The sequence below is a fragment of the Nelumbo nucifera genome, chromosome 6 (genome assembly GCF_055504915.1).
Source record: "Nelumbo nucifera cultivar China Antique chromosome 6, China Antique-T2T, whole genome shotgun sequence".
Taxonomy (NCBI): Eukaryota; Viridiplantae; Streptophyta; class Magnoliopsida; order Proteales; family Nelumbonaceae; genus Nelumbo; species Nelumbo nucifera.
Window position 1 is genome coordinate 50,846,768 of NC_142654.1, and position 69,308 is coordinate 50,916,075.

Here is a 69,308-nt window from a genome sequence, read left to right on the forward strand (position 1 = left end):
GGCTGTTTTTAGTTTGATAGAAAATATGGGGGTGTTCTCTATTGTCAATTGTTTTTTTTTTTTTGGTTGCCGGTTCCAAAAGCAAAACAAAACCAACTGGTTTGAAAACAAATTCTTTCTCAAAACAAAATACGTGAAACATGTTCTTGGTTATATGTATTTTTCATTTCCAAAACTGAAACCCAATACAGTGTTCTTGAATTTCTGGTTATTTAATATCATAATCATATCATATGATTTCTACAGTACAATTTTTTTAGAAATCATTATTTTTGTTTTTTTGAAACAAAACTTGTATTTTTCTTTCAAAACAAAACCAGAGTTTAAGAATGGGTTTTTGTTTTTTGCTGATATGGTGATTTCAAAAACAACTAACAAAAAAATTCATGTTGTAGAACACCCCCTATGAGAAAAAATAGAAATTCGACATGTTTCTCTCTTATTATCTGGTATATTTTTGTTGAACTATGTTTCTTCGTCGCTCTCTAATATTTTTCCTTGCGACCTCAGGGCTTCCACATGGTTCCGAGTTTCGATATGGCTGATTGCTGGCGTGCTCATTTACATATTTTATGGACGGACTCATAGTTCGCTTCAGAATGCAATATACGTTCCCACAACTCATGCGAATGAGATCTACCGTAGCTCGTCTGAGTATGTGGCATAGAAGAAAGCAGACTCGCCATCATCGTGGCTCTCTTTTATCCCTTTCTTTTTCCATATAAAACAAATATTTGGGCCATCATTCCATCCGCAGGGATTATTTATTTAAACCACCTGATCTCAAGGTGCATCGTTCTTTCTCCCATTAATACTTTGTTGTCATATTGTTTAGGACTGATGAACGGAAATCAGTTTCTCGTCTGTACAGTATCTTTCTGGCTGTTGTTGGACACTTGTTCGATTATTGTATGAAAAAATATGTATAGAGTTTATTGTATTTCTTGTGATTGAATTGTGGAGACTCTTAGTTTTTTTCAATGGAACTAGCGGGGACCTCGGACCGTGCGATGCACAGGGTTTGTTAAGCCAAAACTAAACAATAAAAACATACAAGAATATATAATTGTCTGTATAATATTTGAGTTGTTTAGTTTTTCGGTCGGTTTTGGTTCAATAATTTTCCAATTCGATCAGGTTGGATCAAATTCATTTTTGCTATTTGTAAATCGATCAAAATTGAATGATCCGATTATAGATATACATTAATATTTTATATTTTAAATATAATTTTTAATACGAGAAAGAGAAAATTTCTATATTTTTTAATTTAAAATATTTTATATAATAAATTTATTTTTTAATAATGCCATTGTAATTTTTTAAATTTAAACCTAATTTTTAAATTTAATTTTTTTAAGTTTAAAATCTTTTGAGCCGACCAACTAAACCAAAAGTTGATCCAAATCGATGCAACCTGAGTTAGGGGTGCAACTTAGGTCAGCCTAACTTGACCCCGAATTGACTTGGCTTGAAATTTTACACGGGTTGGGTTTGGATTTTTAGTCCTCAAGCTGGGCTCCATCCCAAAAAGTTGCACTTTTTTATTTTTTTTGGGCCGGGCCTGACCCAGTTCTTAGGTAGCCCGGGCCTAGTCTGAGCCCAACCCAACTATACACATTTATACATACATACATATATATATATATATATATATATATATATATATATATATATACATGTAAATTTTGCATACATATTTATACATATTTGCATAAATATACATATATATGTAAAATTTTAGAGTGGGTTCATTGACCAACCCGAGCCTGGTCTAGGCCCGAACTCAACCCGAGTGCATCAAATTACAATGTATGCTAGGCTCGGGTTGGGAAAATTGGGCTTGACCTCAGGCTGGGTCTAGGCTCGGGCCTTAAGCCCAAATTTTAGGGTCAAGCTCGGGTTGACCATAAACCTAGCCCAACCTGTCCAACTTGCACCCTAACTTGAGTTGGCCGGTTTTCACTAATGGTTAATCGACAATCTACAACCAAACCGAACCAACCCATGAACATTCCTAATTTCAAATAAATTAATAGTCTAATCTCCAATAAATACAATAGTTTAATCTCTAATAATTATTGAAAATTTATAGCGAAAATACACAATTATTGAAAATATATTGATAATGAAAATACAATAAAAATTGATAAAAATACAATAAATACAAAAATTAAAAGAATACAATAAATAATAAAAATATATTAAATTAGTCAATAAACAATGTAATCTCAAATAAAAGTTTAATCTCTAACAAATATTAATTAATAAATTATAACGAAAATACAATATGTATAATAACTTAAATTTAAAAAGTTAAATAATAATAGTTTAATCTCCAATAATTATTGAAATTTTTTTGTTAAATAACAAAACAAAAATAGATTTATACATAATTATTAGAAGTTTATTTTCTAGAATAGATATATATTAAGATTTTAAAATTACTATTAATAAATATCAATGAATTGATAAAAGTGAAATTAGCTATTTACAATATTATTTAATGATTTAAACAATATCATTATTTAAAATTTATAATATTAATTATTTATTGAATTTAATAATCCATAAAATTATTATAATTTACACTATTATTACATAATTTCGTTTTTAATTTTGTAAAATATTAAATTATTCTTATTTTGAATATTATGTTATAATTGTTTTTCTACTTTTAAGAAAAGTTTTTAAATTTATTATGTGATTTCGTTATTTTAACTATTCGAAATCTAGTTATGTTAAATTTTTTGTTATTTTAAATACTTAGTTACTTAAGATTTAAATAATATTTAAAGTATTGAAAATATTTAATATCTTGTTATTTAAGATATTTAGTTATTGAAATATTTAAACAATATTTCTCTTTTATGTTAATTTTTTGTTATTTGAATAACATTTAAATTGAATGATCCAGAAAATCATAATTTATATTGTCAGTACAAAATTTCGTGCGTGATGAATCTTGTAAAAATTAAACTTATTAATAATATGAATATTATTAAATTTATTATATTTTTTTGTGTTTTTAATAAATATTTTAAAGTTATTATATAATTCCATTAGAATATCTAAATAATAGTATGGAAGAGGATAAATAGGAATTTGAGATAATTTAGGAGAAAGTAGGGGAGGTAGTTTAGGAGAAATTTTAGGAGGGGAGATTATTTAGGTTATTAGGAACATGTGGGAGAGAGAGAGAGAGAGAGAGAGAGAGAGAGAGAGAGAGAGAGAGAGAGAGAGAGAGACTTTAGGTAATTTTATGGGAAAGGAGAGCATCTTATTGGTTATTTCAAAAATGGCATGGGATAAAAAAATAAAATTTCAAAAAAGGAGAAAATTCCTAGACTTCCTTCCTTGGGCCCTAAGCATTTTGCCCTGACTCCATCTACCATTCTCTAGTATAACACTCCACTCACCAGTTGGAACCTTAGTAAGACTTTTCCATCCTACATCGCCTCTGTTGGGTTACTCAGCTTTTGTATTATGCTGTGTCTCCAATCATCCTCTTTTACGTCATCTTTTGTTTCAACCTAATGCCCTAATCTTTCTGTTGACGGTTCACAGTGCATCTAGATTGTTGTGTTGATCGGGTTTTCACTTGGTTGTATTTTGGATCCCAGTGTGGCTAATGCATCGACTTGTCTATTTTTAGCTCTATTCTGGTGCTTGTAGGTTACTTCCAAGTCCCTGATTAACATTTGGATCAGTGCCCTATATGGCATGATCGCTAACTCCTTCACTGTTCTATTGCCATTCATCTGCCTAATTACTAGTTTAGAGTCCCCTATTACTTTTACTTTCTTTGCTTCGGAGTCCCTAGCTACTGTTAGGCCTAATACAAGTGTCTCGTACTCTGCTATGTTGTGTGAACAAGGAAATTGTAATTTGAAGGAATAGGCTGAAGTATCTCCGGTAGGTGAAGTCAATGTGACTCCGGCTCCTATGGAGGTGTTTGTGCTGCTCCCATCGGAGGTTAGGGTCCATTTGTACTCTGCAAATTTCTTAGTCAACTTTAGCAGGGGCATTGCTACATGTTCTAAGCCAGGGATGAACCTTCTGAGGTAGGAGACTTTCCCTAGGAAGATTTTTGTCTGTGACTAGGTCTTTGGGAAAGGTAGGTCCAAGATTGCTTTCACTTTTATTTCATTTGGGTGTATGCCGGTCTGATCAACTTTATACCCCAAAAACTTCCCTAACTATACTCCGAACGCACACTTCAGTGGATTGGGCCTTAGGTTAGAGGCCCTACATTTGGTCAACACTTTTCTAAGGACGTTGGAGTGGTCTTCTTTTTTCTTCACCTTCACCACTATGTCATCTATATAGCACTCAATTTCCTTATGCATCATGTCATGGAATACATTTGTCATCACTCTTTGTTATGTGGCTCCAGCATTCTTCAGGCCAAAGAGCATCATCTTGTTATGTAGCTCCATATATCTGATTATATCCACTATAGTTCCCTAGGAAGGAGAACAACTGGTTGTTGTCCATTGAGTCAATGAGGATATCCATATTTGGCAACGGGAACTTGTCTTTGGGGTAGGCCCTATTCAGGTCCCTGAAGTTGACACAACACCTAGGGTAGGGGTGGGAAAAGTCAGTATACTAATTTCGTTCTGATGACTGTAAACTAAAGCTCAGTTTGCACTCTATGTGTTTGTATTTGTACTCCTTCCAAACTGAGCCTAATGCACTAGGACCTGGGTACAAACCTTAATTGTCCATTCTTCTTTTTGATTGGGACCACATTGTCTAACCACTGTGGGTGAGCGATGGGCTTGATGAAGCCTATTTTCAAAAGTCGTTCGATCCCCACTTTGATTTTTAGTGCTATTTTTGGCTTGAAGATCTTCTGTGGCTGTTTCATAGGTTGGAACCTAGGATCGATGCATAGTGAGTGCTTAACTAGTGCCAAGTCCAATCCAAGCATCTGGTTGTATGACCAAGTAAAAACGTCTTGGAATTCTATCGATATGAGAGAAAACACAGTTCTGTCATGTTTAACATGTGCTCTAATTTTGCGATTGGGAAAAGAAAAGTTTTTGTACCTTTCAAAAGATCTAGCAGCCTCTATTTTTCCTTAGGTTCTAACTTGGCCAAAATATACAATGGCCTTTTCTTTACTCCTTCTGCAGCCATATTGACCTCTTCTAGTGGTTCTTCCACAACGCCATTGGAATCTTGCATGTGCTTAGGGGGCGTGTGGGTTTCATTGTAGTACTCTACTGTTTCCTTGTTGTGCCCCTATTACTTAAGTGATTTTTAGTATTTCCTTTTGTTGCTAATTGTATGTATAAATGTATTGTGTTTTACCTTTGATTTTGATGGGCTTTTCTTTGTTTGTTCACAATCCATTTGCGATGAGATTATCGCGATGTCCTCTTGTGAAGATGGTATGGTAAAATAATTCTGATTGAGGCAAAATTCAGAATGCATGCATATATTTCTTTATTTGTGGAGACATATGATTTACACCGATATATAATAAATAACAATAATAAAGTCATACCTTGAAGATGGCCTTCTTGGTGGTTGGTGTGTCGGCATCCTCATACTCTTCCACAATTGTGTAATAAGTTTCCCCGCTCTTACTAGTGATCCACACATACTTGGATCACTCCTCTGTCTTGGGTGCTGAAGGAGGCTCACTTCCTGGGCTTGGCAGTTGTACACCTTCTACTTTGCCCACTCTGGTCTCACCTTCTTCGGCCAGCTTTGTGTAGTCGATCGCATCTTGGAGGTGGGTCTCAGTTTTATTGAATAGGACGCGGGTTGTTGTGATCCCCACTACACAGCCTCTGTATTTGGCCTTGAAGCATTGATGATATGTGGATGGAACCAGGGCCAAACCATGTATCAATGGGTGCCCCAATAGAGCATGATATGTTGTTCACCCTGAGATCGCCTAGAACTCCTGGTTGGTGGTGAATGGCTTGATGGCGACCGATAGCTCGATGGACCCCTTTATGATAGATGCATTGCCATTGGAGCCTGTAACCTCCATGGGCAATCCCTTGATTGTCTCTTTTGTATGTTCATCAATTTCAAAGTGTGGACATAGATCAAGTTCACGGAACTTCCTTGATCAATCATGGATCACTGCATCTCGTAACCCCCTATCTTGGTTGTGATGTATAGGGGCCGGTTGTGGTGGGGGTCAATGGTCAACATGTCATCTGGGGTGAATTCTACATGATACTTGTCCAGTCGATGGGCTTCTAGTGGTCTTCTAAATGCTTTTACCTTGATGGCAAGCCACCTTGTTGAAGCACCTTCTTCCTGCTTACTGAAGAACTACTGCAACTTTGTACTTTGCTCGAATCACTGGATCAACGTATCAGGGTGGTCCTGACCTAGTGCTCCTACCACATTGATGCTTCCTTTCTGGGTGTGTGCGGGGAGGGGCTGTTAGACAGTGTATGCCCTTAGCTCCAATCAAATTGATGCATAAATCCATTTATTATAAATGAATAGAAGTACATAATTGTTTCATGTTATCATTGGTGTGTTTCTATGTAATTACCCCTTAAACTGGACACTTATGAGACTCATGTTAGTATAGAATGTTATCAGTCATTAGATAGACTTGGGGAGTTTATCTTGTTAAGGCTGACACTAATGTGCTACCAAAGAAGTTGGGGCAGCTTGTCTCAGTATTTAGCAATGAATTCGGCTAAGCCTTTTCATAGAGGCTGGGCCGAACCCATATGGGCTTATGTAGGGTCATTGTTGGGGTCCCACGCCATACAAATTGAACATAAATGGGCTAGAAACTATCTTGGGATGTGAGCCACTTGCTTAATGGGCCTAAAGCCCATGATTAATAAGATTAATCAAGATGTCACATGATTGCTTAAGAGGATAAGACTTATGTGTTGATAGAGTCCAGATCCAAATAAAGATTTGGATTACAAACCTCCTAATTCAATTAGGAGTGGTGCTTTTTTAAGGCTTATAAAAGGGAGGGGCAAACTGCTCCAAATAATAACTTCTACTTTCAATTCTCTCTCTGCTCTTGCCGCCTAGAAACCCTAGTTCAATCTTCAGTTTCTTGGACTGATCTTGATCAGTTCCACCTTTGATTTTTTTAAGAAAAATCAGAGAAATTTTGTGTTCACCTCCCTTGTTCGATCCATCCAATTAGATTGCAGTTTTGCTGAAAGTTACACCTTCTGCATGAACAATTGTTGGAGTGTGAAGCAGTCCATTAGACCATGGTTCGGCGACTGGTGGAAGTTACACCACCTCCCCTCATGTCTCTCCTTCTTTGGGTAAACTCTTGGTGGCAGCGGTGATAGGTTGATCACATGGTCCTCTACCAGCTTGTTCATTACCATTATCACCTCATCCTTGGTGTAGTCGAAAGGATGAGGGGGTGGGGGTAGCGTGTTGCTTCTCTAGTTGTGGTTGCCGCCACGGTAGTAGGGCCCTTGACTAGGCCCTTTGATCAATGGCATATGCTTCATTCTTTCCATAATGTGATGCTGCCAAGGTAGACTGGGGTGTGGTACTATTGACAGTTGATAACTCTATATTTTGGTGCCTTAAGGGCATCATTTCAGGGGTACTTTAGGCCTTAGTATAGTTAAAATGTCCCCTTTCCCTAATTAAATTCAATATTGTGACATCTGAGGGTCCCCATGCAAATCCTAGGGAAACTTGGGGAAGTTTCAGGGCTGAAATGCAGTTTTTGGGAAGCTGGTTTGAGTTCTAGCTGAGAGAGGGGTGTTTCTGTGAAAAACTGAACACAAGAGGGCACCTTCTATCTGCCAAACCCAAATAGGTGCCCCTCCTACTGTATTAGCATACTCCCCTCTCCTTAGCAAACCCTAGGGCACCTCCCCACTCATTCTTTTCACCTCTAACAAACCCTAGCGGCCCTAGGCTATCAAATCTCCACCCTCCACTCTCTCCTAACCTCTAATCTCAACCATCCAAGCCCTAACAACCCCTTATACCCTTAGATCTCTTCCTAAACAGCATCTTAGCCTTACACCTCACTCCTTAAACCTCAACTAACCACCTTAGGGTGCCACATCACACCAACCATTCATATTTCTCCAGCACTAAGCGCCCAAATCTGCTCCCTCCATTCTGGGCGCCCAAATCTCAACCCTACATAATATTGGGCGCCCTCTCTTTCTCTTCTCAGCCTTAGGATCATCTTAGAACAATCCTAACCCTCCATTCTGAACCCTAGGGCGCCCATATTTATGTAAAAACCTAGTTGTCGCCCCTCTCTTTCTCTCTAATCCCAGTTTTGTCCACCATTCTCTATAAAAGAACCCTAGGGACCCTGGAGAAGGGGTTGGTCAATTCACCCAGTTCACAAGGCTAAGGTTTTTTGAGGAGTTCAAGGGTAGTAGAAAGGAAGGACACACAGATCTTGTCAGGAGGGGTTCCTGCAAGTAGTCCAGCCAATCTGCAACTACCGCCACTGGATTTGATCAGCCATTCCTTTTGTTTTCTTTATTTTCTTTTAAGTTGGATTCTGCCCCCAAGTAAGACGGAAGGTTGTTCTTGAGAAGTTCAAGGGTAGAGGAAGAAGAGAACGCCTAGGCAAGAGGAGGGGTTCCTACTTGCAGTTCGCCTAGCCACTACTGCCACCTCTGAATCCGGATCCCAACCAGTTTCCCATAGTTTTAGATTTACTTTTTATGTGTTTTTTTATTTTCCGTTCTTTAATTTCTAGTTTTTATTTTATTTTTGAAATTTATTTTTATCAAATTTAATTTTTGTCTTCCTTTCTACAGATCTGAAATTCGGCCAGGTAAGATGGAAGGCCCAGCTCGAGGAGTTTTAGGGTCAAAGGATAGATCCGGATACTGCTACCTCTGACCGGGTTGCAAATTTTTTATTTAGCTATTTTATTTCTGTTATTTATTTATTTTTCTGCAATTTTTACTTTCAGCATTGTTATAATTTTATTTTGATGGATTCCAGTTTATTTAATTAAATTTTGTGTTTCTACAATCTCAAATCTTATTATTTTGTCTGGATTGAAGTACGTAACAAATTTTCCCTCACTTCCCTGTGGATACGACCCCTTTCTCACCACTAACTACGTTTTGTAGTTATTTTGAGAATCAAAAAATTTATAAATATTGAAACTAGTGTTCTGAAGTGGTTAACGACATACTTCCGGACACACCAACAGTACGCACAGTTCTCTCTGTACACTTCCACAACTGGTTGAAGGTTATAATCTCAATGTTCTAAATGCCTATCCTATAGGCTGGTTGCATACCTTGCATGCACTGTTCAACAAAACAATTAAGTGGCGTGCTCGTCAAAAATAGAGTGTGTTAATTTCTGGAACCTCATAACATAAGCCAAGAGGTCCTCGCAAGCCACCAAGTCTGATGTGAAACAAGGAGTTTCTCTTATTGATTAAACTCTCATAAAATCTGATAATTTATGTTGTATAGGTTACGTTGAATTAGAAGTTGAATGATTTTTTTTTAATGTTTCTCTCGATTACTGATTTAGTATATTTTTTGTTCCATGAGTGTTTCTTGATGGGGCATTTTCTCAAATAAATGTTTTCTAAAAAAATGACACTTTAAATGTTTCTTCATTTGACTGTTTGGTTAGGCGTGACTGTAAGAGTGTTTAATTGAGGAAAAATAAGAGCGCATGAGCATAATTTTGAGTAAAGCCCTATAAATTGATTCAAGCATTTTCTCTTTGGTTCTGCATGACGGAATAACGAAAGGTGGGGTACCGGAGCATTGTGGGACTGTGGGACGGAAGAGAAGAGAAGAGAAATTGGATTGCGTTTCAGGTGTAGTCGTTTCATTTTATTTTTAATTTTCTTATTTTTATTTTCAAACTCTTTTTTTTTGATAGAATAGTTATTTTTTAATTTTTAATCAATTTTTTTTCTAGATCCGATTTATTTTTTTAGTATTATTTTGCATCCATTTTGTTTTTAGATCTATTCTTCTTTCTTTATTTTAATTTCTTGTTTGATTTTTTTTGCTTTATTAGGTTTATTAGGTTTGTGCTTTTCTTTTATTTCAGATTAAAAAAACAGAAAAAAAAACAAAAAAAATCATTTTTTATTTTATTTTATTTCTTGGAGCATAATTTTCCTTTGTTTATTTCATTTTATTTTATTTTCGGTTTAAATTTTAGATTGATTTTTTTTTCTTTTATTTCAGATAAAAAAATCAATAAAAAAAGAAATAAAAAAATTCGTTTATTTTATTTTATTTATTTTCTACTGCGTACTTTTCTTTCCTTAATTTTATTTTCGTATTAATTTTAGATTTGTGTTTTTCTTTTATTAAAAAAACGAAAAAAATATATGTGGACTCGGGTTTCACTCTATATATAAGAGCCTTTAACTTAACCCTTTAAAAAAAAAAAAGAAAAAATTTGCATTTGATAACAGAACCAAATAAACTTTGGGTCAAGATATGGACTGTGAAGTATCTCAAGGGTCATAACCTATATCCATATTGGATTAAGAAACAAACTTCCTTCTTCGGGAAGTCTGTAGCACCTCCTCTTCAACAGTTGCACAAAGAACCCCTGATTACCATTGGTTCATTTGGATCAAAACAAGGCAATTCGTACACCACAATAACTAGCCCTGTGCCTAGACACCTCCTCTATTGTCGTATTAAGGACCTAATGAACTCCCAACACCAATGGGACGCTCGAATCCTGCAGTGTTTATTCCCTTCCCCAATCGCTAAGGTGGTGTTTGGAACTATAGGCATTTTTTAATAAACGCTGTTATATAGGCATCATGTTGATCCATACACATAAAGACTTGCAAAAGAAGACCTTGATTTATATAAATACTTATCGTTGGGGGAAGATTCATTTTAACCATTTTCCCAATGGTTAGGTGTTTATTCACTGTTATGATGATGTGGTGCTTAATGGTGCCTAGTTGTCAATAAAAGATTTCATTATTACTTTTCTCAGTTTTATAAACTGATGTAGTCGCTTTTGGCAGGCCACTGGCATGTTGACACGTGGCCGAGGGTAAAGCCAATCAGCGCGTCCGCGGGGAAGGTCGGCGCCTAGCGCGGGACCAATGGCGAGATCATGCACGGCGAGCTCAAATGACCACCTTGTCAAGGTCGGATCACATCCTGACCATATGTATGCATCTGCCTACAGGCGACCTCAAGTATAAATAGGGCACTACCCCTTTACGTAAGGGATCCCCTCTCTGGCCCTGGTCTCTCATTTTTCTCCAAAGCTCTCTAACTCTTTGGCGACCTCGTCCGAACTCCTCGGACCTCATCCGCCCTCTTTGCTACGCCCTCACTAACTTGACCGTTGGAGTCTCCGCCTCGGGTTATCACCCAGGGCCTCTAATGTTCCCTTCCTCGTAGGTACTCGCCCTTGGCCAACCTCAGCCGACCTTTGGCAGACTTCGCCAGCCTTCGGCCACTACGCACCTTGGGCTCCCCTAGCCCTCGGCCTTAGCAGCCCTCAGATCCTTCATCGGCTAGCTAGCCCGGCCAAGAAGCGAAGCAAATTTACTGTGTTGTCCTTGGCCAATCTAAGAACCAACAATTGGCGCTGTCTGTGGGAACGACTGTTAAGACTTCCCCCCAATCTATAACTCAGCTTCCAACGAAATGGCTAGAAACAAGAAAACTACCCAAAACTTGATCACTAGGGATGAACTCCAAGCAGTCCTTGAGTGGCTTGATCACCTCACAGAGAGACTGGATGAGGTGAGGCAACCAGAAGGAGGCCGCCCCACTAGAAACCTAGGGCATCGCTGCAAACGCCCTTTGCAAGCTCAACTGGCTAAGCGTCCTGTCGAAGCCCCCCAAGCTGACCTCTCAGCGTCCAGAAGAAGCGACCAAAGAGCGAGTATGAATCAGTATGATCTTGCAACCAACACTGAAGCCAAGGACACCAGTGCCGATAAGAAGTGACACCTTCACCTTGCACCTCGAACCTTCGTGACTACCTCGACAACCGACAGGCCAAAAGGAACCGAGACGCAGCTAGCTCATCCCATTGCCGAGGACACCGGGGCAAGGCTGAGGTACCCATTGGCAAGAAGATCGCCGACCTGCAAGCGCAGCTCGGAGCGATGAAAGAAGAAATTCAACAAGTAAAGGAGAGCCGAAGTGACGCCTCGGCAAGTCAACACCCCTCCACCAGGATGGACGCCTTCACCGCTACCATCACCTCGGAACCTCTCCCGCATAATTTCAAAGCTCCCATACTAGAGACTTATGATAGTAGCTCAGACCCAGACGAACACCTGGAAAGCTTTCGGGCACTCATGCTTCTGTATGGGTATTCTGACGCATTGATGTGCCGAGCTTTCCAGCAACCTTCAAGGGGGAAGCTCAACGTTGGTTTTCCAGGCTCCTGCCTTGCTTTATTAGCTCCTGAGACCAGTTCGGCAACCTCTTCCTCGCTCACTTCATCAACAGCCGATAATGCCAGAAGAGCGTCATCTCGCTCATGGGCATCCAACAGTGACACGGCGAGAGCCTGCAGTCCTACATTGACAGCTTCAAGAAAGAAGAACTTGAGGTTCGTGACCTCGACCCCATTGTCTCCATGCACGTAGTGATCCAAGGTCTCCTCCCCAGGTTGGCCCTCAAGTGCTCTGTCACTAAGACACCACCTAGAACCAAGGTAGAATTTTTAAAGAAGGCACAAAAGTACATCACCGCCGAGGAAGCCTCGGCCAGTGAACCCTGAGGTGGAGAGGCCAACCTCTACCAAGGCGACCACCGACATGAAGACAGCTACAGCGACAACAAGAAGCTGCCGACCTCATCCTACGACCAGTGCACGCCACTCAACTCCACCTGAGCACACATCCTCATGCAAGTAAGAGGGGAGGAGTACCTGAAGTGGCATGGGAATAGAAAGAAGAACCCCAAGAGGGGTGACCCAACAAAATACTGCACGTTTCACCATGGCGCTAGCCACGACATCGAGGACTGTTACGACCTCCAGGATGAGATCGAGTCCCTCATCCGCCGCGGATACTTGAAGCAGTACGTTGACACCAACCTCATTACCTCGCCCCAATAGTCATCATCAACATCTCAGCCTCGGTTGTACTCGCAGGTTGAACTATATAGCCATAAGAGCCCAACATTAGTTGACCATGTAAAAAACTTTTTTGTAATAAAGCAAGTTTTTCTCACCTCGCCCTCAATCTCTTAGCATATACGTTATCGTCTCGATCGAGCGACCTTCCACATCATACAACCTTCACCAAGGTTACACGCTCGAACTAGACCTCGGTCCAAGGCAAAGGACCCTTTGAAGTCATACGCCTAGTTTCCATGTTCCCTACCTCAGCTGATTGACTGGCCGCAACACACAACCTTCACCAAGTTTACACGCCCGGACTGGACGTCAACCCAAGGCATACGACCCGCTGGAGGTCACACGCCTACTCGCCCCTTGTAACAGGGGGCCTATTGGACCTCGTCTGCAGTTGATGGGGTGGCCCTTGATTTTAGCCTCAGACTCGGAGAGACCCTCCAAGCGAGCAAGTTCTCATCGGGCTTGAGAATTGGCATCGGCCCTCCGCTTGGCACAATTTATGGCAGAACAGACATGCTGAAGGGAACAACTGCACCTTGTTGAGACCAGGGTGGTCCACGGTGCCGGCCAGGCTCCACGCAACCTTGATTGTGTAGGGTTTACGCGCCCTATCCCCCATGGGAAGGACAGCGAGGAGAGCGATGGAGTGCGCCTCCTTTTCCTTCTCGCTAAGGAAGAGGGCCTCGTATTCTCGGCGGCAAAGCTCTATCTCGACCTTACTCACCTGGGTGCATGAGCAGATGGGTTAATGAGCGATGGAATTTTTTCAACTTGCAACCTCTCGGAAGGGGGCACCGACCCCTACAAAGAAGAAATGCAACCACAAAAAAGCACAAGATACGCAAAAATTACATTCCATGCCAGGCAACTCAGAACGGGCCTCAAACCTCAGTGACCTCTTTGGCAACTTGGCTCACTGACTACCATCAAAGTTCACCTTGCTCCGTCACCTCGGACGCCGTCCCCACCATCGCCGACGAATGCCCTCCTTTCTAGTGACCTTGCCCCTCAGATCGAGGCACCATCACATCAGACACCGGCCACAGATCACCTCGGGTGACAACCCCACCTCTCGACAGGCGCGCACTCCTCAACTCAAGGCAGTATCACCCCAGACGCTTGTAACTTTATGTCTATTGCCCTCCTTGCACAAAAGCACCAAGCCGACAACATGACAAGCAACCTGCACTAGCCGAGGAGCCCTCTTGACATGTCTGTTGGACGGGCCCTTGCCAAAAGCCTACTTAAGCAGCAAGTCCCTGGCGTTCAGCAACATCCTTACGAAATCACAAGCTAACCAATGCTTACCAATGGGAAAGTGAGCCAATGTGTCAGGCCGACGACAGGAATCCTCTTATCTAGGCAAGCGAAGCCGAGACCAGCCTGTGTCAAAGCTTCTTCCACCATGTAAGGCTCAGCATGGCTCCCCACCCAATTAACCTGAATGACCAGCCCTCTGCACTAGATACAAGGGAACATCCCCGGTGTCTCGCGTACAACCGCGACCTGGTGCCCACCTCGGGCATGGTTCAGACCTTCAATACCGAGACCTGCCACGTGTGCGGACAACACCCAGCATCGGGATTCATTTGGTGTGCGGCCACGACACACCCATTCGTCATGTACACCTCACACGGTGACGACCGGCCAGAAGCCGATGCCTGGCCCACACACACTCATCAGTTTATCTGAAGCACGTGACTAGGCGGCACACACACCTCGTATCCGTAGACAACATGGTACTGAGCTCTCTAGAGCCAAGGCTAGTGCCTTCGTGCTCTTTGGCCCTCCACAACCTCCTCAAGGTGTGAAATCAACAGAGTAGCTAGTGGAAGCCCCTCGAAGACAAGGACAACATCTGCATGCTCATGGGTCGGACTACCACTGACAAGGCCTCAACTGTAGCCAATGTCTCCATGCTCCCGGGCCGGGCTACCCTCAGTAGCTACGAAGTTGGCACCAGCACCCCCATGCTCGAAGACTCTCCATCCTGGCTACAGCCGAGGTCCTCGCCGTACAAGGCCACTTAGTGCCTCCCAACAAGAATGACACTCTCTTCAGCCGAAGCCAAGGTCCTCAGCTAAGACCTCCACCACAACCTCGAGAGTGGGGGGAAATGATGTAAGTGCTTTTGGCAGGCCACTGGCATGTCGACACGTGGCTGAGGGCAGAGCCAATCAGTGTGTCCGCAGGGTGGAGGTCAATGCCCAATGCGGGACCAATAGTGCGACCATGCGCGATGAGCTGGGATGACCACCCTGATTGCATCCTGACCGTTCGTAGGCATTCGCCTACAGACGACCTCAAGTATAAATAGGGCACTACCCCTTCTAGGTAGGGATCCCCTCTCTGGCCCTGGGCTCTCATTTTTCTCCAAAGTTCTCTAGCTCTCTAGCTCTCTGGCAACCTCGTCCGACCTCGGCAGCTCTCTCTACCCACCTCTCGACGGGCGCGCACTCCTCAGCTCGAGGCAATATCACCCCAGACGCTTGTAACTTTATGTCTATTGCCCTCCTTGCACAAAAGCACCAAGCCGACAACATGACAAGCAACCTGCACTAGCCGAGGAGCCCTCTTGACCTGCCCGCTGGACGGGCACTCGCCAAAAGCCTACTTAAGCAGCAAGTCCCTGGCGTTCAGCAACATCCTTATACAAGTACAAGCTAACCAATGCTTACCAATGGGAAAGTGAGCCAACGTGTCAAGCCGACGACAGGAATCCTCTTATCTAGGCAAGAAAGCCGAGGTCAGCCTGTGTCAAAGCTTCTTCCACCATGTAAGGCTCAGCATGGCTCCCCGCCCAATTAACCTGAATGACCAGCCCTCTGCACTAAATACAAGGGAACATCCCCATTGTCTTGCGTACAACCGTGACCCGGTGCCCACCTTGGGCATGGTCCAGACCTTCAATGCCGAGACCTGCCACGCGCACGGACAACACCCGACGTCGAGATTCATTTGGTGTGCGGCCACGTCACACCCATTCATCATGTACACCTCACACGGTGACGACCGGCCAGAAGCCGATGCCTGGCCCATGCACAAACTCATCAGCTTATCTGAAGCACGCGACTAGGGGGCACACGCACCTCGTATCCGTAGACAACATGGTACTGAGCTCTCTGGAGCCAAGGCTGCCTTCGTGCTCTTTGGCCCTCCACAACCACCTCAAGGTGTGGAATCAACACAGTAGCTAGTGGAAGCCCCTCGAAGGCAAGGACAACGTCTACATGCTCATGGGTCAGACTACCACCGACAAGGCCTCAGCCGTAGCCGACGTCTCCATGCTCTCGAGCCGGGCTACCCTCGGTAGCTACAAAGTTGGCACCAGCACCTCCACGCCCGAAGACTGCTCTCTCCATCCTGGCTACAGCCGAGGTCCTCGCCGTACAAGGCCACTTAGTGCCTCCCAACAAGAATGACACTCTCTTCAGCCGAAGCCAAGGTCCTCAGCTAAGACCTCCACCACGGCCTCGAGAGTGGGGGGAAAATGATATAAGTGCTTTTGGCAGGCCACTGGCATGTCGACACGTGGCCAAGGGCGGAGCCAATCAGTGTGTCTGCGGGGTGGAGGTCAACGCCCAATGCGGGACCAATAGCGCGACCATGCGCGATGAGCTGGGATGACCACCCTAATTGCGTCCTGACCGTTCGTAGGTGTCTGCCTACAAGTGACCTCAAGTATAAATAGGGCACTACCCCTTCCAGGTAAGGGATCCCCTCTCTGTCCCTAGGCTCTCATTTTTCTTCAAAGCTCTCTAGCTCTCTAGCTCTCTGGCGACCTCGTCTAAGCTCCTCGGATCTTGTCCGCCCTCCTTGCTACGCCTCAATAACTTGATCGTCGGAATCCCTGCCTTGGGTTATCACCCGGGGCCTCTGACGTTCCCTTCCTCGCAAGTACTTGCCCTCGGCCGACCTCAGCTGACCTTTGGTAGACTTCGCCAGCCTTCAGCCACTACGCACCTCGAACTCCCCTAGCCCTCGGCCTCAACAACCCTTGAATCCTTTATCCGCTAGCCAATCCATTCAGAAAACGAAACAAATTTACTATGTTGTCCTTGACCAATCCAAAAATCAACACAACAAATTAAATACAAAGATTTAGTGAATAATGAGATAGAAGAGGGAAATTTTCCACAAAGAGGGCTTATGGAACTGTCACTGAGCTGCCTCCATCTACTATATAAGGTCCCCACCATGAAGACAGCTTTGAACCTATGTTGGAATTTTGAAGATTCCCCCACAATTTAAAATATTTCTGTGGCGTACAATGCAAGAGGGTATCTTCCTGTAAAAACAACTTTATCTTTTCTTCAAAACTCTGAGGATGTAGTTTGTGTTTTATGTAATCATGCGCAAGAAACCATCACCCACTTAATTTGTGAATGCCCTTTCACCAAGGTTGTCTAGTTTGGTGCCCCATGGGCACTACATATTACAAACTGGCAAGGTACGTAGGCAGACTCAATTGCGAATATGACAAATAAACCTCATTCCAGACAGTATGACTAGAATGCAAATTCTGGGATGGATGGCAAATTGTTTTATATTATATATGGGCTGTACGAATAGATTACATTTTCAAAGCACAACAGCCGGACATTTTTAAAATTTTACAGAAATGCAATAAGATGTGGAACAATACTAATCATATCATGTTCTGGTCCAGTTTCCGGGTCAAACAGTCGGACCATTCAATCCGTTGATGGGTCAATTATTCAACCGTCCGAATCAGCGATTTATTGATCAAATCAATGGTTTTTGGTCAAGAAAACAGTTTTAGGTTGAAACAGAATCGGTCAGATGACCGATTTCTGATTTTCTGGTCCGACCGTCCGGTCTCGTCCAGTTTTGAAAACATTACTCCCATCCCATGAATATCAGCTAATGCCATCCGTCACCTACTTCTGTGATGGGGGAGTCATCATCTCCAAGAGATGGGATCTTATGCAATAATCTGTTTTACTAACAACCTGGAATTTTTGGGTTTGACAGGAGGTTGTTTTGCATCTAATGGTCTTACGGAGAAAGCGGGACTTATGGCCATATACAGTGCTCTGGTAAAAGCTAATAATCAGAATGGATGAACCAATTTGTGTATATTCTCTGACTCTCAGCTGGTTCTTCGAACTCTACAAACTCAGAACTTCTCTCTGCCTTCGCAATGTCTACATCTCTACCAGAGGACTGAGTTAATGTTGAATGTGAACCAGACAACCACATTTTGTTATGTAAATAGAAATTAAATATCAATAGACAAGCACACTATAGCTAAGTATGTAAAAACCAATGAGGCTATAGACATATGGAATAGTACACAATGCCCCCCTTGATTAGCTGCTGTAGGGGTGTCAATTGGACTGGATTTGGTCCAATGTGAATCCATTATAAATAGATCAGGTCCATTCCAATCCAATGAATGTTTTGGATCAATTTGGACCGGTCCAATTCAATGTTTGGGCCATTCAATCTATTCAAATTCATTTTGATTTAGATTGATTTCAACCCAAATCCAATCTAATAAATATCTTGTATCAATGGACCAGACATTGGCTTAATCCAACCCAATCCAATATAAATTTGTTAGGGACGGACCAGGTCCAACCCAACCTAATAAATATTTTGTACCAGATTGATCAATCCAATATGTCTTGTTGGTCTGTCCAATCTGTCCAAATTAATTTTAAACTGGAAGGGGTCCAATCCAAAACCAGTCCATTAACGCCCTTAACCTCCTGTATCCAATTTATTATTAATTATCTGTGGTATAATATAATCTTTTTACCTAACCAAAACAAAATTAAATATCTTTAACAGCATGTATATGGGAGAAAGAGATATATAGAGAGGGGAAGACCTTGATTAATATACAATGAACATTAAGTACAAAATCATCAAAATTAAGTTTATATTACAGAGAGAGAAAACCCTATGACATTATTGCACTATGACTACCACCTTGCTTTCTGATGCACATATTGAAAATTCTAACTCCTTCCAGGTGTTTTGGGATCGTGGTGGTTGTTTGCTCCTGTTCCTGGGTAGTCGTTGCTTTCAATGTCCATCCTTCCCTCTATGATTCCTTCTCCCCCCACTAACAGTTTTCTGTGGTATCTTTGCTTAATTAGAACCTGCACATCAATTTAAGAAGGCTCTCTAAATATGCAGAAAAAATAAAAAATAAAAATAAAAAACCCAGATAAAAAGATTTCATTCACTATGTGGGTCGCACATGTAAATGATTCATGTATAAAGACAAAGTCTTTATTTTGTCTTTACAGTATCTATAAATGAAATCCATCCCATCAATTAGAAAGATGGTAGAATCCAAATCACCGACCTTCACCGGCCATCAGATTTTTTAGTATTTCTTTTCTTGTTTGTTTGCTTTGATACGCCAACCCAAGATAATTACCACTGGCTGCTAGTATGGAGACAAGGGAGATACTAGTTATCCGGATTTTGACACATATTAATTGCATATTTCTCAAATTATGATGCTTTCAGATAACAGTGATGAAATGCTCTACTAAGCTGTATGTGTCACAGTTAAGAACCTTTGGACCCACCATCGGATGTCAAACACAGAAATTGGAGTTTTCTTCACCATGTTCAACTTTGTTTTATAACATGGTGAAGAACATGAAGAACATATCTTTGGGACCCTTTGGTGGTGGTCTTGATCTTTTTCAACTTTAAAAACAATACCAGATAAGGATACAAATCAACACTATGAAGCATCAATCGATGATAATCTTATCTACATAGAGAGAGAGAGAACCTGCTTCACTAACTCTTGGGCTGTAGAGTCTTCCTTAACTGGCTTCGCTGAGGCTATAAATCGGAGAGGACTCAATAGATCAGTACATAAAGGAAGAAAGAATACCCATTTATACAGGAATAAGTAAAGCAGAAAGAAACCCAATATGTATTAATGAAATCACAAAAACCAGAAAAAATTCCAGTTGATTACTAAAAAGATCCTAAGAACTTACCAAGCAGAGGAACTTCATTCAAGGACAGAACGTAAGAGAAGCCAAGAAACAGTATCAGCAACCGAAGTAAAGTCTTTTGTTCCATGAGAGCAGATAGGTATGAGATTCAATGAGGGAGTAGATAGTTTGGTTGGAAACTTGGAAAGCTTGATTCATTCACCAAAGTGTTTTGGTGGTGGTAGTGGGGTATTTATAGCGTAAAATGAATGACTAACCATGTAACTTTAAAATAACTGAATGTTTCAGCAAGTCAACTTACATTTATTTTTTTTGTGGAGTGAATACCCACTTGCCGAACTTTTCATTTCATTATTTATTTATTTTGGTTTTCACCTTATCTGTGGGTTACCAGACAGACACAGTATCATGGAATCAGTGACACCTACATCATGTGAACTAATGCATAGGATGAGCATATATTGATTAAACAAAGGAGTATTTTGCAGCCAAACTGCCAAACAGAAAAAGAAAAAAATGCATATCCCCCCAGTGCCCTTCATAACAGTTTATTTTGGTGAACTTAGAACCAAAGTTTAGTAAAAATAATATTACAGTTTTTTAATGATTTTAATTGAATGACATAAATTCCATCCCGTTTTATTTTTTCATTATATTTTAATTATTGCTTTTCAAAATTGGAATGGTTTTGTATGAAAGATTTTCAACTGGAGTACTGAGCTGGTCTATCCAGACAATCCGCAACCATGGCACTCTGTATCTGCTACCCACTGAACGCTACTTGTATTGGGAACATCTCCCGTGGTAGAGATGTGGAAAGAACTTATGGGTAGCAGATTCGAGCCCCAACATGGGGGTTGTGGGTTTGGTAGATTTTCTGTTAAAGTTAATGACGTAGGATCGAATTTTGAAGTTCCACAAGTAAATAGGCAAAGTCATGAAGTTTCAAAATTTCATCTAAAGAATCTCTTAACCTTCTATTCGCTTTTCCGTAAGTTATTTATCTGGGTAAGTTTTTTTGGGAAAATATTTACCCAGATAAATGCATTTATCTATGTTCTTTTATTTTATGTAAATAAGGCAATGACCATTTTAGTTATAAAAATTCATTATTACAAGGGATATTTTTGTCACATTCAAGTGTTGACAACTTTCCCTCTAGGTGAGAAAGTTATTTATCCACATAATAGAAGGGTATCTAGGAAAGTCCCCACATAAATCTGAAAAAAGAATATCAAATTCTTAATCAATTGGAATCAAAATTCCATTGATTAGGGTTGTTCACAAATAAATCCAAACTGACCAACCCGGACTGACCCAACCCGAGTTGGCCAGTTTTTCTTCACTACCGGTCGGTTTCACACCGAAACCGAACCGAACCAAACTGAGTTATGTGAAAAAATATATATTCTGAAAAAATATCTGTTAAATATAGATATTTTAATTTTAAATAATAAATATATATCTGAAAAAATATATATTCTGAAATATATCAAATATATATTTCCAAAATATATATTTCCAGAAATTAGAAAATATATATTTCGATATATTTGTATATATGTTTTGGTTTTAAATATATATTTCCAGAAAATATATTCTAAAATATTATATATAATATTAGCTCTTTGACTTCAAGTGCATTGTGCAAGCTTAGAGTTGGTTGAAACCCAAACCGACCCAAACCAACTCAAACCAACCATGTCAGTCTTACTTAATAGAGGGTCGGTTTCGGTTTCTTCTATAGGTAATTCGACCAGGTCGAATCGGTTGAAAAAACACTACTAAACCGACCCAACCCGACCCGTGAACAGCCCTACCATTAATCAACTTTCCCCCCTCTCAAAATCCAAAAAAAAAAACGCCCCCTATTAAAAGGTTGAGTTATTGGTTAATTAATTGGCCAGATATATTGGCTTTCTTCTTAGGATATTATCAGATTCAAAAACAAGGATCAAACGGTCGTCTAGAATCCATTTTTATTATTATTACTATTATTACAGCTTAATTTGTACATCCCTATGGCTTTCTGATCTTTACACAATGAAGGAATGTATTTGGTTGTACATGATTTGACATATGACCAATGAAGTGGAAGCACAAAATGGCCCCCTCTAAGTCTAATATGCTTTTCCATATCCATCTTTCTTGCTATCTAAGTTTCGGAACACTTAAAAATAAGTGCTTATTGGAATAAATACTTCATTTGAACTAAACAACACCAATAAACACTTATTTGCATTAGAAAAATAAGCTTATTTATCCTAAGAATTTAAGTATTTAATATTGGCAACGTAAACCTCTGTAACTTGTCATCAAGATACCACCATTATTTTTCATTAGTAGGCTATGAGGTGCCCTCTTAACTGCCACACATATAAGTTACAAATGTATTCAATATTAAATTTTTGGGTGGAAGTGAAGTAGCTAGCTATATATCAAGGTATCTCGATTATAAGTATATGAAGGAACACTGCTTAATAGTTAATTCTGGCTAATTAGAGCCATGAAAGCTGGTGATTCTGACAATCCAGTGTAGCATTGGTCCTTGCAGGATTCAGGTTTTTGGGTTTCAATATATACCCCACATTTCTAATTAGTTCTTACCTCCTCTCTTTTTTATCACAAGTTACTCAGCTTCACCATCAAGAACTTTATGGGTTTGTCCTGGCATGTAGCAGCCTGCAATAGTAAAGGAATGCTGCTGGGCGAGAGTATGGTAATTCAATATTATAAGTTAATGTTCTGTAATGAAGTACAAATTAAATATAAGGAAGAGGATTGCTAGATCTGTAAGCGACAACAAATTCCCTGTTTGTTGCAGCATCGCACACAGGTTGCACACTTGCACAGCAACCAAAACAACCTCCTCTCCCTGCAGCTGCATGTTCCACCAAAAAACCCAACAAGGATATTTTGTTCGTGAATGTCAGGTTTAGACACGCAAGATATTGATTGGGCTGCACATGTCAACCTGAATTTTTTGTACTACCACACAGTATATATGTTTGCTATTTGGAGTGATGCTCCGATTGAAGTGGTATCATCAGAAAAAAGTTGTGAGCCCACGTTCTCATCAGTTATTGGCTACAAATATTTCATTAAGAAAGCTAACATGAATGAAACAAGTTTCTTTAACAATTAATACAATTTCAGGTGACCACTGAGTAATGAAACTCAGCCAGCTGACTTCTTACCCTGGATCATCACTCTATATCTTGAGTGAGACGTTTTGAGGAAAAGGTAGGATAAGGAAAGAAAAAGTAGGAAAATTATACAAAAGTTTGTAAAGGTTTTCCAACCTTTCTCTACTTTTCTTTTTTTTTTTAACCAAATACAGCCTAAAGTTGACATTTTTTTCCATTGGAATACGAGGATCTCTTATATTTTATTTTATTTTTTTTAATTTGATTTGAAAAAATCGGTTTAAGATTTATCTATCTTTTAAACTGGATTAAACTCCGAAACACCTTTTATAAGAGTATATCAAAAAATCCTTGATACGTATCAAAATTTCAAACCTTAGGCTTGGCTTGGAAGGAATACAAATGCAAGTATATAGAATACAAAATCTTGTATTTTATATGTATTTACACCGTATATATTTGTATTTGTACTCCTTCCCAACTAAACCTTAGTTGATAAGAAGTCGTGAAAGTTAACACCAACCTATCTTACAAACAAAGCAGCTTAACAGAGGCTGTTGCATATGATGAATGCAGTGCCAAGTAAATAATAAGATTAATATATAATTCGTAGTGCTTAAAATTATGCGACTCCCTGGTAAGCTTAGAAAATGTTAGTCGTGGACAGGACAAAGTGGGCTTGTCATCTCTTTAGGTATTATCATTGTTTTCTCTTTATTCTTTATTGTACGACTTTTCTTCAATCAATACAATACCCAGTGGCAACCATGCAGTTTCCACCATGAAGCAAAGAATGTCTATGTTATCTAACTATCTTATTCGAAGAATATTTTTAGAGTTTTATTAGATTCTCTTTCTTTGCAAATGAAAATTAAAAAAATAGCATGCGCTACGTAGCCTGTGTACTGCCATACCTAAACAGCAGGGAAATGAAGTAGTTTATTCTGTTAATATTTACCATCATATATAATTTCTGATACAAAATATTAATATGATCTTATCTTTTGTTCAAAAAACTAATGATAGGACATTGTTTTAAGGCTCGGTTTGGAAGGAGCACAAATATAAATATGTACAGTATAAAATAATACAAAACATAAGGTTTTGCTATCTATATATGTGTATTTGTACTCTTTCCAAATGGAGCCTAAAAATCAGATCGGAAATGGAATCATTTTAATCATGTTTTCTGGATTAAATGGTTTGACCATCCGGTTCAAAATTTAATCAAACAGTTTTGGAGTCTAAAGCCCAATATGGAACCATAACCATAACCAGTTCAATTTTCGAAACCATGCGATAAGAGTATGGTTTTAAAAAACGATCCGAAAATAGAACCGTTCTGGCCACCGGTTTATGGGTCAATGGTTTAACCATCTAATTCAAATGAATAGTCTATTCTAACAACAAAAATTAAAAAAATAATTAAAAGTAGAAAAACGGCCAAAGCCGTTGAACAGGTTAACGGATCGCTGATTTGACCATTAGAATTAATGAATCATTATCCGATTCAACGATTTTTAACCAGATACCGATTTAACCGATTGCTTAAATAGTTCTTGGACCGAATGGTCCAATCATCTAAATCAATAGCGGTTCGAAAACCATGAATAAGAGCATTTTTGAGAAAGTTATTAGAAAGGGTGCTTCCATGTTGAAAATGATTTTCCATTAATTGTTGGAAATATAAGATGCATGGTATTTGAATGTGTTACAAGTAGGCCTTGCAAAAGATAGTGGAAAGAAAATTTGAAGAAAGGAGATCAGAAGAATAATTGAAAAATTGTATTCTCAGACAGTGTTTTAACCCGTGTACTTCACCTGTCCGGCTGGACCAGCGTGTGCATCGGGAACATCTCCTTACAGACGAGCCACATGCACATATAGAGACTCAAGACTGCATCAGTAACATCTTCCGTATTTGTTGGGAGACGAGTTGGGATGTGCTGTGGCAGTGGACATCCGGGGGCGTTCTATATGGCCGATGTGAATTCCGTAATTGGATGTAACTTTTATCATGTGTAGGAAATCCAAGGCAGATGTATATTATTATTATTATTATTATTATTATTATTATTATTATTAGAGTGACTTTCCATTATTATTAACATTAGAATTTTTATCCTAATGTTCATTTGAATAAATTTAATCAAAATAATATAAATAAATATAATTTTTATCTCTAATAAGACATGAGCAATCATTTTATTCTTCATATTTGGTCAATTTTGTTCTATACAAAAAGTAGTAGGGGTATTTTTAGAATGAACAATCATAGACTTAATGGTAAAACAAATACTTCTTAATGAAAGATCAATCAAATAAATAGGTTAGAACTATAAAGAGTGTTTTAGTAAACGAAAACTTTAAAGAAGGCTTAAGTAAATACATGAAATTATAATGGGTATTCTAATAAATGACCCTTATTATTATTATTATACCCAGGGAAAAACAGTTCAACCTACTAATCAGGTATGATGTCAGACCAAAATATGCAACATGGTTTATAAAAGGAGTTAGATTCAGCAATTTGCCGGCTGGTAGTTGATGATGCACAATCCGGCCGATCTTAGCTGTCAACGATCTTGCCTCTGAACTGAGTGGCAGGGACCTGAAACGGAAGGAGAAGAGAAGCTCCGGGGAGAACCCGGCGTAAGGGCTCCGAAGCTCAAGTTAGAGTCTTTCAAAGGCAAGATAGACCAGATAGCGCAAAAGTTAGCATACCTCGTCCCTGGGGGTAGGAGCCTTTTATAACCACCTCGCGCACTCACTTCCAGGCTTCCGTCAGATCGGGTATGATTACTTCTGAACCCCTGCCAGTTCGGATGTCATTTCCTCTGGCCGGACAGAACCGCCACTGCTCCTTTTGTCGGAGCCGTCTCCGCGGCTAGTGACGACGGTTGCAGGTGGCGGTAGCAGTAAGCCGTTTGAAGTGCGGCTGTCAGGCGTCAGATCCCAAATCAGTCAGGTGCGTCGCCCTTGGATACGAACGTCCTTGGTGTCGGGTACGTTTGGTCAGCCTGGTGTTTCGGAAGCGAAGTGTTGGAGTGGCGAGCGAGGTGTCTTGAGTTCGGTTTGGAGTGTCCCGAGCTGCCATGGGCCAGCTCGGGTCAGCTTTGTGAGGCTTGGGGCCCAGTATAGTTCGTGCTCCTTGCAGGGAGCTCGGGTTCTCAGTAGGGAGCTCGCTCTTAATAGGGAGCTCGGACTCCCAGTAGGGAGCTTGCTCTTAATAGGGAGCTCGGGCTCAGTAGTGAGCTTGGACTTGCTTCCGATGTTCGCTTCGGGCGCTCTACTGTCCCGAGTTGCTTGCCTTTGCCACGTGTCGGGCGATTGCGAGGTCGGGCCAAATTTCCCTTCATCAGTAGTCTTTGGGACCAATGAGATCTATGAAAACCAAGAAAGTATAGATCTAGTAATGGAATTTGCTTTTTATATGACATTTTTGTACGTATAAATAAAATAGGGAGAGATGATTGGACTAATTAAGGCCCTGTTTAATTAGGCTAGGACTGGTTTTGAAAGTTATATAAAGCTGAAGAAACATCTTTCATGGTTTGGTAATTGTTCTTTGGAGTTCAAATCAGCACCCCACAAGACTGCCCCCACATCTCTGCCGTGTATTGGGAATATCTCCTGATGATAATACCAGAAATGATGATATCATCATTAGGAGATATGTATTTAGCTTTTATACCATTTTATGGAAATTAAAGCTCAAAGAAGCCAAAAATTCAAGCTCTAATTAATTAATTAATTAATTAAAGCTTAATATTTCGTTGTAAGTCTCAATTTAATAATCAATGTTTTAAAAATACTCAAAAGTGAAACCACTTTTTTCTATTGAATAGCGGATCCACAATTTAACTTTCTAGGTCAAACAGGTCAATCCATAATTTAACGAATTAGATAATAAAAATATAAAAATAAATAAATATGCAAAAATATAAAATAATCATAGAAATTTTGATAAAATTGGACATATTTGTAATATTGTATATCAATTCAATACAAAGAAGTATGATAAATGAGAATTATTGTTATTACTGTTGAAAATGATTAAAAATTTTAAAAAATAAGGAGATATAATGTCTACCTAGTGACCCACTACATCTATCTATCTATCTATATTATATATAAAAGTATGAATGCAATGTGAAACTTTTTGGACTAAAATTATTCCCTATTTCTTTGTTTCAGAAATGGTATAAAAGCCATTTTGTTATATCTTTAATGCCAACTTTAATGCTACTAGAATGCTTATAATTGTGCATTTAGTTCATCTCTAATGGTAAGGGTTAAAAATGTAACTTTAATTATTACTTCCGTCATCATTTAATCCCCTCTCATTAAGTCTTATACTTAAATTACTCTCATTTCTCTTATTAAATAGAATTTTGTCAAAATTTTTAACAATATAAACCCATATATTTTAAAACTGACTCAAAAACAAAACCATTTTTAATCCAAGTGGTGGCTAAACAATTCAATCATCCATATCAAATTGATCAACCCATGAAATCATAATTAGGTAATAAAATTTTTAAAATATAAATAAATATAGAAACTTACAAAAATGTAAAAAAAAAGACATACTTATGATATTTTTATTAATCAAATAAAAAAATGTGTAATAAACAAGAATTATTTTTATTGGTAACGAAAATGAAATATATAATTTAGAACTGACAAAAAATAAAATTATTTTACTGTTTAACAAAGATCAATAGTTCAAATTTTGGGTCAAACACGTTAATCTTTAATGTCATAAATAAATAATAAAAGCTAATAAAATATAAAAATACAAAAATTGAAAAAGAATACATGAATTTTACAAAAAAAAAAAAAACATTCAAGCACATGTATAATATCATATATCTATCATATTAACCAAAAAGTAAGTATGACATATTAGAATTATTTTTACACACAAAAATACAAAAAAGTTATAGAAAAAATTGAACACATTTAAAATTCTATATTTACACTACTATTAAAAATATGAATAAGATTGTGAAACTTTCTTTTGACTAAAATACTTATTTTTGAATTTAGTCCCAATTTAACTGTGTAGTTTAAATTGTAAGTTGAATTACTACTTTTCACCCCATTCAAATCCCTCTATTCAAATCTTACATTTCTTTGATAAATGAACAAAGAAATACACCAAAAAGATTAAATATTATAAAAAAAAAAGAATCTAGCCAAGCAAGTGGGCCTATCAATAATACTTGAAACTTCACAACTTGATCCGATTACCACATATTTGGATGAGGTGTTTATGTAATCATATTTGGATCAACAATCTGATTAATAATTAAAAAACAAACAAATAAAAATATATAAAATTTATAGAAAAATTGGATACATTATTACTATTATTATCATCATCTATAATTACCACATGCAAAGCACATGCACACTTACTAGTTTTAAAAATCATTTATTGTAGTTTTAATGCCAACTTTAATGGCTTCTATAATGACCATATTTGTGTATTGTTTAAAATGTAACTTTAATTATTACCTTCCACCTCATTTAATTCCCTCTCATTAAGTCTTATACTTAAGGTATTAAATCTCATTTTCTCTTATTAATTCTTATATTTTTAAGTTGTTTTTCACTAACTAGATTTATGTCAATATTTTTAACAATATAAAATCATTTTTTTTTAAATTGAGTCAAAAACAAAACCATTCTTTATCCAAGTGGTGGCTAAGCAATTCAACCATCCAAATCAAATTGATCAATCTATGAAGTCATAGTTAGGTAATAAATTTTTAAGATATAAATAAATATAGAAATTTACAAAAAGTGTAAAAAAAATTTGACACATGTATGATATTTTTATTAATCAAATTAGAAAAATAAGTTTAATAAACAAGAATAATTTTTATTCATGATGAAAATGAAATACGTAATTTACAATTGAAAAAAATGAAATATAAAAATTAATAATAAAAAGTTCAACTTTTGGGTCAAATTTATTAACCTTCAATGTCATAAATAAATAATAAAAATGCATATTTTTTTTTAAAAATCATTTAGGCACATGTATAATATCATGTATTTATCATGTTAAACAAAAAACAAGTGTGACATATTAGAATTATTTTTATACACAAAAATACAAATAAAAAACTATAGAAAAAATTGAACACAACTATAGTTCTATATTTACACTACTATTAAAAATATGAATAAAATTGTCCAAATTTCTTTTGACTAAAATCAAGGTTTTAAAAATCGATGTAAAAACGGAACAAGTTTGGGTTCTGATTTCTGGGTCAGGGGTCCAACCATTTAGTTTGAGTGGGTCAAATCAATAAGATGTAAAATATAATGTAACTTTTATTTTGACCATGAGATTAGGATTAGGTTAAATTCCATCGTATATATATATATATAGAGGGGAGTGTAAGACTATGAAAAGGAGGCAACTGGTTAAAGCTGAGAAGTTAAAAAAAAAAAAAAAGAAAAGAAGAAGAAGAAGAAGGAAACATCATTGGAGGTGGTTGTCACCATGTTCACTGATCATTGTTGCATAACTGCTTTGCTTTGAGAAGAAGAAGAAGTCGTCGGCGACTATCTCCATGTTCATCATCACTACTACTACAACATTATATTCCCTCTTCTTACATCTCTCTCATTTCTCTAAATCTCTCTAAAATTTTGCTTCATCAGTGATTTGGTGTATCTTAAATTTTAATATAAGATCCGTGTTTATTTCTCATCTCTTGCATTGTTTTTTTGATTTCTACATTGGAATTGCATTTTTTTTTTTTTTTGCTTTTACAACTTAAAAAGAATCATAGAAATGAGAAAACTCAAAATCAAAATAGAAAAACTAAAAACCCTAACTAATTTTGGTCATTAGGAATAATTAAACAAGATTATGAGATTTGAAAGTTTGTTTTCAATTATTTTATTTTCTAAGTTTTATTTTAAAAAATAAAAAAGTGGAATTAGTTTGAAAGCGACACAAGAACCATTAATTGGGTTGAACATTTTAACATTTAAATAGTTCGAGTTAACAGTTCTCTAACCATTTCAACAACTTTTTGTAAAATAGCAGTTCAAGGCCAAAACGGAATTAGTGACTTAATCGATTCTCGGGCCAAAATGGTTCAACCATTTCGTCTAGTCTGGTTTTTAATGAAATGACTAAAATACTCATTTTGGAATTTAGTCTCCATTTAATTGTAAGGTTTAAATTATAACTTGAACTACTACTTTTTGCCTCATTCCCTCCATTTAAATCTTGCACTTATTTTTTGATAAATGAACAAAAGAAAAAAAAAGATAAAACACTACAAAAGAAGAGTTTTGCGAAGCAGGTAGGCATGCCAATGATACTTGAAACTTCACAATTCGATCTGATTATTACATATTCGGATAAGGTGTTTATGTAATCAGATTTGAGTTTTGCAATATGCATCTGATTAATAATAAAAAACAAGAAAAAATATAAAAACAAAAAATACAAAATACATAAAGTTTATAGAAAATTTTGGATTTATTATTACTATAATTATCACCATCTAGAATAGATACGTGCAAAGCATGTGCACACTTACTAGTACTATATATAAAAGTGTGAATGTAGTATGGAAGTTTTTTTTGGACTAAAATTACCATCTATTTCTTTTCTTGGGAAAGGGCATAAAAGTCATTTTATTATAGCTTTAATGGCTACTAAAATTCTCATATTTGTTTATTTAATTCATCTCTAATTGTAAGGGTTGAAAATGTAATTTCAATTATTACTTTTCACCTCATTTAATATCCTCTAATTAAGTCCTTAAGCTATTAAGTCTCATTTTCTCTTTTTAAATTCTATATTTTGAAGTTATTTTTTACTAATAAATGCTACTAATTAGATCTATGTCAATATTTTTAACATTATACATCCATATATTTTAAAATTGACTAAAAAATAAAACTATTTTTTATCCAAATGGTGATTAAGCAATTCAACCATCCAAATCAAATTGATTAAATCTTAATTATGCTTTAGGGTTGTGAAGTAAAAAAGGTTTGAAAAAAGGATTCAACATAAATAGATTTTAAATATATAAGGCATAACATTATTGGAGAAACTTCTTATTCTTCTTGTGCATTCAAGCATTTGGAGAAATTGTGTACAAATCTGAGATGGACATTTATTGTGATATTTGATCTTAAGTGTGAAACCATTTTATTTTGAACGTAAACAATTTGGATGACTGCTAATATCATGAAAAATTATATTGCCTTGCATCATTAAAGAATCCTTGGTCTCAAGATGCTCAATAGGTGTACCAACCTTTTGCTTACCATAAGTTTTCATTGCAACAATCATTTTTCATTCAATCCAAAATTTTTCACCCTTCTGTTGTTAAAAAAAAAAAAGAAGGGATCAAAGGGGTAAACAATAATCTTATCAAACTTTAGATAATAAGAATAAAGTGCAGATAATAATGAGAAATTACTTGAAGAGTATTAGCTTAACAGTTGGACATAAAATAGCTAAGGATTGTATATCAATGCCAACTATTAGAATGTGCTATTCTCTCATGAAATATATAAATAATTTAGAGCATAAGAGAGAATCATAAATAGCAACTTATCAATTGGTTAACAACATTTGTCAACTTTTGGAACTCATACCACTAGAAGTAAAATATTCTCATCACAAAATGAATATAAGTAATTAATTTCAGATGCGAAATCATTCACATGATATATCAATTGGAAAAATAAAACACACATTCATAATCCATTCCAATTAATTTGCCAAAAAAGATACCTTAACTAATTTCAGCATTGGAATACTTTGGGGGTTGAAAACTTAAGGCTGTGTTTGGTTTGAATGAAAAAAAGTAGGGAAAGAAAGGGAAAGAAAAAGAAACTTTTACAAACCTTGTATAGGTTTCCCTACTTCATAAATGCCTTTGTCAGAAAATAGCATCCTTCTCTTTTTCTTTTCATCTCATCAAAACACATCGATATATAATAAGTATAAAAATCACACTAGAGAGAAATAAAAAAAATATCACAACAGTTGGGAAATAATTAACATAACTAACTTCGTCAACTGAGTATGTGTGAGCCAAGTATAATCTCTAGCAATTTGAGACATCTTTTAACTTATTGGCTATTTGCTTGGGGAAATGAGTGATCTAAGGGTATCTTACATTCATGTTTAATCAATATAATGAAAATTATCCAGATTTAGAACTTGCATCTAATTTCTTATTATATATAAATAATAAACAAGCAAAATAACATGAAACATCAAAGTTTTCAATTATTCAATTAAAACATGTAGGAAACATAATACTGAACCCTACCCCACAACCAACCCCACCCCAAAATTCATTTTCAGAAAACAAATGAAAAAAGAAAAGAAAACCATGCCATCCAGGCGGATAGGGGTGGGTATATATCACCGGGTAGAGTGAAAAACTGAAAATTACCATCGGATTAAATATAGGATAGAACAAGAGAAAGTAAGATGCACAAAAAGGTAAGTAGTTCAAGTTTACATTTTACCCTCCCAATTGGAGAAACCAAATTAATTAAAAATAGGTGTACTTATGTAAAAAAATGTCCTGAAGCATGGCAATCATATCATGTTTGAACAAAAAATAATAATAATAATAATAATCCCTGAAAGAAAATCTAGACCCATTAAATGGTTTAATTGTTAGTATTTAGAAAACCTCCTTGGCTGCACATTTAGGCTGTTTTTGGTTTGAAAGAAAAAAAGTGAAGGAAAAGACGGAAAATGTAATGAAATCTTTACAAACCTTGTAAAGGTTTTTTTTCATTCCTTTCCTTTCCTTTTCCTACTTTTTCTTTCAAACTAAATACAGCCTTAATTAACATCTTATCTTTCCTACATCATCTCCCTTGTTTTTCCTTAAAGAAAATGTGAAATTTACATGGCTTTTAAAGCCGGTCTAGATCGAACGGTCAGACCAAAAAAACTGGGAACCAGTCAGGTCCTTTTACCCCAAAACTATTATTTTGCCAAAAACCATTGATTTGGTTAATAAACCGTTGATCCGAATGGTCAAACCATTCAAACCGTCCAACGGTTTTGATCATTTTTTATTTTTTCTCAGAACGAATCATCCATTCGATTTGAACAGTTGGACCATTAGACTCGGGAACTGGACCCCTAACCGATTCATTGTCCGATTCAATTTTAAAAACCTTAGAAATTTATGTAGTGACTTTTAATTCATCAAGAATTTGTATTATCATTAAAAATGCCTCTAAGTAATCCATTTCAGAAAGGATGAAAGTTATTGTTCCTTGTTCCACCACCAAGGGTGAAGCCGAAGCCTTCTAATGGGGACTCTCCCTTTGATGGAAACATGGCTATCGAATACTATTTGGCATGGAAGTTGAAGGGGACACGTCATAAAGTATCAAATTAATGCTTATCGGTGAATGTAGATAAATAACCATGCAACAAATTAGAATATCTATATAATTGAGTACAAGTACCTATATTAAACCGGTTCCCCTATCAGTCTGTAATTTTTTGGACCAAAACGCTGAAAAAGTACACCATTATATATTATTGCAAATTGTTTTTAATTTGCTAATCATAATAATCGTATAATGTGGTCTATTGTACTAGGATTGTTTGTTGAAACTGCCCACATTGTAATCTTGTTTTTAAGATTTTATAAATGGAATCAGCTTAACAATTTTCAAAAACTCAAAATGAAGCCTTGGTTTAAAGAGAAAAGAAAAGAATATAAAAAAAAGAAAAAAAAGAGAGAGAGAATAGATAGGAAAAATTGAATAAAGAAGATTATTATGCAAAGAAACAGAAAAGAAATATCCATTCCAAATTTCCAATCGAAGTAAAACCTTCTTTTTAGTAGTTTTAACTATTTAGTCCATTCCCACAAATCTTAGTTCCATCGTACAGTTGGGGTAGGAGCCAGCTCGGAATTGATGCTAATACATGGACAGGTATTGGTGTTTATGTGTAAGTGTTTGAAATTTTAAATTATTATAATTTTGTAATGGAATTCAGAATTCTGAAATGGAATGCAGTCTATTTATCCCTTTTATTCTAAAACATGGCCTACAAAACATATTTTCACATTGGCCAGTTCGGAATTGGTGCCAATACATGAATGGGTATTGGTGTTTATGTGAAAATTTTTGAAATTTTAAATTATTATAATTTTGTAATGGAATTCATAATTCTGAAATGGAATACATAGAAATAATTTTGTAATTTTGTAATGTTATTATTATAACATTACAAAATTATTATAATTTTGTAATGTTATAAATCATATAATAAAAACATAAAATACAAAGAAATAAAAATATAAAAAAATATTAAAAGATTGATTATGTTTTTTATATTATATATTTGATATATTAAATAAAAATAAACATGGTAAATGAAGATTATTATTATTAATGATGAAAATGGCTAAAACTACAAAAACAAAAATCCATTTAATATCTAGCATATGACCCACAAACCTAGTCCAACTGTAAACTGTTCAATGATTCTATTGGATGTATCCTAAATCATTGATTGGGTGGCAGGTTGTCCAAACATTCCTTACAACATTATACCCATTTTAAGGGTTCGATTTGAGTGTCACCTCAAATATTCCATCATTATTAATCTAGAAGCGGCTTCTCTGTATTTATACTTTTATTAGAAGTCCAACTTCTTACTTCTCCATTTTTGTGTGGCTTTAGTTTTATTAAATAGTTAATTAAGTTATTTATCCAATAAGATCCAAATATTGCAAATTTGGTGTACTATAATAATCATCTCAATTTATGATCGGATGTAGGTTTTCTGTTTCTATGGGTAAATCTTGGTTTTATGTTATTTATTTTTTTTTTGTATGTAGGTGTAGTAGGATTAGAGTATATATCATCTATTATATTAGGGGTTCAAGTTTTTATTTAAGTTTAATTTCCATATGGGTCACAGGTTTTCCTTATTAGTCATTAAGTAAAGTTGTATTCAAATTTCAAGTTTAGATTCGAGTAAGGGAGATTCATGCATGGTTTTTAAAAGCTGACCGGACAAGAAAATCAGGAATTAATCAGGATCGGTTTTGTTTTATTTCATAACTGTTACTTTGTCAAAAATCATTGATTTGATTAATAAACCATTGACTCGGGTAACCATTCAAACCGTCTAACGGTTTTGGCTGTTTTTTATTTTTAAAAATTTTTATTATTTTTTTGTCAGAATAGGTCGTCCATTCAGTTCGAATTATTAGACCATTCAACCCGAGAACCAGACCCCTGACCAATTTGTTGTCTAATTCAGTTTTATAAACCTTGGATTCATGCATGATCTTATTTTAGCTCTATACACAATGGAGTCATGTATTTGAATTTTCAGAAGATTTAGCTACGGCCACTAAAATGGTGGCTCAATACCAAATATAGCTACAGATTTTATTCATCCATGGTTATAATTCAATTTTTACCTATAAACAAACTAAATCCGTAATTATAGACTTCTATTTTTTAGCATAGATTTATATTTGTATCTACAAACATCTCAAAACCATAAATGATAGCTACAAATAACTTAAAAATCGTAGCTAAAAATACACATATGCAAGCTTAAGCCCAAGCATAGATGCTAGGTATATGCTAGTTTTAACTATAAATTCTATCATTCATATGTATTACATATAGCCACAGCGATAGTAGCTATTTTATTATCGCAATTAGTCCATAACTATAGACTTATAGCTACATTTTTTTTTTAATTTATAGGTTATAGATGTATTTTCTTGTGCTGGAAGGACAAAGTATAGAAAAAAAAAAGACATCAATAAAAATTATAAGAAAAAATTTAAATACTAACAATTTAATAATGGATTAACACTAAATAAAATAATTGAGATAGAATTCATGGAGTAAGATCCATTGACGGATGATAAGGCCATAAGGGTCAGTACATTGTACGACATCAGCTAAACTTGGACAAAGACTATTAGGTGAATAGTGTCGGATCTTGGAAGGTGAAAGTCCTGCAACAAGCACGCATAGGAAGCTAGGTTGTCAACATCTCCATTGTTGGACAATGGATCCCACTCTTGATATGGCCATAATAGACTCTCACACTTGTTGACATATTCAATGACCAGTCAGAATATTCTTTTGGTAAGTCTTTTTGGAAAGGATATTTTGATAGTTCTGATAGTTAAAAGATGCATTGAGCTTTTTTGTATTAAGATTTAAGCAGTTTGAAGTCCATTTGGTTAAGATATATCTTTCCAAGCATCTTTCTACATGAAAACAAATAGAAAAAAAAAAATCGCAAAAGTTTCTTTTGAAGCTTCCCCAAAATCGTCAATTTTAGACTTCTCAGGTCTTTTTGGTGCATCAGCTTTTAGTGGCTAGATTTACCGTGAATCAAATGGGAAAAGACCAAATCATGGTTTGCCAAACTTATAATAACCGACAGACCACGTGGAAAGGCACACTAAACAGGACCCAAAATTGGTTATTAGAACATAAAGATGGCAATTTTCCAATATTTCTAAGTTTAATATTAATTTTTAAAACACCTTTGAATTTTTTCTAAATTCCAAAACATCTAAAATCCTATAATTATATTTTTAAAATATCTCCAAATTCTCATAATATATCTAAAATACTCTTAAAATTTGATGTATTTTTAAGTAACTTCTTCGTGTTTGGAGACTCTCATCCCTAATGCTGGGAGAAGGACGCCCCACCCTGAACCAGCTCCATTGCCATTCCTATCAAACCATGAAACCGTTATTTAACTGAAATCCAGAAAGACATTGGGTCATTGATTCGCCGGTTCAACCATCTGGTCTGATTCAGTTTACAGCACTGTCATGTATTGCACTTTTTTCCCATGAATATTATTCCTTGAGTTCTCCTGAATTTTCTAAACAAGGACAAAGAAGTCTTTACATTCCCACAGTTGGGGTTTACTTGCGGAAGTTGATCACATATCGAGGAACCGGCTCAGTTACCACATGTAAAAATCATTTATAAACAGGATTCATAGTCCTGTTCCTCTGACACTATACAGCTCTTTCTCAAGCATTTTCCACAGGTTTAAGAAAACCATATAATTATTATATAATTCAGTACATATTTTTTTATGGGAATAATCGTTAATTGGGATAGCGATGTTGGCATGTGGGCAAGCACCGTGTGGTATAACTGTTGACATGTGAAAGTGATGACAGTCCACCCACGTAGCAGAAAAAAAAAATCATGAAAGTCTAAATCCATTCACCCAAGAAAGTGCTTTATACTGTGTGTCATTTGAGAAGGGCACTAAGATCATAATGACTACCAAAAGGAAGATATTCCTCTTTATTTATTTAACTGAAAACCAATTTTAAATTAAAATGTAATCTTATTTTATTATAAGGTTATCCTTATCTGTTTGGTTGGTGCAGTAGCAGATTCTATAATGGATTAATTCTTGGGAATACGCCTTGATACAGTGGGTTATAGTAAAAGATATAGTAACGCCAAACAAAGATCCACGTTGGTTTCCATACAGTACGCCATTAAACAAATATAACGTTTGAGCATTCTTTTATTTAATGAGGACCAGGGTGCATATATGTCCGAAGTAGAGGTGGTAGCGGGTCGGGCTGGGTTACGGGTGGCTTGGAATCGGAAATGCACCACGTGAATCCAACTCAGTTCTAATTTGGGCTGACAGTATTTGTTTGTCCACCTACGAAAGTAACTAAGACAACTGGTGTGTTTCCCAACAAATTTATTTCTGACTTCCGACTCAGCTGAGGCCAGGGTTGTCAATGGACTCCCAAAGTGAAACTCAATCTGTTTCAGAGTTGGAGTATCCATATTTGTATATAATTGGATCATATTTAGAGTTTAAATAAAAGGTAAGTCGGATTCAATGTGGATTTGATTCCTTAGTTGAGATGCAAGTGTAATTAAATTTTACAATTTAAATAACATATTTATATAAATTTATTATATATGAGTAAAAAAGTTTTATTTTTTTTTCACTATTAAAAAAACATAAAATACTCTTGGTGTAAGCATATGAATAGGATAGGGCACCTGTGGTCTGATTCTAAGGGGGCGTTCCTTTTTTTTTTTTTGGATTTTGAGAGGGAGAAAAGTTGGTCAAAACCATGGGATTTTGACTCCCGTTGACCAAGAAACTTGTGTTATTTTTTCAGATTTATATGGAGATCAGGGAAAGATGCCAAAAGTTTCCCACCTGGGGCAAAGTTGCCAGATTTATGTGTAAATAACTTTTCCACCGGGGGTAAAGTCGCCAAAAGTTGAATGAGACAAAATACCCCTTTTAATAATGTATTCTTATGGCTAAAATAGTCATTGCTTTATTTACATGGAAAATAAAAAAGCATGAGTAAATACATTTACCCATATAAGTCTTTCCTAGAAAACACTTACCTGGGTAAATGCATTTACCCGGGTGGATAATTTACCGATAAACGAACAGAACCTAAAAGTCCAAGGAAATAGCAATCTAAACCCAGAAGAACAAGGGATAAGGGGAGAGAAGCAGTACGGCCCCGAAAGAGCTACCTATGTACCCTCTGGCAAGGTATTAGATTTAGACCGCTGTAATTCACCAGTGACAAAATTCTGGCATAGAAGACCAAAGAATAACAATAATTGTAGAGAGAATCCACCTAGGGCTAGGTAGGAAGGTGGTGATTCAAATGGAATTACAGAGAGGAAAGATAGAGAATGGGAGAATGGAGAGAGAGAGAGAATCTCCTAGGAGTGATTAACCACCCCACATTTGGTTGGTTTGATTTGATTCAGTTTGTTGTAAAATTAATACTTACTTGACTTGAATTGGTTTAGTCTGACCCGGGTTTGCTCCGGGTCAGCTGGGTTTATATACTTATGTAAATCTTCTCTCTCACAGCCTTCTATTTAGCCATGGTGAAAGTCGATCAATTTTTTAAGTAGAGGTTAGGTCAGCTGTTTTTACCAATATACTTAGCCATAATTAGTCCCCATTTGGTAAAAGAGTGACGCTTCCAAAATTAATCTATTAATTAGGCTATGTTTTGTTTGAAGGAAAAGGTGGGGAAAGGAAGGGAAGTGTAGAGAAACCTATACAAGGTTTGTAAGGCTCCGTTTGGTTTGTGGGAAGATTTGGGTGGGATGGGGAAAGATAGGATGGGATGGGAAAGTGTAAAAATTTAACTTTCCATTGTTTGGTTTTATATGAGAAAATAATAGGAAAATTACCCAATACAAAACAGAGTCCACCCTGCCAATCTTGAAGGACCTACCTCCTGTGAAACTGGAATCATCGGATTACTTGTTGGTGTCAGAGATTTCTTTTGAACATCAATCTGCAGAGTTCTCAGAGGTTCAATTTTAGAGCTAGTTTTGCTCGGAGGTTCAATCCACTGAGTTCTCAGAGGTCCAATCCATAGAGTTCTCGGAGGTTCAACCTCCAAAGATTAAACAAAACGCAGACATCCATCGTTACTCCACCTGCCGCCTATATTGCAGTTAGAAAGCAGAAACTGCAACCTACCACCATGGAAGAGAAAGAGAAGAAGAAACAGAGTGCACCCCCTAACGCCCACCACTACCAAGCCAAGCTCTACACTAGATTTCATCCCCCTAACGCCCACCTTCAACATCCTTATACAGTGATGAGGACTTGAGAATCCTGGAATCCCCTTTGTCGCCATGATAACTGGCGATAACGCTCAAAATCCTCAACGAGGAATCAACCACAATCTGAGCAGCGACAATCTTCTAACTCTAACAATGACGATCTGCTCAGATGCTCTGGTCTTTTTTGTTTACGGGAGGAGGGAGGGAGGAGGGAGATGGAAGTGAGGATATGGGAGGAGCTTAGCAGGTAGAGAATGAGAGGGAAGAGGGTAGCAGAGGAAGAAGTGGGAGAGGGTGAGCGGGAGAGCGAAAAAGTGTTTGTGGTGGTTGTAGAGGGGAAGAGGAGGATGGAAAGTAAGGCCTGAGAAATGACGGAGGACACAAAGCTTGCCAACACCCTAGGATCCATCTTTTGATGGTTGCTCATTTCGTATCTGGGTCTGATTTGAACGACGTGCTTCTTCTTCTTCTTCTTCTATCGCTGCTTGTTGTCGGGAATCAGATTTCATTTGGCACCCCACCAAGCACCGACGATCAAGCACATGTGACTAATATAATTTCTCCTCATTTCTCACTTTTCTTCTTCATCGAGTTGGATGCCTTGAAGGGAAGCGGTGGTGAAGCAGCAGCAGTGGTTACGAGAAGGGAAGGAGAAAGTGAAGGTGGTGGTGACAGAAGGTAGAAGGGCAAACCCAGCAACAGGGCAGAGGATGAGGATGAAGAAACCTGAGTTTTTTCAAGTTTTTCCACTAGGGGCGCACTGTTTTGGTGCGACCCCGATTGCACAATTTTTGGGATTTCCCTTGAAACAAATGAGAGAAAAAGAATATTTTAGGAATATTCCCTTTTCTCATCCCCATCCCACAAACCAAACGGAGCCTAAAGGTTTCTCTACATTTCTCTTCCTTTTCCTTAAAACCAAAACAACCTAAATGATCACTTGTTAGTGACTTTTGTACAAGATTAGCCCCCTAAAATTCTGAAACAAGCAATTTAAAAATATCTAAAGAATTTTTAGCAAGATTTTATAAAGATCATCCTCAAAATATCTAAAGAATTTTTAAAAAGATTGACCCCAAATTTTAAAGAGATTTTAAAAAGATTAACCCAAAGTATTTGAAGAGATTCTAAAAAGATTAACCCCCAAAATGTCTGAGTAAAATTAAAATTGCAAGGTCGATATCAAAAATTCTTGACGAATTTCTGAGGTTGGATGTCAAAAAATATTATTTTTGTGTAGCTGAGTATGCTATAAGGGTGAGATTTAAAATTTGCAAGGCTCAGTTTTACAAGTATTAATGTGATATGGGGTTTTGTGAGGTTTTACGGGGTGCGATTATGTCCTTAATTGTAATGAGGGAAAGATAACTCGTGGAGTTTGGAGCAAGGTCATGGGTATGGTGGTTTTAAGTTATGAGAGAGGTCATGCCAAATTAAGGAGCAAGGCCAGAGTGATGTAGTAAAGGAGAAGGCTAATAAGTTCTATGCAAGTGGGGGCCATTCCAACACACATAAGAAGTAGAGGTGACGCCACCAACGCAGCTTAGTAAATATTTTCCGATATAGCATCATCACAGGATTTCTATCTTAGTTTATTTTTACAAAGTTGGCATCATCACATAATTTCTATCTTAATTCGTTTTTACCAAGTTAGCATTATTTCGAATTTATATTCAATTAGGACTTTCCTTTTGAAGGATTTTAGTAGGATTCTATTTTGGAGTGTTTTCTTATATTAGGTATTTTTTTAAGGAATTTTAGTATGATTCTATTATGGAGTGTTTTCAGAATAGGAATAGGAATCATAAGGGTGTATGCCTATATAAAGAGTAGCTAGGGGAAGGCAAAGGCAGTTCTCTAGTTATCAGTTTTCTCTTAATTATTTAGTAAAGAATTATTCTTCCTAAAATTCAACTTCTACTCTTTTCTTTAAAGCTTTTCTCACGTGTTTCATTTCCGTACTATGCCAATTGGTATCAGAGCTCAAGTTGATCATTTTTCTTATTATGGATCCTAAGAAGAAACCCGTAGCTCATATCATGGAGTAGGAACTCAACAACAAAACACAAGAAGAGATGGCAGAGCTGAGAAGACAAGTCGACACACTTGATCAAGAGGTGAAATCGCTGCGTTCCCAATCGAAAACAGGGGACAGTGACTCCGATGCAAATACCTCCACACATTCCCTTTCATCATCAAGGCAAGCAGCAGATCAATTGTAGTTGCAGGTGGTGATCAGAGACGGTGAGAAGTAGGTCTCAAGGTTGAGATCCCAAAATTCTAGGGAGGCATGATTCTAGAAGAATTCATGGATTGGCTCTTTATAGAAGAAGAAGTCCTTGAATTCAAGGAAGTTCCAAAAAACAAAATTGTGTCCTTAATAACCACTCCGTTTAGAGGACGAGCAGCAGTATGGTAGCATCAATTGAAGGTCATGCGACAGATAAGAGGTAAGGAAAAGATTAAGACATGGCAGAAACTCAAGGAAAAGATGAGGTCAAAATTTCTACCCCATAATTATATTCGTTTACTTTATCAAGAATTGCAAAATCTAAAGCAAGAAACTAATACAATAGATGAATATACAAAGAAGTTTCATCTATTAGTGGCCCGGAATGAGTTAGCTGAAACCGAAGACCAATTGATGGCTAGGTATGGAATGAGACCAAATATTTGGGATCTATTACACCTATTTGACTGCTATAATGTTTCTATGGCACATCAACATGATCTAACCATAGAAAAACAAAGCAGCCAACCTAACTAATTGGGTCGAACCCAAACTAATGTGGCCAGACCACCCCAACGTAATAATCTTAACCCGCCTCTAAATCAGCCACAGCCTCGTGGGCCGAACCAAACCCAAGGGTGTGAACCTAATCAAAACCAAGTGAGTCCACCTGGACTGAAGTGTTTTAAGTGTGGCAAATCATGCCATAAATCTGTTGAATGTGTGAGGGGTGATAAAAGAAAAGGGGCGATGTTTGTAGAATATGAGAGTGAAACCCAATTAGAAGCATTTGACTGTTTAGCCCCACCCATGTTTGACTCTTATAATGAAGAAACCTTTGAGGGAGAAATGGTGTATGGGGATGTGGGAGAGGCCTTGGTGTTGCAACGATCATTCCTAACTCCTTGGGATGAATCATCGGATTGGCTAAGAAATAATATTTTCCACACCACGTGTACTATGGGTGGAAAGATTGCAAGCCTTGTAATTGATAGCAGGAGTTGTGAAAATGTTATAACGAAAGTAGCCATCTACAAGTTGAACCTAAAAACTCAACAACACCCTCACCCGTACAATCTTTCATGGCTAAAAAGAAAGAATGAGGTTTCAGTCACACAATGGTATCTAGTGAGCTTTTTTATTGGCAACAATTATAGTGATCATGTGGGGTGTGATGTTGTATGCATGGATGCCTACCATTTGCTACTTGGGCACCCGTGGCAATTTGAACGCTATGTAGTTCATGATGGATGAAAGAATACCTATTCTTTTGAGTTTAAAGGGAAAATGTTGACCTTGACCTTTTGCCCATTACAAGAGACTAAACCAAAACCAGATGAGGCTCTAGCCTTTTTTCCATGACTAAATTCCCAAGTGCCTTAAAAGAGAGTGGTGTTGCATATGCTTTAATTAAAAAGGGGCTTGAGTTGAAAGGTGTACAGGCTATTGAAGAGGTGAGGCCTTTGCTTGATGAATTTAGTGATAGAGAACTTAACGGCAGGATTACCACCATTAAGGGATATCCAACATTCCATAGATTTAACGTCGGGTGCTATTCTCCCCAATAAGGCCCATTACAGAATGAGTCCCACTGAACATGAGAAGTTGCAAAAGCAAGTAGGTGAACTAATGACTAAAGGGTTCATACGAGATAGTATGAGTCCATGCGCAGTTCCCGCTTTGTTAGTACCCAAAAAGGATGGTACTTGGAGGACGTGCATGGAGGAAGGTGTAGACCTCATATAATAACTGTCCTAGTTCTACCGTATATTTTGTTTCATTTCTTCTGGAACAATCACAAACACTTTTTTGATTATGGATCTACTACCAGAAATTCAATGTGTATTCCTAAATAATTTCACTTTTCAATTATTCAACCATTTCATTTTACCAAGTTCAACGTTAGCCAGATTAGTTAACATTTTATATGTTTCGATGCAACAACAAGATGTTATTTGTAACAAGTACTTTTGTTGGTTGGTTAATTGGTCACATTTTATACATAAAATCTGTTGGATTCCATCATATGGATGGCCAAACCATGCTAGATAGTTGGGAAAATTTTCAAAAATTTCTTTCAGCCTTATGGGAATCGCATTCCCTAGTTTCAGAAAAATTGCATTTTTCTAGGATTGTTCTTGCACTGATACCGGATTAGATTTGAAACCAAAAGGAGAGAGATGTATACCTGATACAAATTCCACAAATATAGCTCCCAAAGTGGTAGTTCACGCCCATATTGAATCCCAAAACCAGCTTTCACTGAAGATGGCGCAACTTGGAGTGAAGCCGGCTCAGCAATGCAGTTTTTAGCAAAGCTACAATCCAACTGTATGGATCGAATAAGGAAGGTGAGCACAGTTTTTTCTACAATTTTCATGCAAAATTCATAAATAGAACTAATCAAGATCAGTTACAAGAATTGGAGATCAAACTAGGGTTTCTGGGCGGCATGAGTTGAGAGAAAAAGATAAAAGTATAGTGATCTGAAGTAGTTCGATCTCTCTTTTCTTAATCCATAAGAAGCACCTCTCCTAATCGAATTAGGATGTTTGTAATCCAAATCTTTATTTGGATCTGAGCTCTATCAGTGGATAGGTCTTATCCTCTTATGAGAATGGGTGCTCCAAACCCATATTCACCCAAGTCACATGACAACTTCAGCAGTCATGTGACCACTTGATTAATCATATTAATCATGGGATTCAGGCCCATTAGCTAAGTGGCTCACATCTCAAGAGATTTTTTGACTCATTTAAGTTCAATTTGTCTGGCGTGGGACCCCAACAATGACCTCACATAAGCCCATATGGGAATGGCCCAGCCTCCGAGAAAAGGCCTAGCCGAATTCACTACTATGTATAGTGAACCCTTGAGTTCATCACTATGGGCTCAAAATGGGCCTAACATTTACAATTAAATGATCCCTGAGTCCAGCCATCCTATGAAGGCCCAAGGATAATAGACTTAAGTAAGATATGACCCATTAAGTAAACAGCCCTTTAACTTATCAGTCCACAATGAACAAACACTACCTGACAGGGAAGGACCTCTCCCCTGACTACAAGGTGCAGTGTTGCACTCTCTGCTCGGATGGGTCCTGAAAATTAAAACCTTTTGCAAACATTTTTCTTGAAACATAATATATATATATATATATATATATATATATATATATATATATATCATATAAATATATTTTGCAATTTTGGTTTCCATCAAAGAGAGTGCGGTTCCGATCATTTACTTTGTCCAACAAAGGGGCTGATTTGATCACTATGATCACACACTCAAATGAATTCTCAGACTGTCCCAACATACCTAGGTTTTGACCCGTAAAGGATCTCACTGATTAGCATATCAAAGATAGCCCGATCCGATACCTAGTGCAGTACCATAATCAAGTTTAGGGGTTATGTGTAACTTTTCAGTTTTGCCCATCAATCTCAAAGGTCTAGAGCATAACTAGAAAATGGTTCAGGTTTAGTGCTTCAATCAAATACACACTACATGTGCTTCAGGTCTAACGCTAGCAATTGAGACAAGCTACCCCAATTTCTTTAGCAGCACATAAGTGTCAGCTTTAGCAGGATAAACTCCCCAAGTCTATCCAATGGCTGAGAACATTCTAAACTAACACGAGTCTCTTAAGTGTCCAGTTTTAGGGGTAATTACAGAGAAACACACCAGTGATAACATGAAACAATTATTTACTTTTATTCATTTTCAATAAATGTATATATACATCAATTTGATTGGAGCTAAGGGCATACACTATTTAACAGTACATTGACAGCTGGACAATTAATAAGAAAACCATCAAATACCGATTTCTGATTCCTTGCTTGGATGACATGTTGGCTCAGCTTTCTGGGGCCAAGGTGTTCACTAAGATGGACTTGAAATCACGCTACCATCAAATCAGAATTCCTCCCAATTATGAGTGGAAGACAACATTCAAGATGCGGGATGGTTTGTATGAATGGCTAGTAATGCCATTTGGTTTGTCCAATGCACCAAGCACAATCATGAGGGTCACAAACCAGGTTCAAAAGCCTTTTATTGGTCAGTGTGTTGTAGTATACTCTGATGATATTCTCATATATAGCGCTAATATGAACTCTCATTTGTTGCATCTTCGAGATATACTTATGACTTCACGCAGAGTGCAACTTTATGCAACCATGAAGAAGTGAATTATTTCCATAGATTGGGTCTTAATCCTTGGGTATATCATCTCAAGGGAAGGAGTTTCTGTAGTCCTAGAGAAGGTTCACGCCATTATTGAGTGGCCCATCCCCAAAACACTTACTAACGCATGAAGTTTTCATTGTCTTGCAAGCTTCAATCGGTGATTCATTAACAACTCCAGAACTGTTAGGGCACCATATACAGATTGTATGAAGGGTACAACCAATTTTGTATTCACCACTAAAGCAAAGAGAGCCTTCATTGAGATTAAGGCATAGTTGATAGTTACACCCGTGCTGGCCCTTCCCAACATCAAGCAACCCTTTGAGGTTGATTGTGATGCCTCTAAAGCTCGAATCGGTGCTATTCTCAACCAAGGTGGCCGGCCCATAGCTTACTATAGTGAGAAATAGAATGGATCACGCATCAACTACTCCACTTATGTTGTGGTACAAGTGCTCCAATGTTGACGATATTATCTCATCTATAAAGAGTTCATTCTATATTCAGATCATGGGGCACTTAAGCATATTGGGGCCCAACATAAGTTGAATGAAAGCCATGCTAAATGGGGCCGCATACCTCTAAGAATATTCGTTTGTGTTGAAACACAAGTCAAGTGTGCACAATCAAGTAGCAAATGCGCTCAGCCGAAGGAAATCCATGTTATCCACGTTCTGAGCACAGGTACCGGGGTTTGATACTTTTCATGAATTATTTTTCACTAACCCTTATTTTGCTGGTAGCAAGATGGACTTTGTGATATATGATGGATTCCTATTCAAGGGGACTTGCCTATGTATACATGATTGCTCATGGCGACTAAAAATCATCAAAGAACTTCACAATGAAGTTCATTTTGGAAGAGACAAAACAATTCATCTCATCTCAGCAAGTTACTTTTGGCCCAAGATGACGAGAGACATCACAAGGTTTGTAGAGCATTGTCACATATGCGAAGTTTCTAAGGGAACGGTAACCAATGCTAGATTATACATGCCCCTCCCAGCTCCTAAAGGACCTTAGGTAGATATATCTATGGACTTTGTTCTTGGGTTGCCACATACCCAGCGATAGGTAGATTCTATAATGGTGGTCGTAGACCGATTTTCAAAAATGGCTCACTTCATGGCATGTAGGAAGACAAGGGATGCCTCACTTATTGTTGGTTTATTCCTCAAGGAGATTGTCAAACTCAATGACTTACTGTCTTTGGAGGCTAATGAGTACCTCATTACAAATTAGCAGATCATATCCTCAAACGGATGGCCAAACTGAATTAGTCAATAGGAGCTTGGGGAACCTTTTAAGAACCCTTGCAGCTACCTATGAACGACAATGGGATCCCTTATGAGCACAAGCTAAGCTCGCCTTCAATAGGTCCAAAAACAGGAGTATCGGATACAACCCATTTATGGTTGTATATGGGGCCAACCCTCGTAGCATCCTTGACCTTGCTACTAGTACTTGGCCAGACTTAATTCATGACAAGGCTGATGATATGCTACAGAAGCTTAAGAACCTCCAAGACAAAGTCCACAACAAGCTAAAGATAGCCAATGCTAAGTATAAACAATATGTTGATGGAAAAAGGAGGAAAGTAGTATTTGATACGGGAGACTATGTTTGGGCCATTTTAACAAAGGACCGCCTACCAGTTGGCCAACATGGAAAGCTAGCACCAAGGAAGGTTGAACCATGAGAGATAGTCGAAGCCATCAATGAGAATGTGTACAGACTAAAGCTACCCAACCATATATGTACCCATAATGTTTTCAATGTAAAATACTTGGTACCTTATGTTGGTGGTCAGTGAGATGATGATTTGAATCCGAGGGCAGATTCTCCCAACCCGGGGAGGATGATGCAGTATAGGAGAATGTTGATAAGTTCTATGCAAGTTGGAACCATTCCAAGACACATAAGAAGTAGAGATGACACCACCGACCCAGCTTAGTAAATATTTACCGATATAGCATCGTCATAGGATTTCTATCTTAGTTCGTTTTTACCAAGTTGGCACCATCACAGAATTTCTATCTTATTTTGTTTTTATCAAGTTAGCATTATTTCGAATTTATATTTAATTATGACTTTCCTTTTGATGGATTTTAGTAGGATTCGATTTTCGAGTGTTTTCTTAGATTAGGATTTTATTTTTTTAAGGAGTTTTAATAGAATTCTATTATGTAGTATTTTCAGATTAGGAATAGGAGCCATAAGGTCGTATGCTTATATAAAGAGTAACTAAGGGAAGGCTAAGGCAGTTCTCTTGTTGTCAATTTTTCTCTTAATTATTTAGTGAAGAATACTTCTTATGAAAATTCGACTTCTACTCTTTTCTTTGAAGCTTTTCTCACATATTTCATTTCTGTACTGTACCAGTTGGTATCAAAGCTAAAGTTGATCCTTCTTCAGATTATGGCTCTGAAGAAGAAACCAGTAGCTCATATCATGGAGCAAGAATTCAACAACAAAACGCAAGAAGAGATGGCAGAGCTGAGAAGACAAGTCCATGCACTTGCTTAGGAGATGAAATCGTTACATTCCTGGTGGGAAACAAGGGACAGTGACTCCGACACAAGTATCTCCTCATGTTCCCCTTTCATTATCAAGGCAAGCGACCAGATCAATTGTACTTGCGAGTGGTGATTAGAGACGGTGGGAGGCAAGTCTCAAGGTTGAGATCCCAGAATGAAGGAAGGGGAAATCCATCATATGGATGGCCGAACCATGCTAGACAGTTGGGCGAAATTTCAAAAATTTTCTTTTTACCCTTCTCGGAATCGTATTCCAAGTTTTAGAAAAGCTGTATTTTTCAAGGACCATTCTTGCACCGAACCGAACCAGATTTGAAACCAAAAGGAAGGGAGAAGTATACCTGATATGGAATCCACAAGTGTAGCTCCCAATGGGGTAGTTCACGCCCAAAGAGTGTACCAAAACTAGCTTCCACTGAAGATCGTGCAGCTTGAATTGAAGTCGGTTTAGCAACAGTTTTTTAGCAAAAAAAACTAGGATTTCTGGGTGGCAAGAGTAGAAGAAGAGAACTGAGAGCATATGTGATCACTAGAGCAATTCACCCTCCTCCTTGTACAAGCCTTAAGGATCAACACTCCTAATTGAATTAGAAGGTTCCTAATACAAATATTTATTTGGATTTGGATACTTTAAGTGGATAAGACTTATCCTCTTATCCTAATTGCTGATTCAAACCCACATTCACCCATGTCACATGATTGCTTAAGTTGTCATGTGACCACTTGATTAATCTAATTAAACATGGGCTTTAGGCACATTAAGTAAGTGGCTCACGACCCTAGATAGTTGCTGGCCCATTTGGTTCTCTTTGTATAGTGTGGGACCCCAAAAATGACCTCACATAAGCCTATATGGGTTTGGTCCAGCTTCTGTGAAAAAAACCTAGCCGAATTCACTGCCAAGTACGGTGAACCCCTGAATCCATTAGTATGGGCTCTAAATGGGCCCAACATTTACACTAAATGATCCTTGAGTCTAGCCATCCTATGAAGGGCTAAGGACAATGGACTTAAGTGAGATATAGCCCATCAAGTAAAATAGCCCTAAATGGTCTCTTACACTTAATCTCTCAGCCCTTAAGGATCAAACACTGCCCAACAGGAAATGACCTCTCCCCTATCACTGTGATCACCCACTCGAGTGAATTCTCAGACTGCTCTAACATACCCAGGTTTTGACCCCCAAAGTATCTCACTGATTGACATATCAAAGACAACCCAATCTGACACCTAGTGTAGTACCATAATCGAGTCTAGAGGTTGTGTGTAACTTTCTAATTTTGCCCACCAGTCTCCAAGGTCCAGGGCATAACTGGAAATTGGTCCAAGTTCAGTGTTTCAAACAAACACACACTACATGTGCTTTGAGTTTAAACCTGGCATTTGAGGCAGGCTGCCCCAACCTTCTTGGCAACACATCAGTGTCAACCTTGGCAGGATAAACTTCCCCAAGTCTATCCAACGGCTAGGAACATTCTAAACTAATATGAGTCTCCTAAGTGTCTAGTTTAAGGGTAATTACACAGAAACATAACAATTATAACATGAATCAATTATGTACTTTTATTCATTACAATAAAAGCATATGTACATCAATCTGATTAGAGCTAAGGGCATACACTATCTAACACGGAATTCCAGGGAGGCATGACTCTAGAAGAATTCAAGGGATTGGCTCTTCGTAGTAGAAGAAGTCCTTGAATTCAAGGAAATTCTAGAAAATAAAATTGTGTCCTTAATAACGACTCGGTTTAGAAGATGAGCAATAGCATGGTGGCATCAATTGAAGGTCATGCGATAGAGAAGAGGCAAGGAAAAGATTAAGACATGGGAGAAACTCAAGAATTGCAAAATCTAAAGCAAGGAACTGATACAGTAGTGAATATAAAAAGAAGTTTCACCTATTAGTGGCCCTGAATGAGTTAGTTGAAATCGAAGACCAATTGGGGGCTAGGTATATAAGTGGGTTGAGACCAAATATTTGGGATATATTAGACTTATTTGACTGATATGATGTTTCTATGGCACATCAACATGCTCTAATCATAGAAAAACAAAACAGCCGACCTAACTAATTGGGTCAAATCCAAACTAATGTGGCCAGACCACCCCCACATAATAATCCAAACCCGCCTCTAAATTAGCCACAGCCCCGTGGGCTGAACCAAACCCAAGGGCGTGGTGCTAATCAAAACCAAGTGGGTCCACTTAGACTGAAGTGTTTTAAGAGTGGTGAACCAGGCCATAAATCTGTTGAATGTGTAAGGGGTGATAAAAGAAAAGGGGCGATGTTTGTAGAAGATGAGAGTGAAACCCAATTAGAAGTATTTGAGTATTCAGCCCCACCCGTGTTTGACTCTTATAATGAAGAAACCTTTGGGGAGAAATGGTGTATGGGGATGTGGGAGAGGTCTTGGTGTTGCAACAACCATTCTTAACTCCTATGATGAATCATCGGATTGGCTAAGAAATAATATTTTCCACACCACGTGTACTATGGGTGGAAAAGTTGCAAGCCTTGTAATTGATAGTGGGAGTTGTGAGAATGTTATAACGGAAATAGCCATCCACAAGTTGAACTTAAAAACTCAACAACACCATCACCCTTACAAGCTTGAATGGATAAAAAGAAAGAATGAGGTTTCAGTCACACAACGGTGTTTAGTGAGCTTTTCTATTGGTAGCAATTATAGTGATCGTGTGTGGTGTGATGTTGTATGCCTGGATGCCTGCCATTTGCTACTTGGGCGCCTATGACAATTTGATCACTATGTAGTCCATGATGAACAAAAGAATACCTACTCTTTTGAGTTTAAAGGGAAAAGGTATACCTTGCCCATCACAAGCGACTAAACCGAAACCCGAGGACGGTTCTAGCCATTTTGCCATTATTGAATTCACAAGTGCCTTAAAGGAGGCCAGTGTTGTGTATTCTTTAATTAAAAAGGGGCTTGAGCTAAAAGGTGTGGAGGCTCTAGAAGAGGTGAGGCCTTTGCTTGATGAACTTAATGATGTGTTTCCCAAGGACTTATTGGCAGGATTACCACCATTAAGGGATATCTAACATTGCATAGATTTAACGCCGAGTGCTAGTTTCCCCAACAATGCCCATTACAGAATGAGTCTCACTGAACATGAGGAGTTACAAAAACAAGTAGTGAACTGATGGCTAAAGGGTTCATACAAGACAATATGAGTCCATGCGTTGTTTCCACTTTGTTAGTACCCAAAAAGGATGGTACTTGGAGGATGTGCATTAAGGAAGGTAAAATCCATCATATAGATGGACAAACCATGCTACATGGTTGGGCAAAATTTCAAAAATTTCTTTCAGCTTTCCAAGAATCGCATTCCCTATTTTCAAAAAAATTACATTTTTCTAGGATCTTTCTTGCACTGAGACCGGATTAGATTTGAAACCAAAAGGAGGGAGATGTATACCTGATATAGATTCCACAGATGTAGCTCCCAAAGTGGTAATTCATGCCCAAATTGAATCCCAAAACCAGCTTCCACTGAAGATGGTGCAACTTGGAGTGAAGTTGATTCAAGAACGCAATTTTCAGTAAAACTGCAATCCAACTGTATGGGTCAAACAAGGGAGGTGAGCACGATTTTTTTCTGAAATTTTCTTGAAAAACTTAGCGATAGAACTAATCAAGATCAGTCCCAAGAATTGGAGATCAAACTAGGGTTTTTGGGCAGCAAGAGCAAGGAGAGAAAGCTGAAAGCAGAGTGATCTAAAGTAGTTCGATCTCTCTTTTCTTAATCCTTAAGAAGCACCACTCCTAATCGAATTAGGAGGTTTGTAATCCAAATCATTATTTGGATCTGGACTCTATCAGTGGATAGGTCTTATCCTCTTATGAGAAAGGGTACTCCAAACCCATATTCGCCCAAGTCACGTGATAGCTTAAGCAGTCAGGTGACCACTTGATTAATCATATTAATCATGGGCTTTAGGTTCATTAACTAAGTGGCTCACGTCCCAAGAGATTTGCTGGCCCATTTATGTTCAGTTTGTATGGAGTGGAACCCTAAAAATGACCTCACATAAGCCCATATGGGTTCGGCCTAGCCTCTGAGAAAAAGCCTAGCTGAATTCACTGCTAAGTGTAATGAACACTTGAGTCCATTACTGTGGGCTCAAAATGGGCTCTACATTTACAGTTAAATGATCCCTGAGTCCAGCCATCAATGAAGGCCAAAGGATAATGGAGTTAAGTAAAATATAGCCCATCAGGTAAACAACCCTTAATGGTTTCTTACACTTAACCTCTCAGCCCACAATGACCAAACATTGCCTGACAGGGAAGGACCTCTCCCCTGACTGCAAGGTGCAGTGTTGCACTCTCTGCTCGGATGGGTCCCGGGAATTAAAACATTCTACAAAAGTTTTTCTTGAAACATAACATATATATATATAATATAAATATATTTTTCAAAACAAACCTCAAACATGGTCGAAATTGAAGGTCGGTAGTTTTGATTTCCATCAGAGAGAGTGCAGTCTCAATCACTCTCTTTGTTCGACAAAGGGGCTAATTCTATCACTATGTTCATATACTCAAGTGAATTCTTAAACTACCCCAACGTACCTAGGTTTTGACTCTCAAAGGATCTCACTGATTGACATATAAAAGACAACCCGATCCGACACCCAGTGTAGAACCATAATCAAGTCTAGGGGTTATGTGTAACTTTCCAGTTTTGCCCACCAGTCTCCATGGTCCAGGGCATAACTGGAAATTGGTCCTGGTTCATTGTTTCGAACAAACACACACTGCATGTGCTTTGGGTCTAACCCTAGCAACTGAGACAGGTTGCCCCAACCTTCTTGGCAGCACATCAGTGTCAGCCTTGGCTGGATAAACTTCCCCAAGTCTATCCAATGACTAGGAACATTCTAAACTAATATGAGTCTCATAAGTGTACAGTTTAAGGGTAATTACACAGAAACACACCAATGATAACATGAAACAATTATGTACTTTTATTCATTACAACAAAAGTATTTGTATATCGATTTGATTGGAGGTAAGGGCATGCATTGTCTCACAGTGTGTTGATAGATGAGAAATTAATAACATAATCGTCAAATATCGATTTTTGATTCCACACTTGGATGACATGTTGGATCAGCTTTCTGGGGCCAAGGTGTTCACTAAGTTAGACTTGAAATCAAGCTACCATCAAATCAGAATTTGTCCTGGTGATGAGTGAAAGACAGCATTCAAGATGCAGGATGGTTTGTATGAATAGCTATTAATGCCATTTGGTTTGTCCAATGCACAAAACATTTCATGAGGGTCATGAACCAGGTTTTCAAGCCTTCTATTGGTCAGTGTGTTGTGGTATACTTTGATGATATTCCCATATATAACGCTGATATGAACTATTATTTGTTACACCTTCCAGATATACTTATAACTTTGCACAGGGAGTAACTTTATGCAACCTTGAAGAAGTGTATTATTGCCACAAATCGGGTCTTATTCCTTGGGTATATCATCTCAAGGGAAGGAGTTTCTGTAAACCCTGAGAAGGTTTGTGCCACTGTTGAGTGGCCCATCCCTAAAACACTTACTGAAGCATGAAGTTTTCATGGTCTTGTAGCCTTCTACCAATGATTCATTAGCAACTTCAACACTATTATGGCACCATATACAGATTGTATGAAGGCTTCAACCAATTTTGTGTTCACCACTAAAGCAAAGAAAGCTTTCATTGAGATTAAGGCACGATTGAAAGCTGCACCCATGCTAGCCCTTCCCAACTTCTAGCAACCCTTTGAGGTTGATTGTGATGCCTCTAAAGTTGGAATCGGTGTTGTTCTCAACCAAGGTGGTTGGCCCATAGCTTACTATAGTGAGTAATTGAATGGGTCATGCCTCAACTACTCAACCTATGATGTGGAATTCTATGTTGTGGTACAAGAACTCCGATGTTGGCGACATTATCTCATCCATAAAGAGTTCATTCTATATTCAGATCATGAGGCACTTGAGCATATTGAGACCCAACATAAGTTGAATGCAAGTCATGCTAAATGGGTTGCATACCACTAAGAATATTCGTTTATGTTGAAACATAAGTCAGGTGTGCACAATCAAGTAGCAGATGCACTCAGCCGAAGGAGAGCCATGTTATCCACGTTCAGAGCACAGGTGCTAGGGTTTGATACTTTTCGTGAATTATTTTTCACTAACCCTTATTTTGCTGGTATCAGAGAGGAAGTGCAAGCAGTTAGTAGGATGGACTTTGTGATATATGATGGCTTTTTATTCAAGGGGACCCACCTATGTATACTTATTTGCTCATGGCAACTGAAAATCATCAAAGAACTTCACAATGGTCATTTTGGGCATGATAATACAATTCATCTCATCTCAGCAAGCTACTTTTGGCCCAAGATAACAAGAGGCATCACAAGGTTTGTAGAGCATTGTCACATATGCCACGTTTCTAAGGGAACGATAACCAATGTTAGATTATACATGCCCCTCCTAATTCCAAAAGGAGCTTGGGTAGATATATGTATGGACTTTGTTCTTGGGTTGTCACATACCCAACAATAGGTAGAGTCTATAATGGTGGTCAAAGATCGATTTTCAAAAATGACTCACTTTGAGGCATGTTGGAAGACAATTGATGCCTCACTTATTACTGGTTTAATCCTCAAGGAGATTGTCAAACTCCATGTCTTACCATCTTCGATTACTTCAGATAGAGACTCCAAGTTCGTATCACACTTTTGGAGAAGTCTTTGGAGGTTAATGGGTACCTCATTACAATTCAGCAGTTCATATCATTCTCAAACGGATGGCCAAACCGAAGTAGTCAATAGGAGTTTAGGTAATCGTTTAAGAACCCTTGCAGCTAGCCATGAATGTAAGGTTCGAAAAACATGCTCACTTTGCCACTTGGCCTAAAAATGGAGTCGCCACCCATCAGATAAGGAAATGGAGGTGATGGGACCTCCAAGAATGGCATTAAAATCATTTTTGTTCAACAGTGACTCCAATTGCCCAAGGCACTGGCTAACCAGTCTAGGTAAGACTTGGATGGGAGAGGGAAGGGGTTAGGCACCCCTCTCCCGGGTCCTATAGGTGGGGCCTACATGGGATTCCAATGACTATAAATGCACTTATACAATAACTCAAATGGCTAAGGTTGTAACAAAACAAAACATACAAGAAGCCAAAACATCACACGATAATTTACCTAATTATTTTTATTTATTTTATATACATTTACATTTTTTAATTTACTTAATCAACTATTTTTATTAATTTCTTATGAAACCCCATTTGACATCATCTTTTATTTTTTATTTGTTATTATTATTTTTGTTTTTTTTTTAATTTTTACATTTTCTATTTTTTGTTTTTCTCTCTTTTTTATTTTTATGTTTGTTGCTTTTTTTTCTTTTTTATTACTTTTCTCTTTCTGTAGTTTATAGCCTCGAAAGTTTCCAAGACAAGTCCGAGTTTACTAAATCAGTCTACCCATTTTATTGTATTGCTTATTCTTTTTCCTTACTTTTATATTTTATTATATTCTTTAGATCGGAGTAATCAAATCCTCTCGGCCAATCACTCTTCCCTCTCAATATCTGCAAATAGATAAATCATCTCGACTTTTGTATCCCATTCCCGTTGTTCTTTATTTTTTTATTTCTTTTCTTTTTTTAGTCTAAGTTCCACTGGATATCACAACGATAATAATCTCCTCTGTCGGGTAACAGATCCTACCATACTCAGACGAGAGCACATAAAAAACCATATTCAAACACATTATCCATGATAGGCAGTTAATAACAAAGCAATTGAACATTAAAGAAAAGGAGAGGCAAACGACTATCAAAGAGAAGTTCTTCCAAACAATATGAAATGCAAAACGAAAAACCTAGGTTGGTTTAAGAATTTCACAAGAATCTAGCTTGGCAGAAGCCTCATCACCAGTTTCGGCAACCACCCGGGTATCTATTATCACATAGCAAGGTGAGAAAAAAAAAAAGAAAAAATAATAATAAAAAAAGTATATATGCAAAATAGATGAAGTTCAGATTTTAGACGAGCTACCTTCATTTCGGATTGGTACTCAGAACTAAGGCGGGATGTTAGCCAAAATTCAAACGATGCCGCAGGGAGTAATTTCAGCTGCAAGGAGTGGTTTCAGACGACATTCTATCACAGGCTACTTGCAGTCGCGGTCATAGAATGTCGGTTTCCAATGTGAGTGAGAGAGGGAGATTTCAAGCATAGCACCACCGTTGCTAATAATTGCAGTCGCGGCAATAAAAACACAGAGGCAAAGGAGTTAAAGGAAGAAGAAGAAGAAGAAATATCAGAAGAAAAATAGAGAGAGAGTAAAGACTAGGGATGAAACAAACTCACCACCGATGCTCTGCTACTAGTTCTTTGTTCTAAGGGGAGACGATGAATAGTGCATTCCCTCCCATTCTTCCCATTAGGGCAAAATGAATGAATCGTCCCCTTTTTAAGTGTATCGAGGGTATTTTTATAATTTTAGGAAAGTTCAGGGGCAATTTTGGTAATTTTGGCAAGTTGAGTTAAACTGGATCCAGGGGTTGAACCAGGTTCTTGGATCAATGATTGGTGGTTCCGGGTCAAAAAATGGAGGGTTGAGATGGGTCTAACCATAGAGAGTGGGTTTGGGTGTGTGGGCTAGTAGGATTAACCAAAATGGAATCTTTTTGGTTGAAAGGGTAAATGAGGGCATTTTTGGTTGAAATTTTATAGGATGGGGTTTTCAGACATTCTGAATTGATTGGAGGGGTCAGATTGGCCCAAATAAGCCCGGATTGGACAGATCTGGAAAGGGCTCGATTTGGTTATTCTAGGGGTTCAAAATGGAATCTATGCTCGACGAAGGGGTAAACGAAGGTGGTTTCAGGTGAAATTTCACAGGGTAGGGTTTTTGGGCAGTCTGATGTGATTGGAAAGGTCTGATTGGTTTATATGTGTCCAGATCAAGGAATCTGGATTCTAAGTGGGTACGGGTTCTGGGTACAAGAAGGATTGAAATAGAATCTTTGTTTGATGAATGGGTGAACGGAGGAATCTTGAGATCAAATTTCATGGGTAGGTGTTTTGGAAGGTCATAGGTCTAATGGTTGTGTCTGATCTAATGGTCGAGGTGTAAGTGGGGTTAATCGGGGCCATCGGATCAGTATCAGGCAAGTTTAAGGATGGATCTAAGGGCTTTTAGGGTGAAATTTGGGATTTTTGGGTTTTCGGATGTTTTAAGGAAGTCGGATGGGTCTGATTGGGTGTTTGGGGTAAGTTGCAAATTTAAGCGGCGGATCGAGCAAAAATTGGGTGCTGACAATGAACAACAATGGGATCACTTATTAGCACAAGCTGAGCTCGCCTTCAATAGGTCAAAAAACAGGAGTAACGGATACAACCCATTTGAGGTAGTATATGGGGCCAACCCTCATAGCGTCCTTGACCTTGCTACTAGTACTTGGCCAGGCTTAATTCATGTCAAGGCTAATGATATGGTATAAAAGCTTAAGAACCTCCAAAAGAAGTCCACAACAAGCTAGAGGTAAACAATGCTAAGTACAAACAATATGTTGATGGAAAAAAAGGAGGAAGGTAGTATTTGATACGGGAGACTATGTTTGGGTCATTTTAACAAAGGGTGCCTACCAATTGGGCAACATAGAAAGCTAGTGCCAAGGAAGGTTGGACCATGCAAGATAATTGAAATCATCAATGAGAATGTGTATAGTCTAAAGCTACCAACCATATATGTAGCCATGATGTTTTCAATGTCAAAGACTTGGTACCTTATGTTTGCGATCAATCCAAGAATAGATTCTCCCCAACCAAGGGGGGATGATGCAATACTGGAGAAGGCCGATAAGTTGAATGCAAGTTGGGACCATTCCAAGACACATAAGAAGCAGAGATGACGCCACCAACCCAACTTAGTAAATATTTACCGATATAGCATCGTCACAGGATTTCTATCCTATTTCGTTTTTACCAAGTTGGTGCCATCACAGAATTTCTATCTTAATTCATTTTTACCAAGTTAGAATTATTTTGAATTTATATTCAATTACGACTTTCCTTTTGAAGGATTTTAGTAGTTTCTATTTTGGAGTGTTTTCTTAGATTAGGATTTTCTTTTTTAAGGAGTTTTATTAGGATTCTATTATGGATTGTTTTCAGATTAGGAACAGGAGCCATAAAGGTGTATGCCTATATAAAGAGTAGCTAGGGGAAGGCTAATAAAGTTCTCTTGTTATTAATTTCTCTTAATTATTTAGTGAAGAATTCTTCTTCCAAAAATTTGACTTCTGCTCTTTCCTTTGAAGTTTTTCTCACGTGCTTCATTTTCGTACTGCGCTACACCATCGTGATAGAATTCCCAAGGCCAAGATGTCTTGGTGCCATGGCACGAGGTTGTTACAATTCCCTAGCGCAAGGGAGTTCAGATCTACTCCTCTTAGAGAATACATTCACAAATCATCATAGCACATCATAGTCATGTGTTCGGAACAACTTTCCATGAATGATAATATCATGTACAGGAGATGTTCTCATTGTACACCTACGATTCTCTATGAGATTGGTGTGAGGCACTCTCTGTGAGGAGCAAATCTAATCTCAGTTCGAGGTAGGATTTAGTGAGGTCATAGATCAAAGCGAGAATATTAGGCAAGGCAAGATATGTGAGACAATCAGTAAGCCATAATGCAAGTTTTCAACACAAGGCCCCAAGGCACAAGGTCATGTCTCCTGAGTAAATTGTGAGGCTGGATTACATAGAAAGGTAAAAGGCCAAAGTTGCAGAATAAGGCATGAAGCTAATGTTTCATGTTGTGAGGTTTTAATTTGTCTTTTGACAGGTTCAAGGTTTTGAATGTTATCTTCACAATTTTATAATTCTTTCATTGCATGAGATAAATAATACCTATATTGGCTAAAAGCAAGAATAAGTCATAATTATGAGTAACTTCTTTACATCCTTATGCCTCTTACAAGGAAGTTTCCTAATCTAATAAAACTCCCCTAGCTTTGCCCAAGCTACTTATATATACTTCTTTACATCATTATGCCTCTTACAAGGAAGTTTCCAAATCTAATAAAACACTCATTATAATCCTACTAAATCTCTTCAAAAAAGAAAGTCCTAATTGAATACAAATTCGGAAATTCCGCTGTAATGCTAACTTGGTAAATACGAACTAATTAGCCTCCCTCTATAATACATCATCCTCCCTAGGTTGGAAAGAATCCTACCCCGGATTCAAGCCATCGTTTGAGTGGTCACCAACATATAGTACGATATGCTTGATATTGAAGACATCCTGGATATTTATATGGCTGGGTAACTTCAATCTGTAGGCATTGTCATTGATGACTTCAACTATCTCACATGGTCTAACCTTAGTGCTAGATTTCCACTTTGTTCAGCCGGTAAATGATCCTCTTCAACTAATGCATACACATTATCAGTCCTTCAAGGAATTTGAGAATTCAATCATAATAAGAAGACTAGCACTCTTTCCAAGTTTTGGCTTAGGTATTATCTCTCATGAAGGAAAAAGAGTTAAGTCTTTTCCCCTTAAACTCAAAAGAATATGAATTCTTCCATTCGTCACGTATGACATGACGATTAAATTGCCATGGACACCCAAGTAGTAGACAACATGCATCCATGCACACTCACACCATATCCGATCACTATAGTGTTGGCCAATAGAAAAGTTAAGCAAAGTTTGTTGTGTTATTATTACCTCATTTTTCCTTTTGCAACCATGCAAGTTTGTATGGGTAAAGATGCTATTGGGTTTTCAAGTTTAACTTGTTAATAGCTTCTTTTGACACAACATTTTCATAGCTCCCACTATCATTTATGAGGTTTGCTATCTTGCCCCCTATAATACAAGTGGTGTAGAAGATGTTATTTCTAAGCTTATCATTTAATTCATCCTTTAGTATTAAGAATGATCGTTGCATCACTAAGGCTTCACCTACATCACCATACACCAATTCACCTTCTAAAGTTCCATCATCATAGGAGTCAAACACAAGTTGGGCTTAAAAGTCACAAGCTTTTCCTTGGGATTCTTGATCCCTCTTTTCTACAAACAACATTATTTTCCTTTTATCATTTCTTGCACATTCAATAGACTTGTTGCCCAGTTCAGCACACTTTATAGCATTTCAACCCAGATGGACCAACATGATTTTGGTTTGGTCCACTAACTTGGGCTTGACCCAATGGATTAGTCCTATTGTTTTGCCTTTCTATGAATAAAGCATGTTAATGATCAATAGACACGTCATAACAATCATTTAAATCAATACATCCTAAACATTTGGTCTGAGGCAACCGATGTACCTTGCCACTAATTGGTCACCAATTTCAATTAACCAGTTTCAGACCACTAACAAATGAAACTTTCTTGTATACTCATCTACCGTATCAGTCCCTTGCTTTAGGTTTTGTAATTCTTGGTAGAGTAAACGAGTATAGTTGTGGGGTAGAAATTCTGACCTCATCTTTGTCTTGAGTTTCTCTCATGTTCTAATCTTTTCCTTGCCTCTTTTGTGTTGCATAACCTTCAATTGAGGGCACAATCTTGCTTTCTAGAACTCTTTTGAATTCAAGGACTTCTACTACAAAGAGTACTCAGTCCATAAATTCTTCTAGAGTCATATCTCCATGGAACTCTGGGATCTCAATCTCAACTAAGGCCCGTTTTCCACCGTATTTGATCACCACTCACAACTACAACCAATTTGGTTGCTTGCCTTGATGATAAAAAGGAACGAGTGGAGACACTTGCGTTAGAGTCACTATCCCCTGTTTTAGAATGAGAAATAGTGATTTCAACTCTTGATAAAGTGCATCTACTTATCTTCTCAACTTTGCCATCTCCTCTTGGGTTTTGTTGTTGAGTTCCTACCCCATGATGCGAGCCACTTGTTTCTTCTTTGGAGTCATAATGCAAAGAGGGATCAAACTTGTGCTCTAGTACCAAATAATGTAGTTCAAAAAACAAATAACATTCAGGGAAGATTCAAAGAAAAGAACCAAATCCATAATAAACATGAAGAACAACTCTTCACTAAATACTTAAGAAAAAATCAACAAAAAAACTCCCCTAGCTTTGCCCTAGCTACTCATTATATAGACTTCTTTACACCTTTATGCGTCATACAAGGAAGTTTCCTTATCTAATAAAACACTCATTATAATCCTACTAAATCTCTTCAAATAAGAAAGTCATAATTGAATACAAATTCAAAAATCTTGCTATAATGCTAACTTGGTAAATACGAACTAAGAAATTGACGCTAACTTGGTAAACACAAACTAAGATAGAAATTCCATAACGATGTTATCTTGGCAAATATTTACTAAGTTGGGTCAATAGTGTCATCTCCGCTTCTCATGTCTTGTAGTGGTCCTAGATTTCAAAGAACTCTTTAGCCTCCTTATGTACTTTACCAAAAATACAAAGGGTTTATGAGTGTGTAAGTCTATCGACTATGCACGTATGTTTGTGAACCAAATGTATAAGATATGTAATGTCAATTGTGCTGAGTGTGTAACCGTGTTGAGTGTGACACTACAAGAAAAATAGGCTAACCTAGCGGTTCAGACCCGGCGGTCTTTGTAGCCACTACTATAGGGACATCTGAGGCAGCGGCAATTTTAAAGGTTGACGCGGTTCATGGTTCGACGGGTTTTATAACAAACCAGAATTAAACCGGTATAAAATTTGAGAAACAAGGGGAGACGAAAATTCTTACTCCCACGTGAAGCTCATTCCTATTCGACAAGAAAGAAGGTCGAATAGGAAGATTCCCGCATGAAGCTTTTTTTGTGCAAGAATCTCACATTTTGAAGAAGACAAAAGGTTCCTTGTGTGAGAATCTCACATTTTTTAAGAAGACAAAAGGTTTTCTTTTCTTGCAGAGTCACGAGCAAGATAAATTGCAGATCTGCAATTTTTGGGCAGCAAGAGGCACTATTTTTGTTCATTGAGAAGGGGAGTCATTAAGAATCATTGCTTGCAGAGTCACAAGCAATGAAGGCCTATGTTCGTTGAGAAGGGGAAAGAGAATTAGTGTTTTGGGCATGTAGTAAGAAACGTCGATCTCTATTCATTGAGCAGGGGCTTCACAAGATCTTTTTCTTAGTTTGAGAAGGGGAAAGATCCCTTTGTGGCAGCAAGCAACCACGACCTCTGTTCTTCGAGCAAGAGAAGGTAACGTTCTAACCTCTATCAATATCCTCTCCATCTTCCATCCTTCATCTGTAAACAGAAGTACCGTTATTTGATTGTAGTAGTTGATTGTTAGACAAATATGAAAACAAGGAAGAAATACTAATAGTAGTAATTGTTAGAACTTATAGCTTTAGATGAATTAGCAATTGGGACCAAGTAGTGTCTAGAACTAGCTGCTGAATTGGCAAACTATTCTAGAAGCCCACCTAAGGCTCCCACTAAGAGAGGGAGTACATGGTTTTATATCCAATGGTTTGTAAAACAGAGGTTGATGGAGCCTCTGGTTTTATAGTTCCTTAACCATGAAGGAAGGCCCCTCTCTAAGCGGTTCGGGCTCTACAAATAGAACCCCATACACACACACACTAGCCATCTGTCGGTTGAGAGCAATTGTGACTAGAGAGAAGAGTCCCCATTATACTTTGTTTTTCAGATTTTGTAGTTCAGCAAGGAGCAAAGTGTTCTCTGGTTCATTTTCTTACAGAGAAGAGAAAGAGAGAAAATAACAAAACTGCAAGAGGTGTTTCTGAAGGTCTCTAATGTCATAATAGAGCCATGGATGCCAACTTCACATCAATAGCTCAAGGTCGGTTTTACTTATTTCAGTCCATTTCTAGAGAAAAGAATGCTTCTATAGTCATCATTATATTTAACAATTGGTATCAGAGCCACTCTATGCTCTGAAATGGCTGAAGCTTTGCTCTTTTCTTCTCTGTTTCTCAAGGAATCTCAGACCTGAAAAACACCGAATTCCGACCATTTCCGGTCGTTTTATTGCTGGAAAAGACCTTCTAGGTGGTCGGCGGTGACATTCCGATCAGTTCACCGTCTACCAGCCGCCCTTTAACACCCGTTCGGTGCTGCTGTGTTCGCTCGGTCGAGTGAACATTATAGCACTAGATTCGAGAGAAGAAGATGATGCTCGAGGATCGGGTGACCGGATGCCCGACCCGGTAAACTTATGGTGCATGATTCCGGTTTGACCCATTTCAACCGGTCCAACCCGGTTCAGTTTGAGTTTTATCTTAAACCAGTTCGATTTCGTGCAGGTTGGATGGAAGTTGTCAGAACCGGTACGGTCTGGATCAGGTCCGGTTCGGCTCAACCCAACAAACTATGACAACATCATAGCTATGTGGCCGGTTCAAGGGGTTTTTGAACTCTGATTTAGCTGAAATTTTGTGGACCCCAACTAGACCCTATGACCCTATTATGTATGAAATTGCAGACAAAAACACCCTTTGGATAAGGAGATATTGGACCGGTTCAGTGACTGATCTTCCGGTTCACTATCATATTGATGACTTCTTGAGGCCGGTTCAAGGGGTTTCTGACCTCAGATTGAGCTAAAATTTGGAAGGATCTTAGAGGATCTTAGATGACCCTATTGTGTAATTGAAGACAAAAACACCCCTTGGATAAGGAGATATTGGACCGGTTCATTGACTGATCTTCCGGTTCACTATCATATTGATGACTTCTTGAGGCCGGTTCAAGGGGTTTCCGACCTCGGATTGAGCTGAAATTTGGAAGGATCTTAGAGGACCCTATTCTGTAATATTTTTCAAAATATCATTCAAAATGAACCTATATATGTATATATGTTGTCTTTATTTGGACGTGACTGTGAGGTTCTCCTCTATAAATAAGTCACATTTGCACTTAACTACAACGGATAGCAGATCAGCCCAACGGGAAGAACGCTACCTTGAATAGTTAGAGTGGGATGGAGAGACTAAATAAGGGGTTCTACTTGGGGAAACTTGTAACCCAACGGTGATGAGCTTACCCAACTGACAGAATCACTTACTTAGTCTGGACCATCGAGATCAATTATAGAATTACCGTTCAGCCCAACGGAGGAACGATATCCTACATCGATCTTGGGTCAAGACCTGATCAGGATTATGCAATGGTCTTGATGAGATCTAACTAATGATTACCCCATTTTTAAGTTAGACTATTGATATGTGTGTGTATTTTATGTGGCATGACATTTTGTATGAACCTTGCAGTTGTTAATCCTGCAATGGTTACTGGTTATCTATTAGGCATTGAAATATTAACTGGTACAAACTTTAACAAGTGGAAAGACCAGATTATGATTGTTCTAGGGTGCATTGATTTGGATCTTGTAATTAGAACAAACAAATCCACTGAAATAACCGGTGCCAGTACTGGTGAGCAAAAGGCACTTTATGAAAAGTGGGAGCATTCTAATCACATGAGTCTCATGATCATAAGGAGCACCATTTCTACTGCAATCTATGGTGCAATTCCTGAAAAGCAAAGCGCAATGGATTATTTAAAGGCAGTAGAAGAACACTTTACTAGCTCCACAAAAACATTGGCCAGTACCCTCAAGATCAAAATGATCACCATGAAATATGATGGTCGCAGTGGGGTACGTGAGCACATTATGAAAATGAGTGACATGGTGAACCAGCTAAAAGGAATGGATATGGAAATATCCAAAGGTTTCCTTGTGCACTTCATTATGACTTCTCTTCCTACACAATTTGGTCCATTTAAGATCAACTATAATACGCAGAAAGAGAAATGGAAAATGAGCGAGCTAATTGCCATGTGTGTTCAAGAAGAAGAAAGGCTTAAGAGTGAAATGCCTGAAAGTTCCCACCTAACCACTGGACCACATAAGAGACATTTCAGGAAGAAAACTCAAAGAAAGGGCAAAGAGGAGGTCATTGCTGAGGAAAATGGGGATCATAAAGCCCGTTGCTTCTTCTGTAAAAAGAAGGGACACATAAAGAAAGAATGTCCCAAATATGTGGCATGGCTCAAAAAGAAAGGTAAGAATTATGCCTTTATGTTTTCTGAATCCTATTTGGTTAGCACACCTTCTAATACTTGGTGGGTGGATATGGGCGCTACAACTCATGTCACGGTTTCTCTGCAGGGCTTTCTGACAAGCCGACAGAAGCATAAGGGAGAACGCACCATAGCCGTTGGAAATGGAATAGAGATAGATGCTGAAGCCATAGGGACATATCGTCTCATTTTGGATACCGGCTTTCATCTAGACTTAGTAGATACACTATATGTACCAACGTTTAAGAGAAATCTTATTTTAGTTCCTAAACTTGATTCCTATGGCTTTGAAATTAAGTTTAAGAATAAAAGTTTCACTCTACTCCATAATTCCATTAAAGTTGGGAATGGTGTGTTATGCGGAAATCATTACAAGATCAATTTGCACCCTATCTTTGCTCATGGCCCATATAGCTTGCATGAGAACTATATGGTCGGAAATAAAAGAAATCGAGTGAATGAGAATTCATCCATTCTGTGGCATAAAAGATTAGGCCACATTTCTAAATAAAGAATGAAATGTCTCACAAAAGATGGAATCCTCAGTTCGCTGGATTATTCTGACTTCAACAAGATGTGTAGAGTTACTAGAAACAATACATATAGATATTTGTGGACCATTCCCTCCTACTATGGGAGGACATAGATATTTCTTTACCTTTATAGATGATTTCTCTAGATACAGTTACGTGTATCTGATTCATGAGAAATTAGAAGCACTTGATGTTTTCAAGATCTTCAAGACAGAAGTTGAAAATCAACTCAATAAGAAGATGAAAAATATACAGTCTGATAGAGGAGGTGAATATTATGGTAGATGCACCAAAACAAGCCAAAATCCAAATGCTTTTGCCTAATTTTTACAAAAACATGGGATCATTGCAAACTACACCATGCTAGGTACACCTGAGCAGAATGGTGTAGTAGAGCGATGAAACTGTACTCTCATGGACATGGTAAGAAGTATGATAAGTAATTCAAGTCTATTGAGAATTTATGGGGAGAAGCCTTAAAGACAGTTGTACATATTCTCAACAGAGTTCCTACTAAAATAGTCCCTAATACCCCATATGAATTATGGACTGGTGGGAAACCCAAATTAGGGTATTTACGTATTTGGGGTTGTCCAACTAAGGTAAAAGTACATAATCCGCAACCAGGTAAACTGGATCCTAAGACAGTTAGTGGTTATTTTGTTGGTTACCCTGAAAGATCTAAGGGTTATAAATTCTTTTGCCCTACTTTAAATACTAGAATTGTGGAATACAGGCAAGCCGAATTTCTGGTAGGCAAATCACCTTTCAGGAAAATCCAGTGATCATACCAATACCAGTCATATAGGAAAGAGTTATACCAATTGAAACTCATGAGGTTGATACACAAGGTGTCTAGAATAATGAAATTACTGAAAATACAATGCCAGAAGAACAAATCCCACTTAGAAGATCTCAAAGAGTTCAGAGATTGGCAATATCAAATGACTATGAAGTCTATTTAAATGAGTGTGAGCATGATTTGAATTTAGAAAATGATCTAGTATTATTTATTGAGGCCACCAACTCAAGGAAATCAGCTCATTGGTTGGAAGCCATAAAGGATGAGCTTGAATCCATGAAAAACAATGATGTCTGGGATCTCGTTGTTCTACTTGAAGGAGTTAAGCCAATAGGTTGTAAATGGGTTTTTAAAATCAAACAAGACTCTAAGGGGAACATTGAAAGATATAAAGCCCGGCTCATTGCAAAAGGATACACTCAAAAAGAAGGAATAGACTATACAGAGACCTTTCCAGTGTCAAAGAAGGACTCATTTAGGATAGTCATGGCCCTAGTTGCTCATTTTGATCTAGAACTGCATCAGATGGATGTTAAGACAGCCGTTCTAAATGGAGATATGCATGAAAAAGTCTACATGCAACAACCAGAAGGTTTTGAAGTAGACTGCAAGAAAGGTTTAGTCTGCAAATTAAAGAAATCCATTTAGGGTCTAAAGCAGGCATCTCGATAGTGGTACCTAAAATTCCATAATATTTTGTGTAATTATGGATTTAAGGAAAATATTGTTGACCAATGTATATACCTGAAGGTCAGCGGGACCAGATACATTATCTTAACCTTATATGTTGATGATATCTTGATTGCTAGTAAAGTATTGCAATGTTACACTAGATCAAAAGGTTTTCATCAAACAATTTTGATATGAAGGATCTCGATGAATCCTCTTATGTTTTAGGCATTCAGATTTTCTGAGATTGGTCTCATAGTATCCTAGAATTAACCCAGAAAGCATATATAGAAAAGGTGCTTAAAAGATTTAACATGCAAAATTGTGCTAGCACTGCTGCCCCTGTGGTAAAAGGAGATAAATTCATTTTACTTCAATGCCCAAAGAACCAGTTAGAGCAAAAGCAGATGAACAACATTCCCTATGCATCAGTCATGGGAAGTCTTATATACGCAGATGTGTGTACCCGTCCTGATATAGCATTTGTTGTTGGTATGCTTGGAAGATACCAAAGGAATCCTGGTATCGACCATTGGAAGGCACCCAAGAAAGTCATGCGCTATTTACAAGGAACTAAGAATTATATGCTTACTTATAAGCACTCAGAAAATTTGGAGGTAATAGGATATACTAATTCCAACTTTACTGGATGTCGGGATACTCGTGCATCTACCTCCGGTTATATTTTCATGATGGTAGAAGGGTCTATTTCATGGAGAAGTACAAAACAAACTGCAAGAACTGATTCATCTACTATGGAAGCAAAATTCATAGCTTGTTATGAAGCAACTAGTCATGCCATATGGTTGCGTAATTTTATCTCAGGTCTTTGAGTAGTGGACTCGATTTAGAGACCGATTAGGATTTATTGTGATAATGTTGCTACCATGTTTTTCTCAAAAAATAACAAGACAAGAACAGGGTCAAAGCACATTGACATCAAGTACCTCGTTGTGAGGGAAAAGGTTCAGGATTAGATTGTGTCAATAGAACTTATTAATACTACACTCATGCTAGCTGATCCATTAACGAAGGGACTCCCAACCAAGCTCTTTTTGGAGCATGTAGCGCGCATAGGGTTGGTGGACAGTTTTGATAAATTGGATATGAATTGAGTGTGATGATTCTTGTTGACACCACTGCATGTGATCACAATAAAGTTACTGATTCTAATAAACATATCTCTAATATTCCCCTCAATTTAAATGTGTACACATAACATGAGACAGAGATATATGGGCCATGCTTAGGTTGTCTAAGCATTGTATGCAATTTGTTCATATTGGTTGAAGTTGCTAACTCTATAACCATCGATGGTCCTGAGTCAAATTAATTGAACTCAAGTGACTTTGATGATTTGGGATAATCATTTCAACTGCATAGAGCAGATACCCTTAGGTTTATCATATTGGGTCATTAATGGCCATATAAAGTAAACAA

At 37.8% G+C, this 69,308-nt stretch overlaps 2 protein-coding genes, 1 long non-coding RNA gene and 1 pseudogene across 8 annotated transcripts in view; 2 read left to right on the forward strand and 2 right to left on the reverse strand.

The window, feature by feature from the left end:
* The window catches only part of LOC104587725 (cationic amino acid transporter 2, vacuolar-like), a 24,792-nt gene extending 23,852 nt beyond the window's left edge, over window positions 1-940 (forward strand). Inside the window, exon 14 of the mRNA XM_010245442.3 lies at window positions 511-940. Coding sequence (XP_010243744.1) covers window positions 511-667 — 157 coding nt within the window. The 3' untranslated portion in view covers window positions 668-940. The remainder of the gene's footprint in view (window positions 1-510) is intronic.
* Window positions 941-18,882: 17,942 nt separating this feature from the next.
* Window positions 18,883-20,259, reverse strand: LOC148791042 (uncharacterized). Its single transcript, XR_016077736.1, has 3 exons — window positions 20,055-20,259; window positions 19,841-19,893; window positions 18,883-19,190 (listed from the first exon to the last, which is right to left on the reverse strand). It is a non-coding gene; the product is annotated as an uncharacterized LOC148791042 (long non-coding RNA).
* Window positions 20,260-31,377: 11,118 nt separating this feature from the next.
* Window positions 31,378-57,253, reverse strand: LOC104587724 (uncharacterized). Of its 6 annotated transcripts, none has more exons than XM_088889204.1 (5): window positions 57,151-57,253; window positions 56,836-57,029; window positions 52,193-52,333; window positions 44,209-44,349; window positions 31,378-31,526 (listed from the first exon to the last, which is right to left on the reverse strand). In XM_088889204.1, exons 2-5 carry the CDS (start codon window positions 56,839-56,841, stop codon window positions 31,500-31,502), a joined length of 315 nt encoding a protein of 104 aa, XP_088745330.1. In that variant the 5' UTR covers window positions 56,842-57,029; window positions 57,151-57,253; the 3' UTR covers window positions 31,378-31,499. The 6 variants fall into 6 exon arrangements, 2 of the variants coding, with proteins under 2 accessions (XP_088745330.1, XP_088745329.1); XM_088889203.1 differs by lacking the exon at window positions 31,378-31,526 and adding an exon at window positions 31,697-32,117; XR_016077066.1 differs by lacking the exons at window positions 31,378-31,526; window positions 52,193-52,333 and adding an exon at window positions 56,683-56,736 and having other exon boundaries at window positions 43,930-44,349.
* Window positions 57,254-68,182: 10,929 nt separating this feature from the next.
* Window positions 68,183-68,701, forward strand: LOC148791043 (secreted RxLR effector protein 161 pseudogene; annotated as a pseudogene).
* The last annotated feature ends 607 nt before the right edge of the window (window positions 68,702-69,308 follow it).

Bases quoted from the DNA above. Each gene is read 5' to 3' on its own strand.
- LOC104587724 (XM_088889203.1), bottom strand. The intron at 44,350-52,192 runs GTATACATCTCC...CGATCCATACAG, and splicing joins ATCTGTGGAATCTATATCAG to TTGGATTGTAGCTTTGCTAA. The intron at 32,118-44,208 runs GTATACATCTCT...TGAGATGAAAAG, and splicing joins ATTTGTGGAATTTGTATCAG to AAAAAGAGAAGGATGCTATT.